The sequence below is a fragment of the Gymnoscopelus microlampas genome, assembly GCF_963454915.1.
Source record: "Gymnoscopelus microlampas genome assembly, chromosome: 18".
Taxonomy (NCBI): Eukaryota; Metazoa; Chordata; class Actinopteri; order Myctophiformes; family Myctophidae; genus Gymnoscopelus; species Gymnoscopelus microlampas.
The window spans coordinates 23,908,378-23,963,109 of record NC_139955.1 but is presented as its reverse complement, the minus strand read 5'-3'; the positions used below and the strand labels follow the sequence as shown (position 1 = coordinate 23,963,109).

The 54,732-nt window shown below is 41.7% G+C and overlaps 2 protein-coding genes and 1 long non-coding RNA gene across 4 annotated transcripts; 2 read left to right on the top strand and 1 right to left on the bottom strand.

The window, feature by feature from the left end:
* Window positions 1-3,911: 3,911 nt before the first annotated feature.
* Window positions 3,912-25,067, top strand: LOC311033852 (MORC family CW-type zinc finger protein 3). The gene is made up of 17 exons (XM_084041544.1): window positions 3,912-4,010; window positions 4,212-4,284; window positions 6,529-6,661; window positions 8,437-8,658; window positions 9,316-9,462; window positions 11,231-11,384; window positions 11,803-11,931; window positions 12,221-12,337; window positions 13,833-13,936; window positions 14,573-14,707; window positions 16,840-16,956; window positions 17,473-17,550; window positions 18,227-18,263; window positions 19,220-19,587; window positions 20,072-20,540; window positions 22,533-22,696; window positions 24,680-25,067. Exons 1-17 carry the CDS (start codon window positions 3,972-3,974, stop codon window positions 24,828-24,830), a joined length of 2,637 nt encoding a protein of 878 aa, XP_083897670.1. The 5' UTR covers window positions 3,912-3,971; the 3' UTR covers window positions 24,831-25,067.
* A 53-nt stretch (window positions 25,068-25,120) lies between these two features.
* Window positions 25,121-26,503, bottom strand: LOC311033853. The gene is made up of 2 exons (XR_014599553.1): window positions 25,612-26,503; window positions 25,121-25,527 (listed from the first exon to the last, which is right to left on the bottom strand). It is a non-coding gene; the product is annotated as an uncharacterized lncRNA (long non-coding RNA).
* A 711-nt stretch (window positions 26,504-27,214) lies between these two features.
* On the top strand, window positions 27,215-45,677 carry f8 (coagulation factor VIII, procoagulant component). 2 transcript variants are annotated; one of them, XM_084041111.1, is made up of 27 exons: window positions 27,215-27,394; window positions 28,433-28,533; window positions 28,846-28,968; window positions 31,186-31,398; window positions 31,975-32,157; window positions 32,691-32,794; window positions 33,266-33,386; window positions 33,894-34,176; window positions 34,536-34,701; window positions 35,384-35,465; window positions 35,782-36,005; window positions 36,149-36,299; window positions 36,712-36,921; window positions 37,223-38,085; window positions 38,242-38,384; window positions 38,546-38,711; window positions 38,947-39,186; window positions 39,404-39,632; window positions 39,939-40,121; window positions 40,428-40,544; window positions 41,507-41,578; window positions 41,727-41,812; window positions 41,942-42,097; window positions 42,225-42,369; window positions 42,862-43,007; window positions 44,307-44,489; window positions 45,084-45,677. In XM_084041111.1, exons 1-27 carry the CDS (start codon window positions 27,240-27,242, stop codon window positions 45,231-45,233), a joined length of 4,995 nt encoding a protein of 1,664 aa, XP_083897237.1. In that variant the 5' UTR covers window positions 27,215-27,239; the 3' UTR covers window positions 45,234-45,677. The 2 variants fall into 2 exon arrangements, with proteins under 2 accessions (XP_083897237.1, XP_083897236.1); XM_084041110.1 differs by having other exon boundaries at window positions 35,779-36,005.
* Window positions 45,678-54,732: the final 9,055 nt, after the last annotated feature.

The window sequence follows — 54,732 nt, the reverse complement described above, 5'->3', positions numbered from 1 at the left end:
ATGGTCGATCCGGGACTCCACATTGACAGAAGCAAACATACAGTAAAGTCAAGTGCATTCTCAGTCAAGAGAGATGGTCCTTCTGTCTCCACGTATTGACATTGCAGAGCTTTGAACAATTAAACTGGAATAGGACTTGATGAGATTGCAATAGTCTCTACTGAAGCTAATTCCAGATCACGGGTAGTCTCTGGTTAAGTCCTGATTGGACACCATCTTCCTACGAGAGGTACTTTTCATGGTCCTTCGAGCCGGACCTGTGACCTAGAGTATGTATGTCAGGCAGACCCAACCAAGAGGAAAACAACATGCCTGGCTATCTCTTCAAGGGTTACAATGGTCGTGGCCCCGGTAAAGGAACATCATCACAGGGCAGCACCAAACGTACCTCCACCAAGAACCGCCAAGAACCGCATACACCTCCTCAAGGCTTTTCACAGGCGCAGATTCATCCCCCTCAAGTGGTGAAGTGGTGGGACAGCTGCATGATGAGACCATTAGGGAAGCTGCAACAGCAGGATAGAGACCTGATGGGGGAGGGCAGCCTCATCAAGTCTGACTGCTCATCGAGATGGTGTAATTCCAAAGAAATGGAACCCTCACCAGAGCCCCGGTGCTCTGGTGAAGACTCTTGCCATCCATTCAGATAGCATGGTTCGAAGGAAACGGAATTCCAGATGAAGATCGACTATGATAAAAAAAAAATTGAGCTGAGAAACTGTGTGCAGATTTTACTATTTTACTGTCGACCTGTCGTTTGTCCTGCACCTAGACTAATATGTGATTGGATGTGCATGCACTCACTATCTCTTCTGTTCGAAGAAAACAGAATCCTCATCAAGGCCCGGTGACTGGTCCCAAGAACTGAAACCCTCATCGGAGCACCGGGGTTCTGATATAGAGATTCTTGCAAGTGTGGTTCCAAAGAACTGGAACCCTCACCAGAGCCTTTTACCTTGTAAACCTGTGATGTGACAATAAACCTGATTCTGATTCTGATTCTGATTCCACACAGTGCACACACACACACACACACACACACACACACACACACACACACACACACACACACACACACACACACACACACACACACACACACACACACACACACACACACACACACACACACACACACACACACACACACACACACACACACACACACACATACAGTACATGCAGGCACACAGACCATTTCTGTATCCAGAATGGATCTGCAAACTGCATCTTATTGATCCCAGTCTATAGTAGGCTATGTGTTTAAAATGTCTCTGATCTTTTAGATATTAATTAGCAAGCATACACAACAATGGTGGAAAGTACATTTACACAAGTACTGTACTTGAGTATCATTTTGAGGTGTTTTTACTTTACTTGAGTATTTATATTCTTTATAATACTTCTAGGCCTACTCCATGACATCTCCGAGGACACAGGTACTGTAGATCATGACACAGTTTTGGGACCCTGCACAGGCTTGTGCAGGGTCTTGCAGCCAACAGCACGATAACTATAGTTAAAGGGACATTTCACCGATTTTGCATCAACCCCCTATTTTTATCTAGGTCTAGGACCCATTAACATGATCCTGGTGTGTTTTTTGTGTTTTATCTGTATTTTTAGATTTGTATCCATATCCACAGAGACTATGAGTCATTTCACTCATAGGTTCTTTAGCTCACCTTATTTCCTGACTAAAATGTAGACCACACCCCCATGCAGCCTCCCCTCCCCACAAGGAAGGGCAGTGCCCCAAAGCATTATGGTCATTGTAGTAATGCAGCAGTCCAGTCAAACCCCAGTCAAACACACAGACTTCTATATTTTTCTGGCCATAGGGTGCAAACTTCAAATTTTGCTACTGTTATCTACTACAAATATTATTAACATTGAGTGACTGTAAGTTCTTCCAGGGGTGAAATTCTCCTTTAAATATATTTAACTATACATCAACAAGATCAACAGCACAAGCAAAAGGATATTAACGCGTAATTTATGCTCTGTCTAACGATTGTCAAGGGTTAATAATGGCTGATCTACAAGCTCACAATGCTTCGTGCATGCGATGCGACATGTTGGGAGCTTAGATCAGCTATATATGTCAACGTGTTGTGCCGTGACACCATCGTATTATGAAGTCTAAATCAGGCTTAAGACACTCTAAACACAGTGACGGCTTGTCCATTATATACAATGGGAAGACACCCCCCCCCCCCCAATGGAAGATAGAAAGAGACATTTTTGATTCTACCATGTAACTCTAAAAGCTGGGACTGGCCATTGTAAGGTGTTACACCAAAAGTGGTGTCTTCAAACCCCCTCCAAATGTCACAATCAGGGTAAAGAGTCTCCCACCCCTTTGGAGGGTACCTGGGTGGGAAACTTGATTTGCACCCAGGTGGTCTCATTGGTATCTGCCTGATAAACCTGTTTTATAACTGGTTCTCACTGATAACTACCCCCCACCGTGGAGCTCTATTCTGATGGTAATCATTGCTATAGAGTGTTTGTTCAGTATCAGGGGTCTCTCCTGCTCTCTATTAAACAGAAAATAGCTACATTTTCAGGTTGGGACACCAAATGTATCCATTCATAGAATATACTCATACTGTATTTGTAGTTCGCATGTATAGGTAAATTACATTAGAAAATTCTCCCCCCCCTGAAAGATTTGCCAGGAGCCAACACTGCTCACTGAAATGGTGAGAGAGAGAGTGGTGCATACGACAGACATGAATCTATTCCATTATATTTGAATGTACTTTTGTTCTTTTACTCAAGAAAAATAAAATGTTGAATATAGAACTTTTACTTGTAACAGAGAATTTCTAAATTGTGGTATTGCTACTATTACTTTTATTATTTATTGTTGTTGTTGTTGTTGTTGTTGTTGTTATTATTTGTATTATTATTATTATATACACTGATACACACTAGGGTAGCCTATCTGGGGCATTTATCATAGAGAAAGTACTTCTGGAACCTAGTGGCGATGATTGATTTTGATTGATTGATTGATTGATTGATCAAATCAATCAATCACTTTTGTTATTCAAATGTTGAATATAGAACTTTTACTTGTGACAGAAAATGTCTAAATTGTGGTATTGCTACTTTTACTTTTATTATTATTATTTATTATTATTATTATTATTATTATATACACACACATATACGTATCATCACAGAGAAAGTGTTGCTGGAAATGTTTTTCACTCAAAAGAATACAGATTGACATCAGAGAACAAACATTCTTTGGTGGCCAGACGACAAGAAAATGTGTCAGCCAGGTCATGTGACCTATCACTCTTCTTGTCAAAACTAGTGAGATCTACAAGCTACGGTGCGACGCGTTGCCAGATTCTGTGAGAGAAACAAGCAACCAGGTCTGAGAAAACAAGCCCAAAAGAAGAAGACCACATAAGCACTTTAAACATAAATACATCGGCTATTTGAAAATAGCCGATCTACAAGCTTGCAACACGTTGCAATGCGATGCGTTGTGAGCTTGTAGATCGGCTATTTTGAAATAAAATCTTGGGTGGGAAAACATATATATTTTAACAACGCAAACTATGGGGGTCCCTGGCAATACTTTTGGGGGTCTGTGGACAAATACATATTAATTTGGGGGTCCTTAACATGAAAATGAGAAACCCTGGTTTAAACGACATTTGGAAACAAGCCCAAATAAGCAACTACGCTTAGAAACAAGCCCAAAAGAAACCGCACCCGCCAATATCTACAAGCAACATAAAAGTAAAAGAAGGACAAAGTCGCTTATAATAAGCGGGCATGGCAACACTGGCGTTTACAGCTTGTAAATCTGTTGTTGAGCCGTACGACGGTGTTACGTGTAGTCAGTCAGTCAGTGTGTTGTGTTTTATTTACTACGTCGTACACCTCCAACCAACCCCAGCGAACACAACGACAGAGGGAGACACCACTGTTCTGGCTGTTTGTTTAACATGGCGAGACTCAGCGAGCATGGGATACGTCTAAGTTCCGTAAGTATTTATTACAATATTATCAACATTATTCGTACTATTATTAGTATTTGTTAGTGTTATTATCGTAGCTTATTTCTTTATTGTAAAGTTTTTGTGTTAAAAAAATGCTTTTTTTTTGGTAAAAATTGATATTACGGTAGGATGGTGTTTCTTGTTCTAAAAGTGAAACTTAAGGATATTATTGTTATTTCTATGCAGATGAGCCCGTCCTTCCTGAACAGTAACTCTACCAGTCACACCTGGCCGTTCAGTGCCGTAGCAGAACTCATAGGTAAAGGTCAAAATTATGCATTTTTTTTTATAACTTTGTTGTTCGCATGTACGCATTATTATTTGCGCTGCTATGGTGGTGGTGGATGCACTTCCTCTTTTTTTTCTCTTCATTTTTCTTTTTTTTGACATGCGAGGTTTACATATTCTTTCTGCTAATGTAGATACTAATGTAACGCGTCGACCGGCGAATAAAACGAATAATGATTTTTATAATAGTAATAAGCGTGACTTTATTGGCAAACTAGGGGTGTTGTGTGTGTTTGTGCGTGCGTTTAAAAACTTCGGTTCATTGTCAGGGTTGCCATGTCCGCTTATTATAAGCGACTTTGGGCTTCTGTTTCTGTAAAGTTGCTTTAGTTGCACGGGTTGCGGTTTACATTTTTAATTTTAACCAGTGGTTCTCAGATATTTTCATGTCATGGACCCCCAAATGAATACCGAGTTGTCCCTCCCGCTAAACCCCACCTGAAAATGTTCAGATGAGGGACCCCTGTGTACCAGATTTGTGTTAGAATTACAAGCTCACTACAAGCTCTCAACGCGTCTGAGCATGCCATTTTCAAATAGCCACTGCATATAGGTTTAATTGTGCTCATGTGGCCGCTTCTTTTGAGCTTGTTGTCTTAAATCGGGTTGCTTATTTCTCTCGAAACATCTGGCAACACGGGTTATTGCAGAATAGATCACTTCTACATTTTTGTGCGTGTGTGTGCGCGGAGCAGTGTTGCCAGAATTTGCGAGAGAAATAAGCAACCAGGTCTATAAAAACAAGCCAAAAAAAAACGGCTAGGCCACATGAGCGTCGGATATTTGAAAATAGACGATCTACAAGTTCACAAGGCATCGCGTTGCAACATGTTGTTAGCTTGTAGATCTGCTATTTATTATTTTTAAATTGAAAAAAGTGAAACATTTTGAATATCTTTTGGAAATATAATTTACAAGAAACTACAGAAAAAAACAAGCCCAAAGTCGCTTATAATAAGCAGTCATGGCAACACTGGTTCGTTGTAGATCACTTCTACATTTTTCTCTGTGCAGCGCCTGTCGTGCAGGTTGTCAATTGGCTGTTGGCAGGAGCGCGCCGCGCGTGTCCGCCTGTCTGTGCGTGGGCGTTTGTTGCCCTTTTATACTTTTAAACTTTGCTCATTACTGCGACTGTGTTGCTCTCGTGCTGCGCTCTCTCTCTCTCTCTCTCTGTGGTTTCTGTCTGTCAGACCACAGAGAGGCACAAAACACTGCATAACAAGTGTAAAAGTGACAGCTTTTCGCAGGCGTTTTGGACACAGTTGTTGAGAAATGATCTGGATTGTTTGATGGTTTTTAGTTTGCTGTATAAAAATACAATACACAGACATGCATTGTATATAATAGTAGGCCTACCTACCTATTCTATCAGCATATGCAATGAACTCATGTGACTTATTTCCATTGCGGTCTTGTTGTAAGAGGGAGTGTCTTAAAGACACAAGACATGCAGTACGTACTGTCTTTGTTGCTCTTCTCTCTCTCTCTAAGCATATTAACTTAGCTTAACATGACTAATATGTGAAATATCAATAATATGTACAATATCTGTAGTATAACACGTGTAATTATTTGTTAGGCTATTTATAACCAGTCTGTGCAATAGTTGATACATGAAAAGTCTCATCACATAGCCTATACATGATATATATAGGCTAGATATATATATGTTTTTTTTAAACTGCTGTAGCCTATATATTCTTTTATGTGAGAGAAATGCACCAAGTCAGATTCCACACATGTGTGAACATACTTGGACAATAAACTGATTCTGATGTTATCATCTGATCTTTAACAAGGGCAATGCTGATATGCCATCCTCGGGCTGGGCAATTTATTGATATTATATTGATATTGTGATATGAGACTACCGTAGATATAATCTGGGATATTGTAATATGATATGGCATAAGTGTTGTCTTTTCCTGGTTTTAATAACTTAACCCCTGTTTTATGCTTAAAAAACAATGTTCCAAAATAGCAAAAATGGCTGATATACCAGCTTACAATGATTTTAGCTTTAACTTGTAGACCTGCTATATATTATCGGATTCGTCACAAATGCTATATTATCATCATAATATAAATATCGAGGTATTTTGTCAAATATATTGTGATGTTGATGATTTTGACCATATCACCAGCCCTATGCCATCCTCACGATAAGCTGAATTGACGGTATTTTCACTATTTGTCTGTAATTGTGTATATCCAGACAATGCTTCAGACCCAGGCGTTACAGCTAAGCAGGTCTGGGTGGATGTCGTTCAGGAAGAGGGTCAGCTCTGTCTGACCTTCACTGATAATGGTAGTGGCATGACCCCCAACAAACTGCACAAGATGCTCAGGTAAGGAAGGCGTGAGGTGACTAGTACACACACAGTTAACTCTTTAATTTTACTGTGCATGTTTATTTGTTTATTTGTTTATTTAAACAGATCCCCATTAGCTGACTCCTTAACGTCAGCTAGTCTTCCTGGGGTCCAAGACATTAAAATACATAAACAAAAATATATAAAATCACAGTGTATTACAAAGAAATACTAAACACAGATTTAAAAAGTAGCACTATCAATCTGGTATGCGAGAAAATATGTCATTGTATGTGGTCCATTGATGTTTGAAAAAGCTATGCCATTGAAACCTCTCTCTCACACACACACACACACACACACACACACACACACACACACACACACACACACACACACACACACACACACACACACACACACACACACACACACACACACACACACAGACACACACACACACACACACACACACACTGCTTCATAAGCGTTAGCATATCATGATGGGGAGCAGGGGGTGTAACTGCACCCCTTAGTGGCCAGAGCTTAAATAGCTCGTCCTTCTCTGAACAAAACGTTAGTAGCCTCAGTGGGTCTGTGACTGTGTGCATATAAATAAAAGACAACAAACCTGTTTATTGCACTCTTAACTTTAGTGGTCAACAACTATTGGTTGTATTTATACACTCAGAATGAACACTGAGGATTTTACTGTGAGGGCGCTTCTGCACGCTGTTGTGTAGAAATGGAGTTTCCTTCCGACGTTTACTACCGTAGGCTATACCGTAATATAATTGCCAGATTCTGCACAGGCCTACATCTTATAAACTGATTTTACACCACTTACTGCATGGTTTTAACTCTAGTGTAGAGGCAGACATGTTCGATGTCGGATAGAGGCTTTTGGCCTTTTGCTTTAATATGGCCAAAAGTGCAGTCTAATAAAAGCTGAATAATGCCAGCACTTGCGGAAGTGTCCTTCAGGTACTTTTATTCAGATAAACATAGGAAACCACAAACCTCAGTGTGATAATGGAAGAAATGCAAGCCGACAGTGAAAGCGAGGAAACAACGTTTGTCTTAAATATTTTGTTAATGACTCCACAAAGGGTTAACTCCAAAATTATTCTGGTTCTGCCTATCGGCTATATGGGCATACATGCACAGAGTAGGATACTTTTCAGAATTTCAATGCGCTAGTTTTAACCACTTAAACTTTATACTTCATTGACAGTGTTGGGAATAATTAACACTTTACTAAGAAACACTGCTTTACTGTAACTCTGCTATTTTCTGCTGTAACTAGTAGGAGTGTAATTACTTTTCCAATTCCATAACAAAGTTACAATTACTGAAATTTAAACGGGCTCATTACTTTATGTGAAAATAGCCGACAAGGCTTTGACAGACACAGGACAAGATTCAAATTTGGTTTAGTTTTTTTTTCTGATTAAGTTAAAATAAAGGGGGCTGCTATTGTATCCTCCTTACGTGCATAATATGTATCTACAGTAATAAGTAAAACCAGCATTTGTTAACCCCCAAATAGAGACCCCAAAGACTAACTCTGCCTAAAAGTATTAGCACAGGCATTCACTCTTACAGACACAATTACCCACCCCCCATCATTCTCATGCTCAAGCTATAGAGAACATGCCCCCAGAAGTCTTAGACCACATTTCCTGTCTTTGACACTTCTTGCTCATCCACCCGCCCACGCATGCACTCACACACGCACTCTACAAAAATGCATACATGTCACAGACACATTTTCTGCCACTAACGTGTTGCACCTGCCCCTCTGTGTGTAGTTTTGGTTTCACCGGGAAGGGTACGGGGCCGGCCAGCCTTACGGCCATCGGAGTGTATGGCAATGGCTTCAAGTCAGGCTCCATGCGTCTGGGCCGTGATGCCCTCATCTTCACCAAGAACGGGGGCTGCCAGAGCGTGGGCATGCTGTCTCAGACATACCTGGACAACATCAGAGCCCAGGCTGTCATCGTCCCCATTGCCCCCTTCAGCCAACAGACTAATATCCTTTCCTCAATGAGAGAAAAGTGTGTGTGTGTGTGTGTGTGTGTGTGTGTGTGTGTGTGTGTGTGTGTGTGTGTGTGTGTGTGTGTGTGTGTGTGTGTGTGTGTGTGTGTGTGTGTGTGTGTGTGTGTGTGTGTGTGTGTGTGTGTGTGTTAATGTATGTATGAGGCGATTGGGAAAGGGCTTAATACAATCTCAAAAGTCAAAATATTTTAGCAGCAGACTTCCTCCTGCCCACACTCTCTTGTCAACACCAACCACAATGGGTGTGGTTTGTGTCTTTATTTTAACATACTGCATAGATAACATCTGTCCAGCCATGAGAGAGGTAAACTCCTTTCTGTTGTCTATATGGGAGACAGGAAGACTCCCAAATTCCTTTCCATCTCAAGGTCTGTGAGGTGAAAGCACAGACCTCTATTTAGTTCCGAAAATCTAGTCCTTCCTTCAGGAAAATGAACACGACATTCTATACTACATGCATGTGATACTTGTGTATTTTATTATTATTTGAACTCACGTGTGTGGGTGTGTGACATCATTTGAAATTTGCAGTATATGTGTAATCTTTCCCTGCTGTATACTGTATGTTTATGTGTCAGTTGTAACAATCAATGGTAGCCTCCCTGGTTCAATTTCCTTGACCCAGTCTTACAGTCGCTGGTGGTGACAGAGGACTCGGAGGCCAGTTTGAAGGCCATCCTCACCCACTCCCTCATCACCTCCCAGGACCAGCTGCATGCACACTTTGATTCCATCCCTTCGAAAAAAGGCACCAAAATCCTCATCTGGAACATTCGCAGGTTAGAGTATGAACTGTAGTCCAGGGTCTAGGCCAGTGGTAACCAACCAGTCGATCTTCAAAAACGTCCCATTCGATCCCAATACACAAGGTTTGTGTATGGGTGGGGACTGACTCCCCCGCGCCCATTCTTTTCAATGAAAGTTTCAATGAAAGTTGCCGATGCCGTGGCTTGCTGAAACTGTGTGCCAATCAGATCAGTAAAAAAAATCACACCCTGTGTGAAGGTAGCGGCGCCTTTGATACATTTTGTCAACAATATGTGTTTATAATGTGTTTATAGCCACGTGTCACGTGAAGCTTGACCAATCACTTTGTTGACGCAACTGACCAATCAGAATCTTGACGCACCTGACCAATCAGAATCTTGACGCACCTGACCAATCAGCATCTTGACGCACCTGACCAATCAGAATCTTGACGCACCTGACCAATCAGAATCTTGACGCACCTGACCAATCAGCATCTTGAGGCACCTGACCAATCAGAATCTTGGCGGGCCTGACCAATCAGAACGTTGACAGACCTGACCAATCAGAACGTTGACAGAAAAGCCAGGTATAGAGCAGGACCGCTCTATACTATGTATAGAGCGGCGCCAGCGCCGCTAAAAATGTGGATTAGTCCAAAGACGGAGGGGCCACTCGTATGCTATGGATTTACCCCCTTAAATTATTGAAAGTGGATTGACCCAGCCTCCGAGGCAATGGCAGCAGTACGTGCTGTACCCTGCAGTAGAGCTCTTCACAGGTCCAAAATGAGAGACCTGAGCCCTAGTGAGCCCATGAAATTTGTTCAGAGACCTGATTGGATCCCAATTCGACTCGTGAGGGGAAAATGGTTATTCGACAAGCTCATAATGTGTCGCACTCGTGGCACGTTGTGAGCTTGTCCGCTATTTTTTTTACTTCCCAAATCTTCAGACAAAAGGTGTCCGACAAAATCATCCCGAACAATAATGACAGATAATCCTTTGTGTGGATGTATGCACATACATTGAGCCTGTCAGACAGTTCAAATGATAATGTCTTACTCGTGGTGTTTTTTTGGAACATATTGTAGTGGTCGACCTCGGCTTACACGTTGGAATAAAAAGAGCTCATGGGCTTGAAAAGGTTGGTTACCTCTCGTCTAGGCTGTCTTAACTTGAATTTTCATAGATATAAAATAACATATTAAATAAAACTTACTTTTATTAGCTTTTTACTATTAGCAAAACATTAATTAATTATTAATAATTAATAATTACTTTTGATTTGAGCCAACAACAAATATATCCCTAGAGCTCAGTTTTGGTTTGGACAGAAGTTTATTGGGCACCAGGGCTTGAATCAATCTCCAAAACTGATGTGGATTTAACTGACGTGGATTTATAAGACAACACAGGCAAAGAGACTGACACACACACACACACGCGCACGCAGCACACACATTGTAGAGAGAGCAAGCCAGAGTAGATGGAAATATGGAACCTCTCTCCTGAGTGTGTATGGGGATGCTGTGTGCATCGATTAGCTCCATGCTCGAACACACCCAGCTCAGAGCATAAGGGCCCTATCTGTCAGTGTCCAATTGTCAGTGCTAGTTTACAACCGACACAGTTGTCATTTGTTGGGTGTGTTGGGAACTTGTTGGTCTGCTATTTTCCAAATGATCGCCTATTATGACATGCCCACAATACGGACGCTAGGGTTCATGTGGTTAATAGGAAAACCTATACTATGTCCCTGTTAAGTTCTAACAACCAATCCTCTCATCCAATCTTCAAGAACCAAGGATGGTAAGCCTGAGCTGGACTTTGAGTCAGATGTCCATGACATCCGTATGCCTGAGGTCATCATTGAGGAGCTGAAGAGGGGACGGAGCAGCACCGGTAACCTAAAACCTGACCAGAACCTCCCAAACATTGACTTCTCTCTCAGGGTGAGTTTCAGGTGAACCTGAGGGGTAATCCTGGCAAGGTTTCTGGTTATTCAGTAGAGCCTGTCCGCTATAATCAGCACCCTAGCACCCTACACCCTACCTACAGCACCCTACTAGTGAGCTTGCACACCTGCTACTTTTGCCAAATGTTCACTCCAGAATAGGGGTGCTAGGGTTCATAATGGGCAAACAGTTGGCAAAAATAGCAGATCTACAAGCTCATAACGCATCGCATTGCAGTGCGTTGTGAGCTTGTTGATTGGCTATTTTCTACGAGGAGATTTTTTTGGGGCCAAGTGTACAGTTGAGCCCTGGGGGAAGTCAATGAAGTATATACGGTGGGTTAGCTTGGTTGATTTTACATTTAAAAATGTTCTCTCTCTCTTTGTGTCTCTCTCTATCCCTATATCACTTTCAGGCCTACCTCAGCATCCTGTACCTAAAGCCCAGGACTCAGGTCATACTCAGACAGAAGAAGGTTCTTGCTAAGCTGGTAGCAAAGAACCTTGGGCACATTGAGAACGACGTGTATAAACCCCAGTTCAGTGTATCCTTACCACACAAATGAATATAGTATTGAGCAGACATATCCATTCATAGCAATTCTGTGTGTGTGTGTTTGTGTGTGTGTGTGTGTGTGTGTGTGTGTGTGTGTGTGTGTGTGTGTGTGTGTGTGTGTGTGTGTGTGTGTGTGTGTGTGTGTGTGTGTGTGTGTGTGTGTGTGTGTGTGTGTGTGTGTGTGGACCATTGCTGCCTATGTATGCGTGTGTGTGTGTTTATACCATTGCTGCCTACCAATTAAAATCCTGCTCTTGACCTTGACCGGTGAACATTAGAAAGAGAAGGTGAAGGTGACCTTCGGAATGAATAAGAACAAAGACCACTATGGCATCATGCTGTACCACAAGAACCGCCTCATTAAGTCCTATGAGAAAGTGGGCTGTCAGATCAAGGTAGATAAAGAACACATTACATTTCACACCATTTCCGCCTCACAATAATGCATTGGCCATGGCTCTTAAACCAGTGCTGGTACCCAATTTCAAAAATGTCTCTTTTAGACCAGTGATTCCCAAACGTTTTAGTTGGAGACCCAAAAGAGAAATATGATGTCTCCCCGGGACCCAAACTAGTTGAAATAGCAGATCTACAAGCTCACAACGTGTCGCTCTGCAACGTGTTGTGAGCTTGTAGATCGTCTATTTTCACTTTTTTTTTTAATGTATGAAAAACTGTGAATATGTTTCATTTCATTTTTTGAAAATCCTTTCAAATAACAATAATCGCGACCCACAAAAATCGGCCCGTGACCCACAAATGGGTCCCGGCCCACTGCTTGGGAAACAGTGTTTCAGACTACAAGAACTAAGTGAACCGTCTTGGATTTGTTTCCATACGCTACGGCTTGTGGTTTCATATAAGGTTCTCAGTAATCTCTCAAGACAGATGTTTTTCTTTTACTGAACGCGTTCTCAGATTAGGTTCTCAGAACCTAATTTGGGCCCTGCTCGCTCAGGGGGGGGGAATAACAGAACTCAGAACTTGTACTTTCAAAATGTTTCTAAAATAGAGAAAATCAGCTGATCTACAAGCTCACAACGCATTCCGTTGCGACACGCTGTGACGCGCTGTGACACGCTGTGAGCTTGTTGATCAGCTATTTTCGCTTTTTAAAGAGTTTTGGACGCACCTCCCCCTTCAGGGATGGTTCTTATTACAATGGAAACGTAAACAAATAACCATCACAGAACTTAACGGGGTATGGAAAGTTTCAGGTTATGGGAGGTTCTGGGTCACCCTTCGTAGTCAAAAAAAGCCATAAAAAATGCTCCCAATACGGGACCTTGAGGGCATGCACACCGCCCTCCCAGATCCTTACCCTGACCTTATCCACACCAAACCCACATATTGTTGCTATCGGTTGTAAACCTTGCATGTCCAAAACGGTTCCTTTTTTATTATAATTTTTTAAACATAAAATAGTGAAAATAGCTTATCTACAAGCTCACATTGTGACGCATTTTGATCTGCTATTTTCACTACTTTTGTGCGACACTCTTCTATGATAAAGTAGGGCATTCATTTACCCCAAAAAAACATAAAACGTTGAAATATGGAGATTTTGACCGACAGTGACGATATAAGCTCAACCATATCTGACCTTATACCTCAACTCAATCATCTCTAAAGTAATGCCTAAACCATTTAAGTTGGCTCCTTCCTGCTTTGGCTGTTCGCACAATGCAGCAGTTTAAGAGCCACTGCCGTGTGTGTTTGTGTTTGTGTGTGTGTGTGTGTGTGTGTGTGTGTGTGTGTGTGTGTGTGTGTGTGTGTGTGTGTGTGTGTGTGTGTGTGTGTGTGTGTGTGTGTGTGTGTGTGTGTGTGTGTGTGTGTGTGTGTGTGTGTGTCATCTTTAACCTCTCTCCCCCTCCCTTTCAACTCCTACAGGCTTCAGGTCAACGGGGAGGGGTGGGGGTCATAGGTGTCATGGAATGTAATTTCCTCAAGCCTGCTCACAACAAGCAAGACTTTGAGTACACCAAAGAATACAGGTAAACACACACACACACACACACACACACACACACACACACACACACACAGCACAGTGTGCAGTACTCTTACATTTTATATTAAATTCTTTATATTTTTCTCCCAATTTAGTAATTCTGTCAATTTCCAAGTCCCCTTGTTCTGTAGTCCCTTGTTGCTGCTTACCTAGTCTCGCGTAGCCAGACAACTATTCCACAATCTCCGAATGCTATATAGAGTCTGGAACTACACTTCCCGAAATCCAAGAGACCGTATGACCGGAAACATTTGAAAATTGTGGGAGGCAACAGTCTGGCCACACGAGACTACTGCTTACCCCTACTGGTTAGTCTTAGGTGTAGGCGAGCACGTGTCTCCTCCTGTCAGTGAGGAGTTTCACCTGGTGTATGTAACGTGTGTGGAGATGCACGCTATTCCTCCCAGTTCAGCTCCCCACTACAGACACCCTGACCAACCTGTATAAGTCACTAGCGGAGTGACGGAGACCGCCCTCCCCACAGCCAATTGGGTTCCGGCAAAGCCAAATGCACCTCTGTGGTGCTGGGCAGGAACTTCACCTCCTGCACCACCAAACCACCCTTTTGTTTTGTTTGGTAAAGATCCTTAAATTAATATTTCTCTTAACCCCTCTTCAGACTGACCCTAGGTGCCTTGGGCCTAAAACTAAATGACTACTGGAGAGAAGTGATGGATAAGCGGGCAAGAGAGAGAGAGGTCCAAGCCCTGGAGAAGAGGAATCTAGATATGGTCAATCAAGAGGACAATGAGGAGTAAGGATTTTATTTTTGCATTGGATTTTTGTGTTCAGTTACTGTAACTGTTTGTGTCCAAGGCATACCGATTGGCAAGTCAAAATCGCAAGGCACACCTGTGCAGTCATAGCGAAAATAGTAGGGCTGTCCCCGACTCTGTATTTATCTAGTCGACTCAGAGTCGGGAGGTTAATGCGACGAATCGATCATTCGTTTTTATATAGAAAATAGGTGTTTATGACCTTATTGGAGGCTACAATTGCAAGTGTTTCAGAAACGTTCAGTGCTGATTTAGAGCACATTACATAGTAAAGTGTAACAGAGCCATATGATTTTTTTTTTACATTTAAAAGCAATGAATCCGTTAACCACATGACGGCAGACTGCTTATTTTAATTGACAACAATCCTGTATAGGACTACATACAGTTCCGAGCACAACGTTACTGTATCATGTATGTGTGTGTACCTGATAATTACACAGTCAACTTTTTATCAGAGCAGAGAGCTACAGCTGTCTCTTTACCACCAAGTAAAAGTATCAATACTGCATGTAAGAAATACTCCGTTACAAGTAAAAAGTCCGGAATTCAAAATGTACTTGAGTGAAAGTACAAAAGTGTTGGTATCAAAATGTACTTAAAGTACCAAAAGTAGAAAGTACTCATTATGCAGAATGTCCCATTTCATTTTCATTTGCAGATCTACAAGCTCACAATGCTTCGCATCGCAATGCATTGTGAGCTTGTAGATCGGCTATTTTCAAATGGCCGAAATGTATATACTGTAGGGCTGAAGTGGTTGATGTATGTTTTGTGATAATAATCTAAATATACAAAGTAATTAGTAACTAAAGCTGTCAAATAATTGTAGTGGAGTAAAAAGTGCAATATTTCTCTGAGATGTAGTGGAGTTGAAGTAAAAGTACTGAAAATGACTTTACACCACTGCTTTACCGCAGCTACTTTAGCCAGCATGAGATAATTAACCACTCACCTAATTCTGCGGAGGTTCAAAGAGTTTAACACACTTCCAAAGGGTGTACATTGTTTAAGTCACAGGAGCATGGTTTTCATATCATAAATATGAACTTCAGCCAAAATCTTGCGTGTAATCCATGTGAGTTCTTATTTACATCTGATCAGTGTCATAGTAGCTTAGCAGCAACAGAAGAAGTATTTCCTCTCAAAACGGCGGATTTCAGAATAAGATCCTCTCGTAGTCAACTGGTTTTACTTTATTATTCATTTTTAAGTCTACTTACAGGAAGTATATGGGCTAAATTAGAAGTACATGACACACCAGCACTCCGCACCTACACTAGTAACTGGCGCTATAAAAAGTAAAAAAATAAAATAATTTTGAAAAGTTGAAAGTGGTTAAAATATATATTTTCGTATGGTGTAGAATTTCTATTGAGAAACAAAACTCTGTTTAAAAAAGTTAATTAGAAAATAATTCATAACCTCTTATATAGTTGTACATAATAATAATATGTGGCTGTCAGATGAACAGGAGAAATGACATTTCACAAAGTGTGGTGTTGCATCTCTTTCAGTACATTGTTGAAATCTTGTCACCAAAAATAGCAGATCAACAAGCTCACAGCATGTCACAATGTGATGCTTGTAGATGTGCTATTTTCGCAGAATGTTTGCCTATTTTAACCGAATGTTCGCCTGTTAGCCCAGAATAGGGATGCTAGGGGTAAAATGTTTTAATGTAAGTCCAACAAGTCTCATCTTGGTAATCAGTATTCTGTTTTTAATTTCATTTCATTTTTCTAGGAAGCACTAGTGTAACATTACCTCAGTAACCTCACTTCACAGTTTCTTCTCCCCAGTGTGCATTAGGCATGTACCTGCTTACTGTAAGGATGCATGATCATTGTCCGTAAAGAGTCCCTCACTGGCATTTTCTCAGCAAATACACTAGTAATCTTCCACACATGAGCAGGCAAGGGAACCTCCTTGAGGAAAAATATAATTTCATACTTGGCATGTTTACAGAGAAACTTGTAAGTCATACCGTACTTTGTTTGTTTTACTTTGAGACATCTCTTTGAGATGGGAATGAGATAAAGGAACCAATGACATTCCATCAGTTGAACAATTTTATTTCAATAAGATGTCTGTGTTTCTATGTGTGCAGGAGTCCCTCGTGGTTGCAGTGTGAAGAGTGTCTAAAGTGGAGGAGGGTTCCCTCAGGTCATTATCATGTTAGCCCTGAACATTGGAACTGCAGCCAGAATCCCAATCCACGCTTCAGGTGTGTGTGTGTGTGTGTGTGTGTGTGTGTGTGTGTGTGTGTGTGTGTGTGTGTGTGTGTGTGTGTGTGTGTGTGTGTGTGTGTGTGTGTGTGTGTGTGTGTGTGTGTGTGTGTGTGTGTGTGTGTGTGTGTGTGTGTGTGTGTGTGTGTGTGTGTGTGTGTGTGTGTGCCTCTATTACAAATAATGTTAATATAGGCACAGCTGGATTTATTTAGCATGAATGAGTATCATTATTTAAATTTGAGTCTTTTCATGGGATTACATTTTTTTTTAAACATTGCTCACTTGCATGATTTCATATTTAGTGGTCACAAATGTCCACTATCGCCAACTCAAGCTGGAGAAGGGAGGCAAAAACTAAAGAGTGTGTGTGTGTGTGTGTGTGTGTGTGTGTGTGTGTGTGTGTTAGAGAGTGTGATGACATGCCCAAAATAGGGACGCCAGCTTGAAAGTCCTTGAACTAAGCAAGAGATAGCAGCACTATGTACTAAGCACAGCTGTGGTTTGTTTTTTAGGAGCTGTTCCATACCAGAAGAGACGGACGAAAGCGAGTTGTTAACACCAAGCTACCAAAAGAGCTACCATAAGAAACAGTAAAGTCCCATTCCTTTAATTACTACTAAGTCAGTACATATGCACAGGGCGGGGGTTTTTGTGTGTGCATGTGCAAACACATGGATAGACTATTGTGACTATCACACCCATACTCACATACACGTATGTGTGTGTGGTACTGTAAATTTGCCAGACAACTGACCTGGTCTATACACACAATGCGTGTGGGGCGCAATCAGACATTACACAGACTTTGTACTAGGGAGCTGGCAGTGTCAAGTCTGTTGCATGCCTGGTAAAACTGATTCTGACATTTGGGCGTCCAGGTGGTGCAGGGGTAAAGTTCCCGTCGGAGATGGGGTGATCTCTGTCACACTACTCACTGTCAGGTGAAAAGAAGCAGCAAGCGACGTCATGTGTAACAGAGGAGACACATGGTTGTCTACACCCTCCCAAGGCCAACCAGTAGTGGTCAGCAGTGACAGGGACTTGGGGGAATTGGCATAATGACTATATTGATTTATATTTTTAAACATACTAGGTAATGTCTAGTTCAGGGTTGCTGTGCCTGTGTGAAAGCAGCTCTACTTACAACTTGTGTGTGCATGCATAAATGCATGTGTGTGAGTAACAACCACATTCACAAATAAGGATGTGATACAAATCCTAATTACTATTAATTAATTACATTATTTTTTCTTTTTTCTTTTGTAGAGAGCAAAAAACCAGAAAACGTGAGAAATCATTGGAGGTGAGTAAAAATATGCTAAAATTAAAGACAGGGAAAACTGTTGCGCCCTTCTTTGTCCTTTGATCACGGTTGACTGCAGGTGCGGTGGTCTCAAAAACAAAGGAAAACTGGCAGAAAAAGACTTGCTCGCTGCATAAAAATTAAGGAAAGCTCCTTAAACAGACTTAAGAAAATATCATTTCTTTATTTTAAATGCTCATAATGTGCTCTGTGCTCATAGTGAGGGGTGAATTTAAAAAAGCAAACGTTTCGGTCCTGGGACCTTCGTCAGTGCTATATGGGTGGATCACAGACAAACATTGCTTTTATAGGGCTCTAGATCAGCTTAGCTCAGGTGCTGAGGATCACTACTCAGGGTCATTTCCATGGCAATGGTGGGGCGTGGACCTATCAATGCAGACAACAAATCTAGGGTTACACAGTGTTGCATTTGAAATCATGAAATTCATTGTACAGACCATTACACATATAGCCATGTTAGCATTTTCTTGAAAAACATTTTTGAAAAACATTTCTGAAATATTTTTTTGAAACAAATTACAAAATAGTACAAAAGAAATTAAATACAGGGTTCCTATAGGTAGCACTGGAGGGAAAGGTCTTCATTCATGCCACCCGGGTTAACAGACTGTAAATAAAAAATCCATCTGGATTCAGTTTGTAGGAGTTTGGTGTCTAAATCACCACCTCTTCTAGATTTCTTAACTTGTTCTATCACTATGAATGGCAGATCTGCTATGGACCGGCTTCCATAAAGTGTATATGAGATTTAATGTCCTTGCGTCTGATGGCACTCATGTGTTCTATAATGCATGTGCACATTAAAGACTTGTAATGACATGTCTGATATCAAACTCACAGTCTAGCAGCTTCATTACACAGAGAATGAATATAAGTGTTGCAACAATTGTGTTTACTTAACAATTGTGTGCATGTGTTCCCGGTTTGTGTTCCAGGGCCAACCAAAAACCAAACCCCAGGTCTTCCGTGTACTGAGTGCACCACCTGCACCTTATGCCTCACACACAGCCGTCGGCAATGACACACTGACACCGGATCAAACACGGATGGATGCCTGTTCAGAATACCAGGCCACGCACGACGGGAATGATGTGCACACACAACAGATACTGACATCAGTAATCACACACACAGAGTTACTGCACACACTCAAAGCGACGCTCACCCAAGACCAAACACACATTGAGACAGAACAACACATACGAGGACAGACATACACACAGCTGAAACGCGCTCCAAACCACACACCTAAGGATGCAGGCAGGATCCTGGCGCAGAAAGAAGGGGACAAAGACATATTAAGGTATGGGGGATATTGCATGTAGGCACGCTCTGTATTATAGTCTGACCGATGCCAGATTCTTTAGTCAGATGCCGATCGAAATCGATTACCGATTTGATGGACATTTTGTCAAAACCTGAATAATCACTTTGAAAAACCTAGATTTGAGTCATGTTTCTATTTGAGAACATGTACAACTTATAAGCAAAAACATTGAAACATCTCACCTACAATATCAATGCCAGGTTGAAAGTGTTAAAAATCGCCAATAATAATGCAAAGGAAAATAATGGCCGCAATATCAGCCATACCGATATATCTGTCAGGCTCTACTCTGTAGAACTTCACACTCATATGAATCAGGTTTGTCATTGATTGACACACAGTGACCTGGATCTGAATTACCACATTTCGTTGAAATGAAATGAAAAACAGTAGATGAGACAAAACGTGCAAAAATACACAGACAGACGCACACCACTGACTAAACCTGTGTTCCCTATAGCCATAAAAGGAAACCCACATGGCCCCCCAATGGCCTGGAGAAGAAAGCACGTTCGGGGGAGCAGCAGTCTGTTCCAGAGGCCGTGGCAGAAGAGTTGCACCCTGTGAAAGAAGCAAACCAGCCCCAGAGGTTGTCACAGGACAACTCCAGGCAGCGAGCTCCTAGTGGAGCTGACACTGCTCAGAATAAATCTAGCATTACCAGTCCCCAGTGTTCTGCATCCACCCAGACCATGGTGGTATCTCTACTGAGTCACCAACCGGTGCCTCCAGAGGGGGGCGACAGAGAGATATTAGCTCAGAGGCTGGCTGTGGTCGAGAAGGAAGCTAAAAAACTCCGTAAGCTACTGGGTATTCAGGTCAAGACAACATCCCAGGGAACCATGACAACTGACGCTATGAAGCCACCACGAGGGGCGGAGACACCAACCGTATCCACAGCGACCAGATTGGACGGTTGCCGAGCAGAGGTGAGTGAGGTGAACATCACGGGCTGTACTCATTATGTCCAGTTAAGTCTAAGAATAGTAGCACAGGACAGACCACATGGTCATATACTGTACTGTAACTTCATTTGCCAATCAATTCCAGTGTTTAAATGTTTTCCCGTGCCTATTGAATGAAACCTAACCTGTCACTCATTAGCATGCCAGTCATGAATTAAACAGGGTAGTTTGACTTCTGATCTGTGATGTCATACTCATGTGTGGGTCCACATAAAATGAATGGAAAGACAGAAAAAAGTCCAACAAAACTTAATGCACCCATTTTGGGCGGGAACCCCTAATTGTAACTATACCTTTCAGGACGGGAACCCCTTTTGGGGTTCCTGTTGCTACGTACAACATATAGCAACATACATATTTTGTAATTTTTTAATACATATTTGAAGTTTCTCAGAAAACTTAGGTCAGGATTTAGAAGGCGATTTTAGAATCGGCCTCAGGTCTAAATGGGTTAAGAGTAGAGCAAGGTACATGACCTTACAGTGCATGATTTACATTAGTGCCACATTACATTACAGAACATACATTTAGATAGAAGTAGAATAAAATAAATTATATTACAGGAAATACATTCAGTAGAAAGACCATAGAAAAAGCAGACCAATTAGTTCTGACTAAGTATTATAGCCTAATCTTACTATTAAATGAACAAAACACTGTCATCCATTTGTCTCTTAGTGGGTTGACCAATAGCTCTCAATTACACATGAGCATTGACCATTGGCATCTGCAGGGAGTGATGAAGCCAATTCTTCGTAAATTTAAGCTGTTTATTTGTATTTTCACTATGGGATCTGTATTCGCGGTTGTGACCGCTGTAGGCTGTGGGATCTGTAATGGCAGTCGCAGTCCCATGCCTCATAGAAATGTGGGTATGGACTAATACTGACATTACTATTCTGGTCTTTGTTAGTTATCTTTTCTCAAAATCCAATGTTTCTCTTCAACAGACATACAGTATTGTCGCTGTCGGGCAGAAACCTTGTATCTCCATATTTAAACCTTTTGTGTCTTTTTGTAAATGAATGCCCTACTTCATCATACAAGAGTGTCGCACAAGCGATGCGACACGTTGTGAGCTTTTAGATTTTCTCTACTTTAAAATTTAAAGTATTATTATTAAAAAAGTTATAATATAAACAAACGGTTTTGGACATACAAGGTTTCGAGTTTTTATCCAAAAATACGTCGCCACACATTCCATGTCTTCAAATGTTGGCATTCAGTCTCATTTAACCAAAGGTCCTTTGCCCAAGTAATGATTACAGTGGGCTGTGGACTAGATGTACCCCCCCCCCCCCCCCCCCAAAAGAAGAATTGCACAAAGTCATTGCATTCCTTGGTTTAACAGCTTCTGATGTCTGCACTTTACTACACTTACTTTTAGAAAAGAATTGCCAGGTATGAATTAGCATTGTAAGATAAAGTAAAATGGTCAAAGAAAAATGTATAGTGAATGGAGATTTATACAATGACCACACGGTAAAGTCCTCAGTGTTCATATATCCATTTGTAACTCCAAGAGTGTACAAATGTAAAGATAAAATTAACACTCTATTTTACAGTGGAACAAGGACCTAAGCAATGGTGCCGTGATCTACAATAAAACTGGAAGGACCGTGGTTGTCCTGTCCAGCTGGTTTTCACGCTCGCCTTCAAAATCGGGTACTGGTTTTGACTGTGAAGACCTAAAGGGCAAAATAGATTCTCACAGGACTAGTACCTTGGGAACTCAGATCAATTGCACTGGTCATCTGTGATCTTAATGCCATTCAAATCTGCAAACGCTTATTTCCAAATTACATGAGGTCCCCAGGTATTACCAATGCAAAGGAAATAGGTCTAGTGTCCAGGACTACAGTTGAGAATCACTAATTTGGGTCCAGAATCACCAATACAGTATCAATGGTCTTGCTTCCTCAACAGCACTTCTAAGTATTCTCTTTAATTCCCCAGAGTGAGAGCTCCACTGGCCAGGCTCCAGGTCTAACCCAGGGACCAGAGGCAGTGTCTGGGCAGAAGGAATCGTCTGAACAGGGCAGAGGCAAAAAAGAGAAGATTGACTCCCAGAGCAGATTGAGAGCTGGAGATACCACCACCAACATGGCAGCAAATATCACGTATGTATTCTGGACAAGACATAATAAGTACACATTGATCTTTCTTTAGATTTTCTTTATATTTTGAATTCCTTTTTCTAAACTGTCAACTCCTTTTTATAGCCTTATATAACAACACTTTTGTTTTCATTGTGCTAATTGCTCTTGGCTGGCTGGCTCCCTATTTTGGTCCAGCACCTCTACATATTTTGAGGGTATGGTTCGTTCTTGTCAAGAGTCACTGTTAAATACCTACAATGCAAAATGTAGTTCTACCACTCCTGATAGTATATGAAGGCTTATTTTGCTTTGTCTTACAACAGCGTTGCGTGACGAAAATAGACGATCTACAAGCTCACAGCTCACGTTGTGGCCTTGTAGATCTGCTATTTTTGGATCACAATACCGTCATGGGATGAAGTATAAATTAACCACTTGAACCCCAGCATCCATATTCTGGGGGGAACATTAGCCAAAAATAGCAGATCTACAAGCTCACAACGCATTGCAGATCGGCTGTTTTGGGCACAAAGATTTGGTGTGGACAGAAAAAAAAACAGTCCAAGTACAGAGCCAACTCAGGTCCAGTTGGATGAAAGTCTAGAGTGTTTAACCCATTAAAACCGGCAAAGTGTTACGGCCACTACACTTGGCTCGAACACCAGTGACCATAACATAATAGGACAGAAATCAGGTCTCAATTGCAATGAAATGTATTTTATATTCAGAAAAAACATGTGCAATGAGTTCATGTGAGCAACCAGATCAATAAATATACCAGGAGGGTAGAGGTATAATAAACTAACCAAAACAAAGACCTAAATAAATGTCCTAACCAAACAAAAGTAGTAATGGGCTGGCCAAACTAAAAAGTGGGGAGTCTGGTGAGCCAGGCAATATGTGCCTGTCGTCTCACCAGAAGCTAAACTAACCAGAAACCGAAATCTGAAATAAAGAACTACAAATAAACAAATGAAAGGGATCAAATACACAGGTGTGCTCTGCTGGGGAGATCATGGGAGCTGGCAACAGCTCCTCTTATAGCCTAGGCCCTAATCACACATGAAGCACAGCTGGGAAAAGGGAGGGGCAGCCAGAGCACTCCCAGGTGAGTGACAGGTGTCTAGCCAGACCAGGGCAGCAAAGCCAGCAAGGCAGGGTAGACACTACACACACAGGACAAATAAGCATTAGTGAACACATAAACAAAGACAGACTATAGACTGAGGTGTGAATATGTGCTAGCACATAACAAAGCAAAGCATCTGTGTAATTTTAGATTTTAGCTATATAGATAAAGCAACTAGGGCTGTCAAACAATAAATATTTTAAATCGTGATTAATCGCATGATTTTCATAGTTAATCGCAAATAAGTCATCTGTTTTGTGTCTGTTCATTATGTACCATTAAGGTTCACTAAAAAACATATATATTTTTTAACTTTAACACTAAATGATGGACCTCATACAGGATTCTACAAAATAACACAAAAATAAATTGAGCAGAGAATATTGTAGCCTCCCTGTTATAGTCCATGTTATATCCCAATCTATATTATAGGACCACAATGGAAACAAGTCCCCTGGACTTTTATGTATTATCCTTTTAGCCCAAATGTCTGACTCTACCTTGTGCTGTTTACATTTCTGTCTAATAAAGTATTCAATCAATCAATCAATCAGTCAATCCAATGATTGATTGATTGAGTGGTTAACCCATTAAGACCGGGTAACCCATTAAGCATCTGTGTCATTTTTAGATTTGAGCTAAAAAGCATTATTTTACACTTTGGCTATTCAAAAATAGCAGATATATAAGCTCATAGCGGGCTTGGAACAACATATTTTGAGATGGGGGGTCCGTGGCCAAATACATATAAATGTTGGGGTCCTTGACATGAAAAAGTTTGAGAACCACTGACATAGTAACATAAGTTTTTAAAAAAAAAACAGTTTTTAGAAGGCATTTTTAGAAGACACTGTCCTCTCTCTCCCCCTCCCCAGCCTGGTGCAAGAGAAGCTCCATGGTATCCGCAGCAACGTGGTGTCTCTCCTCTCGGCCCTGTTGCCCCAAGTGGACCTGGCTGGCGTCAGTGTGGACTCCTCCGACGTAGACAATATCCTGCAGCAGATCATTGAAGTCAACTCACTGTGACTACACACGTCTCTGTTTTATAAATCTACAATATTTTTTGCATTCTATTATCTTTTTTGAGAATATAACATTTTACAGTATTACAGCATACTTGGTCTCGCGTAGCCAGACAACTATTCCACAATCTCCGAATGCTATTTAGAGAGTCTGGAACTAGACCTCCCGGAATCCGAACACGGAAGCCTGGCATCTGTTTGTCCTGTCTGTTCACGAAAACATATTTTAAAATATCTTAAATGTATCATTGTTTTTCCATTTTTGCTAAGCAGCAAACTATATATGCTTAGATGATTTTGATTTGTATTAGGGTAAATTTGCACGACTGTAAAGACGAAACGGAAGTGGGAGATCTTCCGTGCTCCAGACTGTATGACCGGAAGCATTTGAAAATTGTGGGAGGCAACAGTCTGGCCACGCGAGACTACAATATGCTATATTTTTACACACTGCGGTGTGGGGTGGGTATACGAAGGTACGCACCGTATACCCACTTATTTTTCTCCTGTGGGTATTGTGTATACTCACTATTAGTGTGTGCAGCAAATTTGTGTGCACAAATAAAAGTACTTGCTGATACGCTGATTTTGTATATTTGAAAATGTTTCAATACTCATTTGTTCTCCTATCGTGCTTCTTGTCTCTGCCTGGTGTAAAACTCAGGAAAACACCTGCATCTTTTTCACTCCGCAGCAGACTGCTACACACACACACACACACACACACACACACACACACACACACACACACACACACACACACACACACACACACACACACACACACACACACACACACACACACACACACACACACACAATTTTCAACATGTAGAGTGCAGCACTATGAGTGCAGCTCTTATTACTCAATAATAAGACATGTTATGTCTTGTTATCCACTTGTGAATAGTTGTTATGGTGATATAGTTTGTGAGTGTTGGCTTGCTAAAAATGACAAGTGCGCAGAGCCTATGTGAACGGTATTGAGTGTCAAATATGAGGCGCTCTGGAAAAAAGGTAAAATGATTGTGCTATCGCTTTCCATCTCTCCCTAATGTGTTGCATTTCAAGTAAATGAATACAAAGTTAAGACAAAGGAAAATACCAGAAAGCCCTGCAGAAAAGTGACAACCAAGGGGGTTAACATATTTAGCACATTTGTTGCTACTACTTTGAACCAGGAGTATACTGATGATATACTTTTTTTAAAACGCAGGGTAGGGTTTAATATATTTTAATATCTCTCTCTCTGCTGATGCCAATTTGGGAAATTAATCAAGTATATCGTCATACCTCAAGACAACTATACAATACTGTATGTGTAATGTTTAACTTTGATTCAAAATCCAAATTTATTACGGCCTCAACTTACTTTGTTGTGTTTTCCCCCAGGATATTGAATGTGAAAAACGTTGTTTTTTTGGTACATGGCAATCGAGAAAATTCATTTTATTTAAATAATTATTTGAACCCTGCTGTTAACCTGACTACTGTTTTCTAAACCTATTTTAATTTATGAAAGTATTTTGCTCACTTGGTTATATTTTTGTTTTAATTTGTTAAATTGCTTTTATACCAAATGGTCTGTTTTGTAAGTGTGGTTCCTTGTGAAAACATTTAACGTTATCCTTTTATGTTAGTAGGCTACTTTTCTAGTTTTCATTAAAAAAAATCTAAATTGCACCATTATGTATTTTGTTATTCCATCAACAACTTTATAACTGGTCAGTGTACTTGTACCTTATTCCATTGGTACACAAACTGTGGGTTTGGACCCAAACTTTGTCGGGATCGTGGGCAACATATGGCAATTCAAGTTGAAGTAAGAGTAATAGTCAACTTTAACTGTAGCAGTTGTTTTTTGGTCAAAACATGTTGCTTGTTTGTCTTTATCCATTTCTTTAGCTTTTAATTATTAAAAGAATGGCCGTTGTCAGCAGTTAAAAAATAACTGCAGAATTTCTGCAGCAGTTCATATTCATCACAAGGGGGCGATGAAGCCAGGTTAAATAAACCCTCTATATTATATTATATTGGTTTGTCTCGTGCGTCCCAAAAATGGATTATGGTATTTTTCATTTCCTTTTGTTTGATATCATCCCAAAACTATGTTTTGATAGGAGTATAGACTATAGAGAATGCATTAATGCAGGATGTGGTGAGATGCTGGGAGTACAACGGATAAGCCTTTCTAGTTTCCTTTTTTCTTCTCTGTCTCTCTCTCTCGCTCTCTTGCTCTCTCTCTCTCTACCCTGCCTCTGTAACTCATGATGATGACACACACTCACACACGCCCCCACTACTCCATCTCTCTCTCCCGCCCGCTGTAGAGCGACACGATCCCTTTAAATATTTCTCGCCTCTCGCACAGTAGCAGAGAAGTGAAAAGAAGACAACAGGTGTGCACATTGCGATGAGAGCACTACTTACACTGCTGCTGCCGCTCTTCAGTGCGCTTGGAGGGGCACTGCAGCCCCCATCAGCTAATAGGGAGTTTTACATAGCTGCTGTGGAAATCGGATGGGACTATATCCACCTGGACACTGCTGACACAGCGCCGGACCAAAGGTAAACGTTTCAAATGTATCATTCTTCTGTTCTCGCCATATGGTGGACCTTAATAACAAAGTAGCCTACATTTACTTCCACATTTACCACAACTGTCTCCTAAGACAAAATAAAGTGAATTTTGAGTAGTCTACTGTAGGCTACAATAAGGAAAAAAGAAAGAGAGAAAAAAGTATCTGTATTCTGAAGACTATACTTTACTTATTGTTTGGATTCTTATGACTTTCACTCCACTACATTTCAAAGACAAATGTTGTAGCCTACTTTTGACTCCAGTACTTTTCAGGAAGGGGAAAAGTAGCCTATGAATTAACCACTAAAGCCCTATTTCATATAATGAAAATGGCAAATCTACAAGATCACAATGTGCATTGTGAGCTTGTAGATCAGCTATTTTCAAATTTGAGTTTTTGTTCTGAGAAATCTTACATTAAGAAGAAAATATACTCTGTAATTTGCACATTTGAATACCTATGTATATTTAAAAGCAAGTATTCCAGTTACTCAAGTAGACATTTTACAGAGCAATTTCACAATTTCACAACTCCACAAAAAATGGGAGTTCCGGGCATTCAGAGTTAAAAGAGGGAGCAGCCTTTATTAAACCAACATGTTTCGACAACATGTTGTCTTCATCAGCCCTGATGAAGACCGCTTGTTGGTTTAATAAACCAACATGTTGGTTTAATAAAGGCTGCTCCCTCTTTTAACTCTGTGTGCCCGGATCTCCCATTTTTTAATATGATGTCTTGTTCCGTCTGATCCAGGAGCACCTTTTACTATTTTAACTCTGTTGACTTGTCTCCGGTTAGCACCTGGTTGCCACGTTCCCTCCAACTTTCACTTGTAGTTACTAGGGGTTGAGTACTTTGTCCGCCACTGATTATAGCACCAGCATGTTTGAACCTTGAAGCATCCGTTCAAACCCTGTATCTTTGGGATTGTTTTCATTTACTTTATTGAATTATTATGAGTATTATTATTATTATTATCATTATTATATTGTATTTGTTCTATTTTATTTGTATTTATGTTTAGGAGCAAAACCAAGGATATTCCTCAAAAATACATCAAGGCTGTTTATCGGGAATATACAGATTCTACCTACACCACCCCCAAACCTAGGCCTGCTTGGGCAGGTACAGTAGGTCTACTCTACTACACCTATGCTATCCTCTTTTGTAGCAAGTCTTTCTATTTAAGAGCAGCTTTAGCAATGTCTGGTCAAGTCCAATCAGTTAAATGCAATACCTTTTAAGTGTTCCACATTAAAGCTGGAGTGAGTCAGAGCTATGGTAGCCTACTTGAAATGTGAAATCTGGAGCTTCTTCGCAGATGGCAAACCAGCTTTGTAGACCCAGGGAATGTTTGCATTAAATGTAAAATGTAAAACCCCAAAGAGTTCCAGACATGCACAACACGCTAATCTTTAAAAGTGTGTGTTGTTGAAGGTATCCAGGGCCCAGTGATTCATGCCCAGGCTGGTGAGAGAGTGGTGGTTCACTTTAAGAACTTGGCTTCCCAGTCCTATAGCATCAGCCCATTTGGAGTGACCTACTGGAAGCAGTCTGAAGGTGAGAACATAGTAACACCTAATTCTTTTTAAGTACGAATTTGACTCATTGTATAAATGTATGCAATCCATGTTTTACTTTGCAATAGATGAGTTAACAGCCGTCCAGACTTTCACTCAGTTTCTTCGATAAATCTTTGACTCACTTATGTCTTTTTAATGTGAAATTCATGTTGTATGACGACTGACGAGTCAGCTGGAAAAAGGCCTTTTATTGTTTATTGTCCCAGATCATGAGTCAGATGTTGAAAACACATGTTAGGTGAAGTTTGAAGTCCTTTGCCAGACCCAAACAGAGGCCAAGGCACTACGTTCTAGCACTGAATGGGAAAAGAAAAAGTGTGTCCGATGTCAATGTAGAATCATAGCTGACCACAGTCATTAGGTTGGAGATTGTTTTGCATAGCACACAGCATCATGACATGGACTGGATTGGATTGGAATAAGTGTCATGCACAGGGAGGGGACGTACTTGTACATCAAGCTGCTGCTGCCTCATGCTACGGAAAAAAGAGATAGACTCCTGACCACATGGCTCATGAGCCATTGACTGCCAAAGCTATTTACTTACCATGGCATGAGCTCAGAGCCTCAGTTTTTACAGCATGAGATCTATCTATTAAATGATTGGACCTAAAAAATAATGTATTTATATCACATTTCAATTGACCCATTGTCAGCCTTCTGATTGGTCCCTGACTGACTAACCAGCAGGCTCTTTCTGCCTGGCTTCGCCCTGGCTCCGCCTTATGGTTGTTTATGTTGTTAAAATATATTTTTGGGAGAAAAAAAACACGATATGCCCAGTCACTATACTGCACCTGAGATGTTCCTTTTTACTGACACCAAGTTTAAAATAAGAAAAAAAAATGGATGCTACTATGAGAGCATATACCAGCTTAAAGTCATTACAGTATATTACTGTAAACCAGCTGACATCTTCCCGGCCAAGGCTAGATTATAATACCATGATTAACTGTAATCGGAAAAAACGCCACTCTGCATGTCCAACCATGTGTCATTAGGAAGCTGATCTAATCAAGCTAAGAGGATTGTGTAAAATAAGTACAAAACAGAGAAATGTGTGTGTGTTCCTGAAGATGGGAGTCAGTTCACACACTGAGTCAGTGCTTCCTTCCACTTTAACCACTTTCAATGTGATGTCCCTATTTTGGTTATGTCATTATAGGCGGGGGGGGTGAAATCGGACATTTTCCCAAATTCTTTGAAAATAGCAACAAGATCAGCATGCATCACTGTTAGTGTTACGCCCCAACACAAAAAGTTGGACTCTCCTCTTTCCAGCTCCCAAGAACCATCAGCAACAAGGGTTTGCAGCCTTTTTATGGGTTTGTATTAAAAAGTCAGTGACTTCAGGGTGGGCGTTAAGTTAAAACAATAAACCAAAGAAGCCTACATAAGAACCTGAACTTACCTATCAAATCAAAATAAACCAAATTACAAATCACTAACCTAACAATCAAAAACTCAGTTAGAAACTCCAAAAACAAAGACCAAAATAAAGACTATCCACCCCTACAATAACTCTTAACAAACATTCTACAGGTTGGCTGGCAGGCTTGCTGGAACTGAAGAGAGGAGAGCCAACAAGTTCGGTGGAAAGCAGGCCTTTTAAAGTTCCCTCCCACAGCCCATCACTCTCACAGACACGCACATACACAAACCTATACACAGAAGATTAAAACATACAGGCATAAAATACATTATGACCTCAGGGTCATAACAATCACGATGCGACACATACGCTTGTAGATCAGCTCTTTGCGTTTTAATGCCAATTTACTGGTTGCAGTGCCAACGCTGTTACAATGATTGGGTCAACACTGCCCAGTAGCACTTGCCCTAGCCTTGACGACGTCTTATATGCAAAGGTTAAATTGAAATATAGATAGCATGTTATTTAGACAGATGTCAGGTTAATTTGTTGACCTGGCATCCTATAGTTTGTATAGTTTCAATGTACATAGTTCTTTTTTAATATTATAATGTTAAGACTGATGATAGGTTCTTGGTTTACCGATTATCCTATAGATTACTGAGGCACTACACTGTCTCTGCATTTGATGTATTTATTACCTTGTGTTTACCTTGCTTACTGTAAATCGCTATGGATTAAGCGCGTCTGCTTACTGTCTGACTCTAAATTGTAAATTGTAATCTGTTTTCTCTGTCTGTCTGTCTGTCTGTCTGTTTCCAGGAGCAGGTTATGATGACTCCACAGCAGGCCACGAGAAGGATGATGACGCGGTTCCTCCTGGGGGATACTATGAGTATGTGTGGGACATCAACCCTAAAGATGGACCCACCATCAGTGACCCAGAATGTCTCACTTACTCCTACTTGTCTCAGGTGGACGTGGTCCGAGACACCAACTCAGGACTCATCGGAGCGTTGCTCATCTGCAAATCAAGTTAGTGTGTGTATGTGTGTGTGTGTGTGTGTGTGTGTGTGTGTGTGTGTGTGTGTGTGTGAGTGTGAGTGTGAGTGTGAGTGTGAGTGTGAGTGTGAGTGTGTGTGTGTGTGTGTGTGTGTGTGTGTGTGTGTGTGTGTGTGTGTGTGTGTGTGTGTGTGTGTGTGTGTGTGCGTGTGCGTGCGTATCTTTTTAATTGTAAGAATGCCCCGTTTGATATGGATTAGGCCACAGATTCGATAGAATTGTTTATCTCTGGAACTGTTCACACAGAGAAACCCCTCTACCTATAAGAGGGGACATTTTGTCCTGTGCAGTTAGACCAATATTTCAACTATGCATTCACAGGGGACATTTTGACAGGTAAAGCTGCAGGTAATATTATTATGTGTGGGTTTCGTTTAGCTGTTTAACTGCATGCAAGGTTGGACAGCTCCTGTAAAGTTAACTCTACGCTCTGTTACAAGGTTGGTCAGCTCTTGTATAGTTAACCTTTTGCTGGCGCACAGAAACTCTGTTAATGTCAGCACCAAGGATTCATATTTTGTGTGTGCGTGTGTGCGTGTGCTCACCTAGGTGCCTTCACAGAGGACGGTCAGAGGAGAAGCAATGCGTTTATCCTGTTGTTTGCTGTGTTCGATGAAACCAAGAGCTGGTACGGGGAGATAGGGGAGAGGAGGAGCAGAGAGAGGTACAAGAAGAGCAGCGGGAGGAAGCAGTATCACACCATCAATGGTTACGTCAACTCCACTTTACCTGGTAACCTTAATAAAACATTTCCTTTCATTTAGGCATTTCTGCTACACCAAGACAGGACAGTGAAAAGATACCCAGAGGTTAGAGTTAAATGTGTAACACCGGTCAAACAATGACGTGGAATGGTGGCATATTTACTGGTTTAGCCATCAGGGCACCTCTTAAACCTGTTCTTGTCTCGATCTGAATCCGCACAGTACATGAAGTTTCATTCAAATTGGACCGAAAATTAAGCAGTAGAATTATGAAAATGGACAAAGGACATACCATAATGTGTATAAAGAAAGACGAGGCCTGAACTCAGTTATAACACATTGTATTGATGGATATCTGGCTAAAGCACTGAAGTCAGAGCTCGGTATTTAAGTGTCAATGTAATAAATACTATTATTTGTGGCTTCAACCTCGTTCTGTGTGTGTGTGTGTGTGTGTGTGTGTGTGTGTGTGTGTGTGTGTGTGTGTGTGTGTGTGTGTGTGTGTGTGTGTGTGTGTGTGTGTGTGTGTGTGTGTGTGTGTGTGTGTGTGTGTGTGTGTAGGTCTGACCATGTGTAAGGGTCGCGATCATGTGTTTTGGCATATGATCGGAATGGGCACGGCTCCGGAGATCCACTCCATCCAGTTTCAGGATCACTCTCTACAGGTAATAACAGACTCTTCTTCTTCTTCTTTCGGCTAATTCCCATCAGGGGTCACCACAGCGAATTGTCTGTTTACAACTGGTTCTGTTTTCTGTCTTCCTCGGTGAGCCATGCCACCTGCATGTCCTCTCTCACTGCGTCCATAAAACTCTCCTTTGGCCTTCCTCTTCTCCTCTTGCCTGGCAGTTCCATCTTCAGCATCCTTCTCCCAATGTACCCCTCATCCCTCCTCTGCACATGTCCAAACCATCTCAACCTTACCTCTCTTGCTTTATCCCCAAACCTTCTAACATGGGCTGAGGTAATTACAGACTAACATTCCAGTGTTCTTCACATCACTTTCCAAACGTTGTCTGTACAAGTTGAGATAACAGATGTAAACGCACAAAACACTTTATTTGACATATATTGTTCTCTGGCATCCTGCTTAATTTACAAATACCTCAAAGCGACACTTTGCTTTGGTTTTCTAGGTGATGAGCCATCGCAAGGTAACCGTGGAGATGACCCCTATGACCTTCACCACTGCGGAGATGAAACCCGCTACTTTTGGACGCTTCCTCATCAGCTGTCAGATACATGCCCATCGACATGGTTGGTCTTTCATTGTATGCAAAATAGCAGAAATAGCCGATGCATCAGTTCAAAACGCATCACGATACGTTGTGAGCTTGTAGATCTTTGCCAATAGGAAAATGTTTTATATTGTCATGCCCATAGTCGGGATGTAAGGTTGAAAGCGGTTTTCACACTTCATCTGTGTACTGAAATACACTATCTGGAACCTTTAAAAAATGGATGAAAGGGACTTTCTTTACAGTATACAAAGCCCTGTCAAATACTGTAATTAAGATACAACAAGTGATTAAAATATGTATGTGTATTGGATATAAATTATAGTAATAAACAAGGCTTCTACTTAAACTCAACTTTTGGCCATGTTACAGTACTACAGTACTGTTAGTAGTATTAGGAACCGAAATGTCATCGTTCACTGTTTTCGAACTGTTTTTCAAATTGACAGCATTCCAAAAGTAATTTACTTTTTTTTTTAAATCTATTACTATAAGCATTATCATTATTACTGTTGTTGCTTTCCAGCTGGTATGAGTGCTTTCTTCACGGTAGAGGACTGCCCTGAGCCTGTCGTCCAGCCTGGCCTCGACCTGCGCCACGTCAATCATGATGGCGAGGACTACGGCGAAGACTACAACTACGAGTACAGCAACGGAGGTGACATGTTCGACACTGTCGACTTTTCTAAGCCCAAGAAGCTGCGGCCGAGGTCCAGCAATCGACGTGAATTTGTATCGCTGTGGCCGCATTATATTGCTGCTGAAGAGATCACCTGGGACTACGCTCCTCACCTCAAGCCTACCGACAGGTACTGTAAAATTTTCCGGCGGACTCCCATCTGAGAAGATTTTGTGCCTGGAACCCCAATACAAGAGTTGTGAAAATATCTACAAGCTCAAGAAAACATTGCATAATCAAAATATGAAGAAATACCTTAGCTGCCATAAACCCTACAATACACATTTTGAAAAATGATCTTTGTGATTATTCAGAAGTATGTTTAAATATGTGGTTCAAGACTACAAAGTAAGATATATATAAAATGTATCCATTTTGTAACTCTAAGAGTATACATACAAACCAAAGGGACCCGTAACAGGATGTTACAGTGTATACGGTTACGATATCTTCATGGTTGTGAATTTGCTGTGGCTTTTGTTGTCTCAGTGAGCTGGTGTCAGAGTACCTCCCTACATCTCCCCACCGCCTGGGCTTCCAGTATAAGAAGGTGGTGTATGTCGAATACACAGACGAAACTTTCACACAAAGGAAGAACCCTGACCCAAGACTGTTTGGCCCAATGCTGAAAGGAGAGGTCGGCGATGCTTTATACGTGAGTGAGCCAAACTCGATCCTGTTCTCATTGAGTGTAGGAAATTGCAGATTTTTGGATTTGATACATTTGATCCTGTATTATACAAATGCAACCAAATGGACCCGGAACGGTCCATTTGGTTGCATTTGTGCACTCTCAAGACTCAAGAGATTCATGATTCAAGTGGGTTTTATTTGTCACTCACTCGTACAGCTACAAGCAGTGAAATGTTGGTGTGGCATGTTCCACAAGACTGTGTCAACAAAAACAATACTATATCACAACAAGATAATAATCTTACAGTAAATGCACGAAATCCCTGTACGTACGTACGCCCGTCTGTAGTTCACGTATCTCGAGAACCGACCGTCCGACTTCAAACTCGGCACACAAATCGCTGACGACCCGAGGGAATTGAGTGCACAGCGTTGACTTGGTCAGATAGGCTGTTGTCCAGAACTGACGATCTGACCGGCATTCACATTTATGGAGATCGGTTCTCCAGAACCACAGATCCCACCACTATGCCCATATATGGTCATGCGCATATATGGGGCCGACCAACTTTAAACTCGGCCCGTGCAGCGGCGAGGACTCGAGCGCGGTGCTCTGCGTATTTACATATTTATTATAAATGTAAATAAATGTTTGAACGTATGTTAGTGCTGTCCTTGAAATGTGATTTTAATTGTGTTTCTAGATCTTTTTCAAGAACTTTGCCAGTCGGCCATTTAATATCTATCCCAAAGGCCTAACCAAGATCCAACCACACTCTTCAAATGGTAAAGTCAAATATTGGAATCAATAGTTTTCCAACAAACATTCTTATGAGTGCTATGGGGATAATAACTGCACTGATACAGTAAAACTTGCAGAATACAAACATTTAAGGTTTAATTGCTCCCGACTCCCCATCTCTCTATCCTTGTTTCCTGTCCATCTCCACTGTACACTATCAATTAAAGGCAGAAAAAAAAAACATTGGTATAAAAGGGCTATTCTAATATAGTTACTACTCCTAAATGTAATGCAGACCAGGTAAAACAAAGGTGTAAAACAAATAGTTGACCCTCTCCATTTGATTATGCAATCAAGCAGCATCAGCAGCAGAAAAGGACCTTCGCTCCATGGGGGTCCCCCCCAATGGGACATTTAACTATGTTTGGAGGTTGACCCCTGATGATGGGCCCCTGCCAGGGGACCCCCAGTGTTTGACTCACCTGTACCAGAGTACTGTCAACCCAGAGAGAGACCTGGCCTCAGGGCTAGTGGGCACCCTGCTTATCTGCAAGAATGAGGCCATTGACTCGTTGGGACGCCTGGTGAGGATTTTTACTTACTTTGCAGTTGCAAATATAGAAGTCAGCTGCATTGTTGTGGCACACCAAAGAGTTACCAATGTAACCTCTTGTCTACACTAGTACTACTTGATAATGTTTCTAAATAACTGAATGTTCTGTCATAGTTGGGCTCCGATGAAGAAAGGAGTCTGATGTTTGCAGTGTTTGATGAAAACAGAAGTTGGTACATCAGTGAAAACATTCAGAAGTACAGCCAGGATTCCTCCAAAATAAATCCCACTGATCCAGCCTTCTACAACTCCAATGTTATTTATAGTAAGTACATCAAAGCTCAACATCCAAGGAATATATTTGTGGGTTTAATATAATCCCTCTTGAAAATATCATCAATACGGTACCAATCAAAGTAGTATACTGTAGCATACACTGTAGATAGAATCCCCATTTAAAATCCTCTGTGTTTAGTCAAATTGTGGTTTATTTAAATCTTCACAAGGTAATGATTGGTAACTAAAATATACTAGTGCAGTAGGTTGATTGCTGGGCTTGTAGCGTTGTCAGGGGCATGCGGAGAGAGTGGCTGACCATGAATTTCACCAGGCTATTATACAATTCTAGGACCAACAAATAATCCAGATATTACACAAGCAGAGGAAATGTACTAGTGAGTCTCCCCTGTTCTCTTGTATTGCTTGTGTACTTACCCATTTTGTGCATACATTTCCAGGTGTCAATGGCGTCATGTTCAGGGGGCGCCAGTTCACAATGTGTAAGAGTGATGTCATGTTCTGGCATGTGGCCAATGTGGGCACCCAGAGCGACTTCCTCTCCATCTACTTCACGGGAAACCCCTTCGGGTACCATAACGTCTACCAGTCTGTCCTCACCCTATTTCCCATGACTGCTGAGACCGTTCCAATGGAGACTGAGCTAATAGGTGAGGTCCCACAAGCGATTTTCATCATCGACTCAGGCCCATAGGCCAGGGGTTCCCAACAAAGTGGTTAAATTGGCACAATAACCTTAGGAATTGAATTTGAATATTATGTATATATATCTGTGTATATACGTATATTATATTGAATACGCTTCCCTGGCAGCCCCTAGCAGGCCACAGCCCCCACTTTGAAAATCTACTAAATAGGCTGCTTGCCTCCATGAAGACAAGAGTGTAATTATCAGTGCAGAACATGTTGTGTTTGTAGGTTTGTTGATACTCTGTGTTTTTCTTCTTTCAGGCGAGTGGGAGATAAGTGCCTTCGATGGCAGCCTTAAAAGCCGGGGGATGAGCATTCGTTATACAGTGCGACAGTGCAGAGATGAAGAGCTCTCACTGACTGATGACGAATATGATGAGGGACTGGGTACACAACTCTCTGACTATATTGACAAGCTAGCCTTAATGCCGCGGAGCAGAAGATCACAAAACCGCACTGTGGCGGTCCGGATGTGCAAGAAACCGCTGGCCAACATGACTCAAACAACTAATAGCACCGATGGAGGAGGGACAGTGTGTGAAGTGAGGAATGTTACAATGACATCATCAGAAGAGGACAATACTAAGTTGGTGACCGACGAAGGAATCCCGAAGGACATCCTGGAGGACCTGGAAAGAGATGGAGAGTGGACAGCGTCCCTTCCCCAAGATGGCCCTAAGGGACAAGGAGGTGGGAGACAAAAAAGACACGAGGACAGGGATGATGGAAGCGTAATGTCCGGAGCAGGAGAGGTGGATGGGGGAGCTGAGATAGAGAACGAAAGAGAGGCTGAGGGAAATGGGAGTGGCACTAGAGCCAAGGACCAGGATGAAGTGAGCGGTGAATGGCTGAACGAAAAGAACTGGACAAAGAGAGAACTTGTTGAGAGCAATGAGATCCTACTACACTCGGCTCCCCAGCTGAACGAGGGGGAACTGACTTTGGAACCACTTGATACACAGGACCTGGATCAGAATGCAGATCTACACAACCACATTCAGCCTGTACGTGAACCACTGCTAATGGATCCTCTAGATCCTCTGGACCTTTATAACGTTACAGGTGGAAATGAGACGGAACAGAGGATATCACTGTCTCTGGAATATGATGACTTCGACCAAGAGGTGTGTGTGAGAGCAAATGTACAGTATGTGTACATTCGATCAGTGTTCATGCATCATCATGTCATAGTCCATAGTCATATGCTAGGTCTTGACGTCAGCATCAACAATCTAAAGATTTTTCTCTCACCTACGTGTATATATTAACCTGTGTTATAGGAGAACAGCACATCATATGTGTTTGGTACAGAGTTCCTGGACCTCCGCTCTGGAGGCAGCAAATACTACAATTACTACATTGCTGCTGAGGAGGTCACCTGGGACTACGGCATCCGACTCCCACACCAACTCATCAAACCCAGGTCTGATAGACATGTCGCCCCAGGTTCCCTATATATAGGACAACAACAACAACAACAAAATCCAAACCCCATTGTAGAAAAGTGATTTTCAAAATGATGATCAGGAATTAGATGAAAGCAATATAAAGCAGTGTATTCTCACCATCATCTCACCTCCTCAGAGCGATGCGGCGTGGAATGAGAAAGTTCCTACCGGAATATAAGAAGGTGGTGTTCCGAGCTTACTGGGATAAAGACTTTATGGTTCCTGTTGACCCAGGAGAGCTTCAGGAACATCTGGGAATCATGGGACCCATCATCAGAGCCGAAATCAATGGTCTTCTTACTGTGAGTAGCAACCAGGCTATAGACTACACAATATATATACAAGACAAACAATATTCTGTTCTTGTTTAAGGTGACTTTAAATAAGACAAAAGGGAAAGCTTTTGCCTCATTTAAACTTTGTACAGGAATGCTTCGGTTTATTGGTTCATTGCCAGGTCTGAGGTGACTTCACAGTTACAGGGTTACTTTCACAGTTACAAAATAAGAGCAGTTTACCCTTTTGTCTCATTTTAAGGTGACCTTTAAGAATAAGGCATCCAGGCCTTACTCCTTTCACCTCCAAGGCGTGTATGACCGCAGCCAGGGGGCTGGCTTTGCCCAAGCCCAGTCCTCCTCTATCCCAGCAGGTCTCCCAGGGGAGGCTGTGCCCCCCGGGGAGGCACGTGTCTACAACTGGAGAATAACCCGTAAACAAGGGCCCACCGACTCAGAGTTTCACTGCAAGGCAGGGGCCTACTACTCCACTGTGGACAAGGTGTGCGTCTGTGCCATTTTTTGTGTAGCCTGTTTCATTTCCGTAATCTTTCACGATGCATGGTTATTTCATGTAGGAGCATCTGCATGCACAGGCGTACACGTCACCTGTATGCCTTCATTTTTATCTTTGTGACTGTGCACATTTGTTAAGAGCAGGGTTGTGTTTTCAGTAATCAGCAGATAACGCATCGTTCTGCTGCTCCATTCCATTTCAGGAGAGGGACCTTCACTCAGGTTTGATTGGTCCTCTGGTCATCTGTAAGCCTGGTACCCTAGACCCTCATCTGCACCTGCAGCCCAACATCCAGGAGTACACCCTGCTATTCCACACATTTGATGAAACCAAGAGCTGGTATCTTGAAGAGAACCTGCAAAAGTACTGCACCCCACCCTGCCAGGCCAACCCCGATGACCCCTGGTTCCAGACCAGCAACAAGTTTGCAGGTGGATGGTTGGGTCATGTTGTCTAGGGATCAAACATTCATGAGAATTGGATAGAGGTTTAAATTATATTTAAAAAGTTATTTGATATTCTAAACTATCCCTTTTCTTTCCTTTCCTATTCCTATTCCTTTGGAGTTGTGTTATTATTCTAATCACACCAGTTAATATTAATTCAAAGTAAGGTATCAAAATTACCGTATATTCCAATTGTATTATACTGCAATTACTACTAGTCTAAAACAACTGAAGTTTGTGTGTTTATTAGTTTATCTTGCTCACACAAATAATGACTATTTGTTTCCCTAGCGATAAATGGCTATGTGGCGGAGACACTTCCTGGTCTGTTGGTTGCCCAGCATCAGCCAGTCAGGTGGCACCTTCTGAACGTTGGTAGTGATGGAGAGTACCACGCAGTACACTTCCATGGTTTGTCTTTCAGTGTTCACACTGAACAGGAACACCGCATGGGGGTCTACAACCTCTATCCTGGTAAACACATACACACAGACACACAGACACACACTCCCACACAAACAGACACACATAATACAAAAAAAATGATGTGAAATTGTGTAAAGCACACCCTCACACACATATATAATAGAACTGGTCCCACACACAGACACTTAAACTAAGCATATTATGCAGTAATACATGCATAGAATAAGTACACTGTAACATGTAGCCAATTATACGTACGTACGTACGTACGTACGTACATACGTACATACATACATACATACAGTATGAATAATACATTGTATACACATCAGTGTTATATGTCTCCCTCTCCAGGTGTGTTCGGCACAGTGGAGATGAGTCCCCCCACGGTGGGTACCTGGTTGGTGGAGTGTACCGTAGGGGAATACCAGCTGGCTGGCATGAGAGCTAAATTACTGGTCTACAATCCACGTAGGTACACTTTGAGTCATGGGCTACCGCAGAGGTTTTCAACCCTTTTCATATCAACGTCCATTATTTATTCGTCATTTGAGCCACGGACTACCATTTGATTAGACTCTCAGACCCAAAAATTAAATATTTTGTTATAGTTAGATAAGATTTTGTCCACAATTCCATGCTGTTTTGATGTGGTACCAGAGATTACAGGCAAACGTTGATCAAAATAACAACTCTTCTACATTCTCTAATTGTGTAGACTTCTTGTAAATTAAGTAATGCTGATGTTTAACAATAATTTAACTTAGCGTAACCGGGAGGGTCCATTTGGTTTCATTTTACACTCTCAAGAGTTAAAGATCTATAAGGGTCCATTTGGTTACCAACTCTCCATCATTTAGCTGGGGACCACCTGGAACCCCCTCAAGGACCACTGGTGGTCCCCGAACCACTGGTTGAGAACCACGAGGCTACGGCATTATGCAGGTTTTTATGGTGACAACAGGAGTTGTTATTGGTGGAAACTATGGATAAAAGAGAGTCATGGGCAAGTGTTCTAATCTGACATAACACCGCATACTGCATAGTGTTTCCCATTATGTTACATAGTCTCCATGGGACACTCTGCCCACAACTGCTGCAGCTCCTAAAATAACTCCATGCGTGTTCATTTTAATGGAGAGTGTGTCAGTGTCCCATTGACTGCATGCTGTGTCAGAGGCCTTTCTACCTGATACTGACACACATTTCATCCTAAGTACATCAAACTGGTTAAAGTGAAACATTGGCGTGAGTCACCTCTAAGAGAGTTTCCCCATTAGTCTGATGATGAATCATATACCTGAATCAGCACATCAGTACACCAAGTTGTGAGCAGCATACACACATCATGGAATGTTTTTATAGTGATTATTGCGTTCATTCAGAATTTTGATGTGTAACATTGAAAGGAAATCCCCTGCTTTGACTTACAGGATGTGTCTTGCCTCTTGGAATGAAGTCGGGAAGGATTGAAGACTCCCAGATCACTGCATCAAATCACATAGGTCAGACATCCGAGTCCATACAAACACTCACAGATGCAAGCTGCCAGATAACGTTGTATATGCGTCATAAGGAGCTTCACTTAAGGCTGAAAACATGACTAATATGGATTGTGTAAATGTATGTGCATATGTGTGTCTGTGTGTTCAGATAATTGGGAGCCCAGACTTGCTAGGCTTGACCTGTCTGGAAGCATCAATGCCTGGATGGGTAAAAACAAGGACTCCTGGATACAGGTTCGACATCTCTTCCCTTACATGTTGTTTGTGTCCAGCATGTGTGTGCTCACATACACATACATATTTGTGTGAGAAAATGTTCTGATCTACTTGTGTCTGTGCATCTGTGGGTGTGTCTCTATCTAGGTGGATCTCCTGAAGCCCTCTCTTGTCCATGGTCTCCAGACCCAAGGAGCCCGGGCTACTCTGAGAGATTACTTCATCACTCACTTCTCCATTTCCTACAGCTTGGACATGGAGAGGTGGAGAACCTACCGAGGAAACCACACCAGGCCAAACTATGTACGTCTATTTGTGTGTCTATCTGGTTGTTACTATAATTTATTTGACACTCATATATTCAGAAAAAATCCTACATCGGATTGGATTTCTAACTCTGATTTAAAAAATAATTATCATTTGGTTTCAGCCCTTTAAAAGCAGCATGGATGGCTCCAAAGTGAAAGACAACCGTCTTTCACCCCCAATCGTGGCTCGCTACATCAGGATCATACCGTTAAACTTTGTGAGGCACCCTGCCCTCCGGCTGGAGCTGCTAGGCTGCGATCTCAACAGTGAGTTGAAACGATGATGTTTTCAATCTTTGAAAAACTTGAACATTTTTTGCAGACCACAGCAAGTTTTTAAGTTTTCAAAAGATAATGTGTACAGTATGAACATTTGTTTACATTTGAAGTGGCTCTGTAAGTTCACAAAGCACACACATCCAAACAATAAAATCCCAGTTGCTGGGCTGAAGAAGAGTTTAAAAAAAACAAAAAAACAATAGAGACCGCACACTGGATCAAGCTGCAATGCGTTTTTAATCGGTTACTACTAAGGTGTTTCAAGCGTATCACACTCTTCCTCGGACAAAGAGGTCTGATTAAAGAGCATGATTTACTCGAAACGTAAGCTGGTGCTAACCAATTAAAAACACTTTGGGAGCTTGATCCAGTGTGCGGTCTCTACTTCTCTGTCAGACTCTGGCAGGTGTGTTGTGTGATGACTGAATTTTCCTCAAGCTTAATAAAGGACTCTATTCTACCCTGTCCTCATGTCACCAGGTTGCTCTCTACCTCTGGGTCTTCAGAGAGGTTTACCTGACAGCAGCTTTAGTGCATCCTCATTCCGCTCCAAATGGTTGCATACCTGGAGCCCTGCTCTTGCTCGCCTCCACAAGGATGGTAGCACCAATGCCTGGAGGCCAAAGGTGCAAAACACACACACACACACACACACACACACACACACACACACACACACACACACACACACACACACACACACACACACACACACACACACACACACACACACACACAGAACACACAAATTATTATTATTTATTGTCTCCATCGCACCCTGTCTGTCCGTCCGTCCTTGTGTCCGTGTGTGTGTCCGTCTGAACAGCTAATCTCTGGCACCGTTGGCCCGATCGCAGCGAAACTGTGCACACATACTCCCTTGGATGCCAGAGCAGAACCTCTGCCCCAAACTTTTCACATCAGCCTTTTATAGTGCCACTATGAGGCCGATCTTTGCAAAACACATTATCTTGATATTACTCCTACAGATTTTGTTCGAACATCATGCAAATCAGTACACATTATGTACACGAAAAGTTGCTGACCCACAGGAGCTCCGAGGAGCTTTGCAAACCTCTGCCCCCAAAATCAAATGTAATGTTATTAACACCATGTAACATTGAGCACACATCAAAACCTTCACTTTTAGTTGAGGCTCTGTGCTTTGCCATCATCTCCCATGAGCTTCTTTCTCCCCTCTCTCCTTGCTTGTTTTGTTCACCAATCGCCCATTCTTCCCTTCTTGACTTCTCTCCTCTGCTCTCTAAAGTCTACTCTAGTGTAAATCATTCCGCTTTCCTCCCCAGCTTATCACTTTCACACTTCCCCGCATTGAGTGGTCGCGGTGTGATTTGTGATCCTGTCAGACTGTTATGTTGCTAAAGGTCACAAGCCAAGAAGCACACTTGTGATTGCTGGATCACGGTCAGGGTCACTGTGGGCCAAGTATTACAGATGCAAATGTTTTCAACTCAATGGTTAAAGATAAGGAAAGTAAGAACCAAAGAAGGCAAAGTGAGTGAAATAGTGAAATAACTAGATGCTTGGCCCTGAAAAGTGCCGGCGTGCATGTTCTGTTTCATTACTAATTGGATATCCTGAAGTACTCAAGTACTATAGCACTAAAACAGACCCAAAGATGTTTAACTGCACTCAGTTGAAACCAAGCCAAAGTATGGCAATGTTACGTGTGTGTCCCTCCCTTGTTTCCAAATAACAGGACACGGGTCACACTGCACCTCTTCCTTTGTTGTGTAATGGAATTCTTATTTGGCTCTGTTGCTCTCTTGGAAAAATATCAACTGTCTTGCATTTGATATGGAGCAATCTATCATTTCCTTATGTAAAAAGCCAATTTAGGCTGCAATTAAAATGTAGCTTTCTTCTGCTAGTTTTGAACATCTGCCTTTCTCTTCCTTCTCCAGAATAACAATCCTCATGAGTGGCTGCAAGTTGACTTGTTAAAAGTACAACGTATAACAGGGTTGGTGACCCAAGGGGCCTGGTCACTAATGACCCAGATGATGGTGACAGAGTTCTCGATCACCATCAGCGATGACACACATTCGTGGAGCAGTGTGCTAGAGGAGGGGTCGCAAAGAGAACAGGTATGTCACACAGACACACACATACACACACACACACACACACACACACACACACACACACACACACACACACACACACACACACACACACACACACACACACACACACACACACACACACACACACACACACACACACACACACACACACACACACATTCTTTATTTGAATCCACAAATTACTATTAATTTACAGGGAAACAAATGTAACAGGGTTGATAGTTCATGGCACCTAAGGATACACATGGAACCTTCTCCTCCACACAGACAAACTGCCTATAACAGCTGAAACAGAGCAATATTTAGCAAGTTGTTTGGCTTTGCTCTTTGTCATGCCAGCGATTGTTAGGCCACTCGTGGTCATTTTATATGGCCCAGGCTTCCAAATATGAGTGTGGAGAATCTACATCTGTACCCAAGGTTTGTTATGACTCTCAGCGGCGGTTGGTACTTAGAATGCTCCTCTCCTCACGTTATTTTTTTCTTGTCCTCCTGCTTTTGCATTCCTCTCTCCACCTCTCTTCACCTCTCCTCTCTTCTCCTACGTGCTCTGTCCTCATCTTGTGTTCTTTCTCCACACCCTTCCTTCCTTAGATCTTCCTTGGGAACAACGACCCTGACGAGGAGGCCCTGACAATGTTTGATCCTCCTCTGTTTGGCCGCTACCTCCGCATCCATCCGCGGGGTTGGCACAACGACATCGCCCTGCGCCTGGAGGTCCTGGGCTGCGACACGCAGCAGTGAGGCCTGCAGCACAGCTCCAAATAATGAATACTTATAGGAGTTATAGACTTCCATCTAGAACATCACCATTGTAGAACCAGGGTTGTTGGTTTTGGGTTTACGTTTAGTTTCTTTCACTGGTTGTAACATTACTTATTAGTACGGAAGTTTTTTTTTTTAAAGTGACATGTTTTATGAAAAAAAAATGTATTTAAGAGTAAGCTAGCTAAATGAGGCAACAGTATTTTGAGGTGAACACTCAGTTGATGTACAGTATTTCTAGTATAAACAGCACAACACTCTCCTAAACAACTCTACAGAGCAGACCTTTTGAATGTAAATGTAAATATTTCTGTCTGTGTCATGTCTGGAAGGATGTATGTATACATATGCTTATCATTAATTTTGCAAAGTTTATAAAATAGTATAATGTTGACGTTGTGATATTCTAAATAAATGTTTGAACTTTGAAAAGCACTTGTTCTTTGACAATTGTGATGTCATACCATGCTTAGATTCTCTTTAAGATTTGGCCAAATATATACATAGGCCATTTTGTCCATTTGGATGGATAGAATGTGACCTAGTTTTGGTATGTGTAATGTATATCTATTCAGCCACTTAAGTACTAGACTTCAGGTCTCCACCACCACCCTGTTCTGTTCTGTTCTTAATCACGTTGTGATAGGATGGATGAGATATGTTTTCTTTCTTTCTAGGTTCCTCCTGCATTCCTCTAAGCTAAGGGGCACACATTGATACTGTAGGCCTATCTTTGTTCTTTCTTTCTGTACCTTCTTCCTTCAGACCAACCCAAACTGTTCCCAAAGTGTTATTCCGGCTTATCCACCTCTAAGACTCTCACAGCAGAAACAATGTGTGACTGATTCAAACAAATACGGTGTAGCAGAGAAAAGAGGAAATTGGGTGTTTAAGTTAGTAGACAAGGATAAAACATTGGTATGACTGGAAGGGAAACGACAAGAACAACAAGGTGTGCATGCGTGGTCACGTCTAAGCTTGTCTGGGTATTCTGGACCCATCATTGTGAAAGCAGTGTGAAAACATGGGGGGCATGTTTTGAGGGCTATCAACTGTGACCTGCAGCCACACATACCCACCTTTATCACCCATTATCAACTGAGGAAGTTTCCAGAGGATGAGTGCTGTGTTTGGTTTGGAAGACAAAGTGACACACTGGACAGGACAAGCGCTGGAAGAGACACAGGCAGCAATATATTATGTGCCTTGCTGTCACACTTTATCCCTCTGAAAACATTTACATAATGCCCATCACCCCAAAAACAGTCTGTATTCATCTCCAATATAATTATTTGGGTGTTTTCTGAACCAATTGAACTAAACTGGCTTGCTGCCTTGGTAAGGTCATCTATTGTTTGTAGATGCTGGAATACAGTTGGGGAAAGGACCGTGTGGGAAAAAGATGTCAGCTTAAGCCATGGTTCAAATGCCAACTAGAGAAGTGCACTCCTCGGAGCACAGGTCTCTGCCAGGCCGGGTGGCCTACCCATGGCCATCGTATATCGGCTCTATCCAAAGCACTTTAAAATGTGCGTTACATCCACACACGCACTTAGATGAAACCATACAAGGCACCAACCTGCTCATTGGGAGCAATTTGGGGTTAACCCATTCTACAAGCTCATACTTGTAGATCTGCTATTTTTTTTTAATCTTGAAAATGTGTGCAAATCTTTGAATATATATATATATATTTATATAAATATTTTTAAAGCGAACATTTGTAACTCAAATCTTTGCTTCTGGGGGTCCCTGGAACAAAACATTTTGAGATGGGGGTCCGCGGGCCAAATACCTATCTAAAAATGTTTTCTAAATCCTAACAGTATGTTGCTATATCAGTGGTGATGCTATACCAACTTTTCCATGTCAAGGACCCCAAAATGATATGAATTTGTTCCAGGGACCCCCAGAAGCACAGATCGGAGTTAAAAGAAATCGCTATAAAACATATATAGTATAGTAGTATAAATTCAAAGATTTGCAAAAAAATCCACGCTCATAGCCCGGGTGCGCGGCACTCGGCGCTCATAGCGTGGTGGCGCGCTATGACCTGCCAACCTCAGACCGTCCGATAACAGGAGATTTTTTGAAAGGGGGGGCTCTTGACCACGCTGGGGGTCCCCCCCCCCCCAGGATTTTTTTTAACAGAGCAGATGTCAGGATCTGTAACGGACTCAGGACAGAGAACCTTTATTTTGAAAGGAAGCAGCGGAAGCGCACCTGCACACTGAGAGCAGCTTACTTATTAAAGCCAGTCCAACGTGAGCTGGGGGAGGGGAGCAGCAGCCAGACCACACGGAGAAATGTTTGTTTGGCACAAGCCACAAGATAAAGGAACTGTGGAAAACTGGATAGATGGACGGACCAAACAGTGGAAAAGTGAGTGCCACAAACTAATGTAGGCCTAATGGAAATGGAAAGGCCATTTGGATTTTAACTTTGATATATTTGTTTTTAGAGTCAATATCACCATAAGGTACATTTGGGACTTAGCTTTTTTTTTTTTTTTAACTGTGATTTTCCATTTAACTTTTTACTCATTGTATTAAGTGGATGTTGTACAGTTAGAAATGCATGTTGGTCAAGCTCCCACACTTTTTATGAATTAACTGTAATATATGTCAACAGTAAAATATGTCCACCCTGTCAGGAAAAATTCAAAGGGGGTCAGTTTTAGGATTTAATTGGCACATGCTGGCCCTTCTGTTAGCAACTTAGCTCAGTTAGCAAGGTGACTCTATACTTTTTAACAGATATATTTCAAATTTCAGAAAAGTTTTTATATTCATTGATATTTCAGTATGACAGAGTGGACATGCTAAGCTTGACAACATACAACTACACACATAAACTATGAAAAATACAATATATATAAGTGTAAATATGTACTGGCAACTTGCCACAGCTTCAGCCTCCATTGAAGTAAGACAGGAAGAAGACAACAAGGGAACTTAAACTTAAGTAAGTTTCATAAAGGGCCAGTTTACCCCCAAATGACAGGGTGGACAGCAATGTCAGGGACACACAAAAAATGTTCAATATGATTATAAAAACAGACTATATCATATGATTTAAGATCAAAATGACTTGTTTTATCAAATAAGGTGTTGTGGACAATCAAACTATGTAAATAGAAAAAGAAAAATCAAAAAATTAACCACTTATTAGACACACTGTAGTTAGCAGAGTGGTGTGTGGGACATGCCAAAACCATATACATCCAATGTTACAGATCTGTATAAAATTAAGGAAACACATTTCCAGAGACTCATCATTGTACTGATAAGTGTGTAAATGTTTGGCCATTCATAATAAGACCTCAGAGTTTCATTATTTTGTTACATTTTCATGATATTTGAGTGATTGTGGTGAGGACACCCAAATGTACCTTATGGTGATATTGACTCTTTAGTGAGATTCCTAGTGAACTGTTATTGATGGATGGATGGACACTGGATGCCACTGGAGAAGCACTGGATGCCACTTTATTTAGCACCTAGCTGGAGAGGGAAAAAGGTGAATGTCTCTTATTGTTGTGGGTTTTTATTGTTGTGGTCGGTACTTTAATGCTGTATTTGTGGTTTTGATATGCGCTTTTTATTGGTTATGTGGGACATGTGTTTTATGAGTCATGACAGTTTATTGATTATATGTTTATGCTTTTTCTTTCAGTTTTCACGTTGATTTAAATAAAGTAACCATTACAAATCATCAGTTGAGCTTCAACCTCCTTTATACCCAGCTGGGACGCTACAGGATCTGCATTGCTTGTGTTGTTTTGAAAGTGTGTTCCTGAATCTTATTTTGAAGTATGCTCTTGTGTTTCCTGTCTTCCATTGTGGTTGTTACCTGTCTTGTCTCACCTTCCCTGATTTATGGTTCATGTTTTTCACCTGTGTCCTGTTTGCCCCAGCCAATCCCTGTGTTAATTGTCTGTTGAGTTCACCTGTGTCCTGTTATCCTCGTGTGTATTTAAGCCCTGTGTTTGGGTGAGTGGCTTTGTTGAATTATTGTGTTTGAATCCTGATTTTCCAGTCTGTTCATGTTTGCTGTTGTCAATTAAACTCTGTCTTCCACTTCAAGTTTCTGACTTCCGTGCATTTGGGTCCTACTAGAAAAACGTCTTGACAGTAGATGTAATTTCCTGTATTCTGGTGGATTTTGGGAGTTTGACACTTTTATCAGGCTTTACTTAGGGGAGGGGGTGCTCCTTCCATTCGGACATCTCACCACTCCGACTAGTGGCTTCCGCGTGCGGTTAAGGTTAGGGTTAGGTATAGGGTTCGTCAATGTCGGAAAGGCGACATGTCGGAAAGGAGAAATGCACCCTTAGCCTATATAGGATCCATTAAAAAGTTAAAAGTAGCAATAAAATAGCCATGTTTAATAACATTTTGCTGGGGACTCCCTGGAACCCCCAAGGACCCCTGGGGGTCCCCGGACCCCACTTTGAGAACCAATGCTTAACGCTTCTTGAAAGTCCTGAAAAACAAGACTCACGCAACAAAAATCGGCAAGACACACCATCTCCGGTTTACTTCCTGTATCTGCATAGTCTCGCGTAGCTATCTGCGCGAAGTGGGCGGACGCCTTTTTAGGAGACCGGAAGCAGGTTGGCGTATTGGTTGGATGCCACGTAGGTGTGAGGGTAGCGTAGCGGCCAGAACCTGAGTCTAGTAGAACATAATCACAATTCAAATAACCACTTTTAGCACTATTTAGCACCATTTTTGTTTAGTGTGACATAAGATCTACAGCCTGTAGATCATGTGACTAGATCATGTGACTACAGTTGTAGACTACAGGTAAACACATTTGAACATGAAGTTGATGATCAAAGTGACAGCTTCTGTGACCAAGAGGCTGGGGATCAAACCAGGAACATACCATACCAAGTCAGCCGCTCTACCTCCTGAGCCACCGCTGCTGCTGTGTTTGTTGATCTATTATTCGCATATTTTTCTGTAGGGAGCGGCGTATTGTTTATCTGTTTGATTCTGTAGAGTAATTGAGCTTTCTATTTCGTAATTAGTGTTTTTTGGAGACCCTGATGCTTTATTTGCTTCCATTTCTGGAATTGTAGTTGGCTTATCTGTGTTCATCTTTTTTCTGTAAACAATGTTCATTGTTAAACTTAACCACAATTACCCTGTCGTCCCTTTTTTGGGCATGTCATCATAGGTGACACACTTTTCATGAAAGTTTTCACAATTTTTCAAAATATTTTAAATCTTTTCGAAATTGGCAGGTCAGGAAGGACAAGCTCACATTGCATCATGATACATCATGAGCTTGTTGATCAGCTATTTTAGATTTGCAACAGTAGCCTATAAAATAGGGCTTAAGAGGTTAAAGTGTTTCAGCACCCTTTACTTAGCTGGAGGCCCTGGTAACAAAACATTGACCCCATCAAATCCATGTTCTCTGGTGACAGATTAGTGAAGGAGTTTCCATGACAAGGCAGGAAGGAAGATGGGGTGACACAATAGAAAATGTGAGACCACAGCTTTATCACATGCTTACATCACTTCCTGCCAAGACCCTGACGACCCTAAAGGCCATGGTTCTCAAAGTGGGGTCTAGGGACCCCAGGGGTCCTTGAGGGGGTTCCAGGGGGTCCACAGCTAAATTAGATAATATAGCACCAAAATCAGTTTAACAACTTTAACTCTATATATGTTGGCTATTCGAAAATAGCCGATCTACAAGCTCAAGATGTGTAACGATGCGACGCGTTGTGAGCTTGTAGATCAGCTAATTTCCTAAAATCTTGAAAAAAAACAACTTAGAAATCTTGTATTATGGAGGTCCCTGGCACCAGAATCTTTTCAGATGGGTGTCCCCGGAAAAACGTTTGGGGGTCCTTGACATGAAAAAGTCTGAGAACCACATTCCCTTAAAGGCCATGGCTAAAATATAAAACAAAATGGAGGCATCAGGCAGACCTTATCTAACTAGTGTCTGGCTGTCAAACGTCATTCATAGTAATGTGAACAGTGGTGGACAAAGTATCGCAGTGCTTCTCATAGTGTAATCATCCCAACATTGCACAATACCACCTCTGCTATAGTATAAAAAAATACAGGGAAACATTGTTATAGCTGATATATATATAGATACCGGTACACAGTATCTTGCACGTTTGTCATGTTAATGTGACTACTATTGTGACTACTTGCTGATTTAGTATAAATACGAGGTACTGTTACTATAATTTGCTCTGTATAAAAGTGTCTCTGCTATATCATACACATGGTTTTCTACAGCTTGAGGTTCGGGCCGGTACGCGGCTCTCCAGGGATCTGATGTCATCCGTATATGCCAATTTTAATATAGGATATGCCTAATACCACATTCAAATTTATATAAATGTATATTTATATTCCTTTTTTCTCCCTGCCTTTATTAGTCTATGCTGATGTGGATGCTGCTGAAGGCTTCATAATTTATATTTATTTTGTTTTATTTCTTTTTTCTTTCTTATAATTACTATCATTATTGTTGTAGCTCAGTACTTTGTGGACTGCAGTACTTGCTTTTAAAAGTATAAGCTTTCTCTGTCAAAAGTATATTGAAAGTGGCGGTCCTACCTATCACCCTTTATGCTAAAATCTATAAATATTGATGCCATTGCTACTTCTGTTTGGCTAAGTATGCTGATGGGTGTACCTATTTGTTTCATGTATAGGCCTACCATGCACCATAGTGTTAAATAAAGGGTGAATAAAGTCATTGGCAGAGAATTGCCAGCAGCATGGTTTGGTATTTCAAACTGTAGGCCTATTTCCAGTTAAGTTGACTTAACTCCAGTGAAGCATTTCACAACCACAAAACATTTATTATGTAATGTTTCTAGGACTAGGTAATAAAATGCTATTACGGAGAATAATTTTGTATTCTTGTGTGTGTTAATCTATACTAGACAGACCGGTGCCTTCTCAGGAATGATGCAAGTCGGGAACAATGCAGGTTGGGTTGAGAAAGAGAGAGATGGGGTGAGGAGGGGTTGAGGTTTGCCTGTGTGTGTTTGTGTGTTTGTGTGTCTTGGGAGGGGGGGGGAGTTGTTAGGTGTACGTGACACCAGTGGTGGCTACAAAGGCTTGAAAACTCCAGTGAAGCGTTTCGCAACCACAAAAACATATTTGAACCGGGGACCCCGGTTCATATTTGAACCGGGCATTGCGAGGCGTTGTGAGCTGGTAGATCAGCTATTTTCACAATTTTTGCCCCTTTCTTATATTATTTGACAATTTGGCTAATGTTTGACCCGTTTCTATAGAATAGTTTGTTGTTTTTTTCTTAGGTATTAAAAAGGTCTTAATAGTCCTTAAATTGTCAATTTACTGTCATCTGGGGACCCCCCCCATAATCCCCGCCCTGGGGGTCCCGACCCACAGGTTGAGAACCACAGCCCTAGATCATGTACACCCAGTCCTGTTTAGTGTGCCCCTGTTTTGCCCTGTTGTGACTTCTGACTTCACCTGGTTCTGCTCACCTCAGCTTTCCTTTCAGTATGAGCCACCCAGGTGCAGTGCCATCCATTAGAGAGTTACGCCAACTCCGTTCACTTCTTCGGGCCAGGTCTTCTACATACACATACATTGGCGAATAGTGACAAATCCCTAAACCGGAAGTTCATGGAATGCATTGATGTCGACGGCTCCTTGTCACTATTTCCAGCTACATGAACCACGTGACCGACGCTGTTTCTGACCCCTCATTGGCGCAACTCTCTAATAGAAGGCTCTGCCCAGGTGAAGCCAGTCTCTCAATTATGTTCATTAAGAGTTGGGTATTATTGGACTGTTTGGGGAAGTGAAGTCTGGTCGGCTGTTAGTCTAATATGTCCTTGTCTTTGTTCCTGACATAGGCTGCAGCCGACTTATAATATGTAAAAAGCAGTGTCATAATTGAGGTCACAGTGGTATGATTAGAGCCTACACATGGTTGCAAGTTGTCATTCTAAGTTCCTTCCCAATTCCAAGATACCTTGGTGAAATTAATTATATGCTGCTTTCCAACTGAGTCAGTTCACAATGCAGAAGGGTAGTAGCAGCAGGACACCAAGGGCAGCTACCAGAGCCTTGTTCAGTAGGCTACAAACGAGACATAGCAACGTTTGGGCAAACTTTGCTATTTAGATTAATTTAGGAAAACAGATATTTTCAACAAGTGTGTTGCTCTTGCTCGCCCTGGCCACCAGTGGGTAAAGCTACCCACTCAAATAGTCTTCCTATTGAGATCACTAGGCTAATTACCACATTTTTAAACAAAATTAAAATGGCTTAAAGCACACAAACTGGCTGGCCCCAGAATTGTTAATTGTGTATGGAGAAATCTTCTTGTCTCCGAGTTTAGGAGAATGACAGACCGGTGCCTTCTCAGGAATTATGCAAGTCGGGAACAATGCAAGTTGGGTTGAGAAAGAGAGAGATGGGGTGAGGAGGGGTTGAGGTGTGTGTGTGTGTGTGTGTGTGTGTGTGTGTGTGTGTGTGTGTGTGTGTGTGTGTGTGTGTGTGTGTGTGTGTGTGTGTGTGTGTGTGTGTGTGTGTGTGTGTGTGTGTGTGTGTGTGTGTGTGTGTGTGTGTGTGTGTGTGTGTGTGTGTGTGTGTGTGTGTGTGTGTGTGTGTGTGTGTGTGTGTGTGTGCGTGTGTGTGTGTGTCTTGGGACTGGGAGGGGGGGGGTTGTTAGGTGTACGTGACACCAGTGGTGGCTACAAAGGCTTGAAAACTCCAGTGAAGCGTTTCGCAACCACAAAAACATATTTGAACCGGGGACCCCCCCCCCCCCCACCCCCCACCCTGACAAGCAGTAGGAGTTGAGGCATTTAATTTAGCTTGACTCGGTTCCACAGATAAATATTGTGAAAATAGCAGATCTACAATCTCACAACGCCTGGCATTGCGAGGCATTGTGAGCTGTGAGCTGGTAGATCAGCTATTTTCACAATTTTTGCCCCTTTCTTATATTATTTGACAATTTGGCTAATGTTTGACCAGTTTCTATAGAATAGTTTTTTTTTTTTCTTAGGTATTAAAAAGGTCTTAATAGTCCTTAAATTGTCAATTTACTGTCATCTGGGGACCCCTCATAATCCCCGCCCTGGGGGTCCCGACCCACAGGTTGAGAACCACAGCCCTACATCATGTACACCCAGTCCTGTTTAGTGTGCCCCTGTTTTGCCCTGTTGTGACTTCTGTCTTCACCTGCTTCTGTTCACCTCAGCTTTCAGTATGAGCCACCCAGGTGAAGCCAGTCTCTCAATTATGTTAATTAAGAGTTGGGTATTTATTGGACTGTTTGGGGAAGTGAAGTCTGGTCGGCTGTTAGTCTAATATGTCCTTGTCTTTGTTCCTGACATAGGCTGCAGCCTACTTATAATATGTAAAAAGCAGTGTCATAATTGAGGTCACAGTGGTATGATTAGAGCCTACACATGGTTGCAAGTTGTCGTTCTAAGTTCCTTCCCAATTCC

Coding starts and splice junctions, on each gene's coding strand:
- LOC311033852 (XM_084041544.1), top strand. CDS start 3,972: ATGGCGAGACTCAGCGAGCATGGGATACGTCTAAGTTCC. Junction 11,932..12,220: donor TGTATAAACCCCAGTTCAGT/GTATCCTTACCA, acceptor GGTGAACATTAG/AAAGAGAAGGTGAAGGTGAC. Junction 20,541..22,532: donor TGGACGGTTGCCGAGCAGAG/GTGAGTGAGGTG, acceptor TTAATTCCCCAG/AGTGAGAGCTCCACTGGCCA.
- f8 (XM_084041110.1), top strand. CDS start 27,240: ATGAGAGCACTACTTACACTGCTGCTGCCGCTCTTCAGTGCGCTTGGA. Junction 31,399..31,974: donor GTTGCTCATCTGCAAATCAA/GTTAGTGTGTGT, acceptor GTGCTCACCTAG/GTGCCTTCACAGAGGACGGT. Junction 32,795..33,265: donor TTCAGGATCACTCTCTACAG/GTAATAACAGAC, acceptor TTGGTTTTCTAG/GTGATGAGCCATCGCAAGGT.